General features: G+C 34.2%; 6 protein-coding genes across 14 annotated transcripts; 5 read left to right on the plus strand and 1 right to left on the minus strand.

Moving 5' to 3' along the window:
* The first annotated feature begins 14,384 nt into the window (after positions 1–14,384).
* LOC109192230 (protein NUCLEAR FUSION DEFECTIVE 4-like) lies at positions 14,385–16,764 on the plus strand. The gene is made up of 2 exons (XM_019342799.1): positions 14,385–15,384; positions 15,726–16,764. Exons 1-2 carry the CDS (start codon positions 14,494–14,496, stop codon positions 16,593–16,595), a joined length of 1,761 nt encoding a protein of 586 aa, XP_019198344.1. The 5' UTR covers positions 14,385–14,493; the 3' UTR covers positions 16,596–16,764.
* Positions 16,765–27,582: 10,818 nt separating this feature from the next.
* Positions 27,583–37,711, plus strand: LOC109192416 (protein RNA-directed DNA methylation 3). Of its 7 annotated transcripts, XM_019343050.1 has the most exons (22): positions 27,583–27,817; positions 28,776–29,029; positions 29,188–29,343; positions 29,481–29,639; positions 29,819–29,902; positions 30,237–30,304; positions 30,386–30,724; positions 30,841–30,892; positions 30,967–31,125; positions 31,254–31,397; positions 31,502–31,607; positions 31,684–31,836; positions 31,912–31,966; positions 32,063–32,124; positions 32,552–32,624; positions 33,303–33,342; positions 33,454–33,508; positions 33,763–35,301; positions 35,395–35,554; positions 35,594–36,474; positions 36,643–36,987; positions 37,391–37,711. In XM_019343050.1, the coding sequence occupies exons 1-21, from the start codon at positions 27,616–27,618 to the stop codon at positions 36,972–36,974; spliced, it is 5,073 nt and encodes a 1,690-aa protein (XP_019198595.1). In that variant the 5' UTR covers positions 27,583–27,615; the 3' UTR covers positions 36,975–36,987; positions 37,391–37,711. The 7 variants fall into 7 exon arrangements, with proteins under 7 accessions (XP_019198595.1, XP_019198592.1, XP_019198594.1 ...); XM_019343047.1 differs by having other exon boundaries at positions 35,395–36,474; XM_019343049.1 differs by having other exon boundaries at positions 33,763–34,677; positions 34,792–36,474.
* Positions 37,712–38,871: 1,160 nt separating this feature from the next.
* Positions 38,872–42,953, plus strand: LOC109192417 (serine/threonine protein phosphatase 2A 57 kDa regulatory subunit B' beta isoform-like). 2 transcript variants are annotated; one of them, XR_002056101.1, is made up of 4 exons: positions 38,872–38,956; positions 39,187–40,456; positions 41,685–42,129; positions 42,905–42,953. XR_002056101.1 is itself a non-coding variant. In XM_019343052.1 (3 exons), the coding sequence occupies exons 2-3, from the start codon at positions 39,302–39,304 to the stop codon at positions 41,991–41,993; spliced, it is 1,464 nt and encodes a 487-aa protein (XP_019198597.1). In that variant the 5' UTR covers positions 38,872–38,956; positions 39,187–39,301; the 3' UTR covers positions 41,994–42,416. The 2 variants fall into 2 exon arrangements, 1 of the variants encoding a protein (XP_019198597.1); XM_019343052.1 differs by lacking the exon at positions 42,905–42,953 and having other exon boundaries at positions 41,685–42,416.
* Positions 42,457–47,529, minus strand: LOC109192418 (probable pectate lyase 5). The gene is made up of 5 exons (XM_019343053.1): positions 47,088–47,529; positions 46,168–46,873; positions 45,288–45,479; positions 44,927–45,138; positions 42,457–42,734 (listed from the first exon to the last, which is right to left on the minus strand). Exons 1-5 carry the CDS (start codon positions 47,231–47,233, stop codon positions 42,545–42,547), a joined length of 1,446 nt encoding a protein of 481 aa, XP_019198598.1. The 5' UTR covers positions 47,234–47,529; the 3' UTR covers positions 42,457–42,544.
* A 6,269-nt stretch (positions 47,530–53,798) lies between these two features.
* Positions 53,799–54,530, plus strand: LOC109192289 (uncharacterized mitochondrial protein AtMg00810-like). Its single transcript, XM_019342864.1, has one exon. It carries the CDS (start codon positions 53,799–53,801, stop codon positions 54,528–54,530), a length of 732 nt encoding a protein of 243 aa, XP_019198409.1.
* Positions 54,531–62,105: 7,575 nt separating this feature from the next.
* LOC109192256 lies at positions 62,106–64,744 on the plus strand. 2 transcript variants are annotated; one of them, XM_019342828.1, is made up of 11 exons: positions 62,226–62,275; positions 62,705–62,738; positions 62,826–62,992; positions 63,115–63,152; positions 63,326–63,434; positions 63,530–63,553; positions 63,652–63,720; positions 63,800–63,850; positions 63,936–64,038; positions 64,119–64,170; positions 64,271–64,744. In XM_019342828.1, the coding sequence occupies exons 3-11, from the start codon at positions 62,915–62,917 to the stop codon at positions 64,572–64,574; spliced, it is 828 nt and encodes a 275-aa protein (XP_019198373.1). In that variant the 5' UTR covers positions 62,226–62,275; positions 62,705–62,738; positions 62,826–62,914; the 3' UTR covers positions 64,575–64,744. The 2 variants fall into 2 exon arrangements, with proteins under 2 accessions (XP_019198372.1, XP_019198373.1); XM_019342827.1 differs by lacking the exon at positions 62,705–62,738 and having other exon boundaries at positions 62,106–62,275.
* The last annotated feature ends 6,887 nt before the right edge of the window (positions 64,745–71,631 follow it).

The raw sequence follows: 71,631 nt of genomic DNA on the forward strand, positions 1-71,631 counted from the left end.
CGCCTACGGACAACCGAGTCAAAAGTTATGCTTTGCCGAACTTTTGACACTTTACAACTAAAAAAAAATCACCGGTTCAGCCGGCTAGGCAGTCTAGGCCGCGGAGAAGGCTGATTCCGGCCTTCCTCGCTGCGGCTGGGCGGCACCTAGACGCGATTTTTACAATATTGGTATATTCTCAAATTGTAACTGCGAGTTTAATGCTACTTTGCCTAATCTATATCTATATATATATAAAAGTAAAATCCTCCTTCTTAAATTTTCCCCCCAAAACTTTTGTAGTAAAACTTATTTGGTAAGTAAATGTAAAATGGAAACCCTAATGTTAATTGGTAATATAATAAAAATCATAACTGTTACCCTTAATCATATCTAAACACCTATATATACATCACATTTCTCTTCAATACAAACAGTACCAAGTTACAAAGAATGAAATGGAATATTCTCTGCAACTGCATATCAATGGTGTAGAGAATAGGGAGCTTCAAGAAGAGGACGAACAAGACCCATATTCTCTGCGTGAAGTGTGGCCGCCGAAGCTTCCATATCCAGAAGAGCCGTTGCACCACACTTGCACATTGATTTGGTAAATCTATGTATCATTTTTTCAATTTTTTTTTTTTTTTTGATAAAGAATCGAAAATCATACCATTGGAGAAATTTAAAATCTATCTACATATATTTTTTCAAAAAAAAAAAAAAATCTATCTACATATATTATATAAATTATGAATATATATTGATCATATATATAAGCCAGTTCGTTAAACATCAATATTGATTTTAATATTGTTTCTTTCAATTTTTCGTATTTAAATTTTGTATATATACAACTTCAACTTCAATAGGCTTTATTCAGAATGGTTAGTATCTAAATTTCGTAGATTTATCCCAGAATCCTCTTAACATTTTAATTCTATTCTTTTTAGTTATGTGCAATGTTATAAAAATATTTTTATTTTTATTTGCTATTATTTGACCCTTTACTCTTTTTAATTGTAACTCTAACAATATTGCCGAGGAAGAAAGTTGGAGACACCGAGGGAGGAGAAGCGGAGACGCCGATGCTGCGAGATAGAGAGAGATCATGAGAGAAGTTAGAGGCTAAGAGAGTGCAATGAGTGAGGGCTGCAGAGAAGATGGGCAGGGTTAGGTTTTGTCTCTGTGTATAAAAATTTGTCTTTAAAAAAATAAGATAACTGTTATTATTTTACATTTAATTTAGATTAATAATTGTTTATTTATGATAAATATACCTTTAATATCTATGGAGTATATTATTAATTATTCTTATCAAATCAACATAATTATTAAATTACAAAATTATATATATGAATAAATAAAGCTCATATCACATTTTTATATATAAAATTTAATAACATTAATAGTTTTTAATAACATTGTATAATTTAATATTTTAAATTTTTAGTATGTACGTCACATAAGTTATAATTTAACATTGTCATACTATTAATTTATTAATTAATGTATTGATAAAATAATTAATAAAGTATAATTGGTAAGAAACTAATGTTATTGCTACTTAGTGTTAATCAAGGAAATAATATCCCACCAGCACGAATATGTACTATATCCCATCCGTCTTAACATTAATTAAGGAAATAATATATCGTTATTATGCTAAACTATTATAATGTTATTACTTAATTTATAAGTAAATAATGAATTAATAATTATTCTATTATTTTATAAGAAAATAATTAATAATACTAATATACTAATATTAAATATTTAAGCAAGGAATTAATATATATGGTACTTGATATTCATGGAAATCAAAAAGTCATTAATAAGCAAGCATATATATATATATATATATATATATATATATATATATATATGTTATTACATTCATGGCCGTTACCCAAAATTCCCTAGCATATAACATTTTTTTATTGAAAGGACGGGTAGACCCGGGGGAGACACCCCTAGCATATAATATAAGCAATTGATAAAATAATTAATAAAACATAATTGATAAGAAAGTAACGTAATTTATAAGAAAATATTCTTTGGTAAGAAATTAAGTAAAATCCTTACTCCGTATATATAATATAATAACGTAATAACCTACATTTATAAGGAAATAATTTACCTGAGTCAAAACATCCACATTGATTTAATAATTTATAAGTAGATAATTTACTTATCAAAAAATATTTACATTTTTTAATTGTTATATATCTCTTGCTGTGTATATTATATAACGTTATTACTTAATTTATTATAAGTAATAATTATTCTATTCTTTTATAAGGAAATCTATACTTCTATACTTACCATTAATAAAAGTAAAATCATCTTCTTCAATTTTTCTACTCAAACTTTTGTTAATATTAATTTATTTATTGATAAAAGAATTAATAAAGCACAATTGGTAAGAAAATAACGTTATTTATAACCAAATATTCTATGGTAAGTAAATAACGTAATTAAAGATGGAAATAATTTTGCAACATGTATATATAAAGATGTGTAATTACTAATTGACAGAAAATAAAAGTATTCTAATAATTCACTGGGAATGGCCTACTGCTTCTTAAAAACTTTTACAATTTCGGAAACTATTGTGTTGGGGTTGCCTTTTTATTGGTGTATATGTAATAAAAAAATGTAATATAGAAATGGTTAATTAATAAATATCTAAATAATTTATAGTATTCAATTTTTGGTACTAAACAAAAAAAAAATTTTTATTGTCATTATTAGTTATTCCTTCACAATAATTTAAACTTTGTCATTTCATTTTTTTAGAAAACGAGCCGTTGTGTAATCATAATAATACACAAGCATCGTTGTTGCGATCAAATATATCGGTCGATAATGCTCAACCATCATTACAATCAACTATTGGTGCACCATCAGTTATACCAGTCACCCCAACAATGATTGGTAAATATAATTTTGTATCACAATCATTTGTAAGTACTTTACTGTATCATTTTTAAATTTCTTAACTTCATATAAATAATTGCAGTGACAGGTAATGAACCGTTGTATGGTGGATTTATGATTTCTTCTCCAAGAACACCGATTAATATATCCAGCAATGGTATTCAATTTTAACGTTCACATTATTTGTAATAACTTTTACATTTTAATAAATACAGTTGTTTTTTTTTTCTTACAAATTATTGATTACTTACAATTAACATGTTCATATTAATTACCATGCATTTATTTGTTATTATTATTTTCAAAATTATTACAATTCAGAGACTCATTCATATTTATGTCTAAGTAGAATCTATTCTATGAGAATTATTTAAACACTTATATTTTTACGAATCTTTTTTTGCAAATATTTTTACGAATCTTTTTTTGCAATAGTTAATGTTCATCAAAGTTTGTTCGAAGATAATCATGTGGCCACCAGAGGAACACCATTGAGTGCAATCACAAATGATATATGTTATATTTAAAATATCATTTTATCTTTCAATACTAAAGAATTTTTTAATATCATTTTATTTAATTAACCATTGTTTTATTTGTACGCGTTAACTCTATTTGCAATTGCTAGCAACCCAAATTTATACGCATTGAACAGTGATATTCGATCGTCCACCATTAGCTGATGTATCAAACGGTAATTTAGATTACACGGTTCACGATTTTTACAATCTTGGTTATTCCTATTTTGTTAAAGTGCAATAATTAACAGTTAATTATGTTTTTTAAAGTGCAAAAAGCACCACATCATCATTCTAATCGTGGTTTGTGGTCAATTGTGAGAACTTCCAGTACAACATCGTCAAGAACAAAATACGGATTTCAAACAATTCGTATATGAAAATAACGGATATGGTCATTTTTTATGAACTCACAACTCTTAGATATGTTCAATTTCATCAAACAACCAATAATATGTGTTAATAATAAACTATTTATGTAATTGGATTCCTATTTGGACCTTGGGGATGCTGCTCATTTCTGTAATTATTGTGGTGCCTGGCAACACAAGCGCTCATTTCTGTAAACTTTTTAAATCTCATGTAATATTTAATAACACAATGCCTTATAATATATGGTAATAGTATGTTGTGATGATTATTATTTGATTTTATAATTTTTTAAACATTTTGTCGAATAAAGTTATTTAAATTTTATGCCATGCGTGGAAATGAATATATTAATATTTCTTTGAAAATGTAATCGGTAATTATGTTTTCATAAGTATATTACTTTTAAATTATATGAAAATGAATATTAATTCGTTTTATGAATGAAAAAAAAAAGAATATTACACACAAGAATCTATTATTAGTATTTTGTTAATAATTGGTATGGGAATCAGGCCAAATGAAAAAGGAAATTAATATTAAAAATTCATTGCAAATATAATACAAGTTTTCCCTTCAAAAAAAGTAGTAACTACCAAATGAAATATTATGAAAGAAAAAAGAATGAAGAAAATATGAAATGAATATATTCATATTTCACTGAAAATATAATCAGCAAATTATATTATTATAATTATATTAATTATTTATGAAGGAAAAAGGAAAAGAATATATTAATATTTCACTGGAAGCATAATTAGTAATTATATTTTTATAATTATATTATTTTTTAGTTATATGAAAATAAATATTAATACTTTTTTATGAACGAAAAAATAAATAAATATTACATATGGGAATATGTTATTAGTAACCACCAAATGAAATATTAAGAAAAAATTATGAAGGAAAAAGGAACGAAAATCAATTTTAATTCTTTTTAGGAAGGAAAAAGGAAATGAATATATTCAAAAGGAAATAAAATACTAGGAAAAACAAAATGAATATATTAAAATTTTACTGGAAATATAACACAGTTTTTCCTACCAAAAAATTAGTAACCAACAAATAAAATATTAAAAAAAATTATGAAGGAAAAAAATATGGCAATCAATATTTATTCTTTGTATGAAGGAAAAAGAAATGAACATATTCAAAAGGAAATGAAATATTAGAAAACGAAATGAATATATATTAATATTTCACTGGAAATATATAATCGGCAATTATATTATGATAATTATATGAATTAAATAATAATTAATTAATTATATTAATAAATAGTAATAATTAATATTTAATAATTATAGTATAGACAAATTGATATTGATATGTATTTCCTGAATATAAAATGATCACAAACTCATTTCTTTTCTACCATTATATACTTTTAATTCTTCTCTTATATTTCTCAACTTTCTCTTTATTGTTTTGTAATGAAGTCAAATTTTGTCACTGCCTCTGATCTATCTTCCAAGACAAGGAAAAGCTTTATAGACCTTCATTGACGCGTTGTTATTTGTCCAGAGAATATCAACGCACAGCCGTCAAGGCGTCAACCACCAAACTCTAGAGTGCTTATTTCATGACTCTAAGGTACATATTGCATTTATATATTATTTAAACATCACTTTATTTTTGTGATATTACATTGAATATCAATTAATATTAATATTTATGTTGTATGTTGTATATTCTATACAAATAATTTATATAACTGAGTTGCAAGCTAGACAACGAGCTAATTAGACCAATTAATACAAATCATAAACACTGCTATATAAAATCTCTAAACTTTCAGCACCGGATGCGTACATCTACACGTTAGCTATTAATTGAATAATTATTTGTTCGAATCCAAGCATTAATAACATCAGAAAACATAATCGATCCAACTCAATTATTCAATTGCACTATATAATATTTGGTGTTTTAATTTAAATAATTATATATCAATCCAAATACTTTTAATATATTACAACAAATCCATTCCGTGCATCGCACGGGGGCAAATACTAGTAATAATCTAAAAGAAGTTTCTTAAAGCATGCATATATAAGTCAAAATAAAGACCAGGACTATGTGGTCTAATGGTACCTGGGTTGGACTTTTATTTGGAAGGTTATAAGTTCAAGCCTCAATGGAGGCATGTAATAGCAGCTAGTAGCAGTCAAAATAAAGGCATGAATTTTGTGTGTAATTCAAAAGTTGAGTTCAAATTTGCAAGTAGGTGGTTTCACGTGTGTATAGAAGTAGTAGATAGTCTATATTTTGAGTAACAATTTGTCAATATTATACTATGCAAATATATCCCCTTTGACATAATTAACCACTTCGATCTGTCCATATTTCTCGGGGACTGCGGCATTAATAAAATGCCTACATACATATATAAATTGATCTGATTAAATAAATATTTTTTTGTATAAAAAAGTAAAAATTATTGGATGTTAATTGTTAATCCTTTATTAATTTATTAGTATACACAAATATTTTTTTGATCGTATTAGAGATGGATTTTTCCGTTCACTTTCCGTCCACGTTCTCAGATTTAAAAAATTAAAGGTTGAAAAATTTTGTCCAATGAAGTTGTTTAGCTATTGTTTATTGTTTGGACAATTTTTCAATATTTTTTTAAACTCAGAGTTGTAAACATTAGAAGGTAACATCAAGAAGAAAAAAATATCAATAGTCAATACAAATTATCAATTTTTTTTCTTTATTCATGCAATCAATGATTATTATTATTATTTTTTAGTAGTTTTAGTGACGTAACAAGAAAAACCATTTTCTCCTCATGGGGCTCATTGAATTGGAACGTTCCTATGTTCACACCGTTTTTTAATTCATTTTTATTTTACCAAGTTTAATATCCACATATGTATCCAACTCATGTACACGTAATCAGATAAACTCTTACATTTTTATTTTATTTTTATTTTTGAGGAGTGAATTGAATTGTTAAATTTTGTTTTTGAATCATTAAGTTTATGTTGATCAATAATTATAAAATTTTTGACAAATAAATTATTTATTCCAAGTCATTCAAAGGTTCTAATCAGCCCCTTTCACAAATATTGTGTGGTGTGTCTAAGTGTAAGGTGTTTGATTTTATATTTTTACCTAATATCAAGTAAGTTTCAAATCAAACTTTAATAGATGTAGATAAAGTCATACCCTCACATTAAATGTAACAAAAGTTCAAGTATAAATTAATTACAATCAAATGAAATTACTAAGTATTATTCCCTTTGCCTTTTTTGTTTGTTTGTTTAATATTCATTGTTCAAATTAATCATTTATTATTTGCTTACTGTTTTTTTTTTAGTGTTTTTTCTTTTTATTTTTAAATTTATTATTTTTGTGTTTAATAATAACTTTAGTATAGTTTAAATTTTATATAATAATAAATTGAATGAAAAAATTATTTTGTCGATCGAGACTAAAACACAATGACATTTGTGTAATATTGAAATGGTTTCAAATAATACCAAGTATGGATTGTACCTTGAATTACCAAAAGTGTGGAAGGAAAATACTATGTGTACTCTCATTTTCTACTCCTAACTTTTACTCTCGGTCACACACAAAATTTTGATGTAGACATTTGTATTGAGACCCACATGAAAACGTACTTTATCACTGTCCACCACATCAGCGAGTAAAATTTGAGAGTCTATGTAGTAGAACACTATTATTTGAAACCATTTCAGATTGTATTAGATACAATCCATGATTATATATGGTGTTATTGAAAATTGTTTCAAATGGTACTTAGGTACAATTAGGTATTATTGGACCATTTGAAATGCCATTGCATTTTAACTTGCAATGTTAAAAACATAGATATTTTTATAAATTAAATATTACAAATTAAATTGTAAATAAATTGTGTTAAGTCTATTAATTGGGTAATGAGTTAGAAGCAGAGGTGGGAATAGGTCAGGCCCCTTGTATGGGCCTATATCCTGGCCTATAATTAAAGCCTAATTAGGCCTAGCTCGTTTAGTAAAAAGGTCAGGCTTGAGCCAATTTCAAAGCCTATTAAACTAAACAGGCCAGGCCTATATATACTAGGCTCGGCCTTCAGGCCTACAGGCCTGGCCTATACACACACACACACACACACACACACACACACACACACACACACACACACACACACACACACACACACACACATATATATATATATATATATATATATATATATATATTCTATTTTATACCTAATATTTTTATATTTACAATATAATCCCAAGTATATATAATTACCAAACCCTAATCCTTCACCTCTAAAATCGCATTTTAAATTATGATTCAACTATAAACATTGTTGTTAATCCTGCTATAAGTGATTTTATTGTGTAATTTTTTTTATTAACTGTTCTTACTATAATAATATTTAATGAAATGTCGCAACTTAATTATGTGAGTTGATTGTTAATTATTTATAATATTATATAGGATAACAAACAATAATACAATTGAATTTATTTCTAAACAAGTTAACGAGCATGCTGAAGTCGTGACTTATTTTATTTTATATTCTAATGCTATTATGTTTGCATTGTGGAGATATACTTATGTAATTATGTATTAGTTTTGTATTATGTACATTTCTTATATTATTTAGATATACTAAAGTTTTTAAAAAGTCTTAACATGTAGGTTTTAATTGGCTCAAGGTAGGACATACATTGAAGCATTTTTAATGACCTAAATATTAAACAGGCTTTTAAAAATGTTTCAGGCCAGGCCAGGCTAATTGCAGGCTCGGGCTTGAGCCTAACAAAAAACCTACATACAGGCTCAGGCCCAGGCCTAGGCTTTAGATTTTCGTAACAGACCCAGACCTAATTTTTCAAAGCTCGGCTCGGCTCGGCCTATTTCCACCCCTAGTCAGAAGATACTAGAGTAGTATTTTTCATTTTTTCTTATGAGATTAATTACTAAGAAAAGGTTAAGCCATGTGTCAATAGTGTTATGGTTCACTTTTTAGCATTAAGTTCCTAATTAATAGCAATAAATCAAGTTTGGATAAAGGTCAAATTCACCATTTAACTATGGACCAAAGTATAATTAGTCTTTTAAACTAACAAAAGCTCCAATTAGACCCTTCATCTTTTAACTCTATACAATTAAATTAATTTAGCAGGTTACAACAAAGTTACAGGTAAATTTTTTTTTTAATTTTTAAAAATAATTAAAATAAAAAATATATTTTTAATTCAAATAATTTAATAAATAAAAAAAAATGACACCGCTTGGCTTCTCCGCCCAGTTGGACAGAGAAGCAAACCATGGCTTCTCCGTCCAACTGGATGGAGAAGAAGGCCACCCAGCCTTTTTTTTTTTTTTTTTTGTAATTTTAAAAAAATCAATTTTACCGGCTATTACCTTATTTTTACCTGTAAATTGAGCTAATTGCACAAATTTAAAAAGTTATGGCCTTGAATCCTTGATGGATTATGCACCCCCAGCACTGGAAGGATGAATGACTCGGACGGAACAGCCAGGAGTCGGGTGGTATCAAGAGGAAGAGGGGGTACGTCTTACCAAGGCCAAAGATGGTGAATGCTGGCCTTGCTAGAATCATCAAATGAGAGTCGTTCTACCAGGCAGGGGGCTGCCTGGAGTGATCCCGAGTAGACAGTTGAGTGAAGGGGGCACCTTGTCGCCGGTCAGGTTAGGAGGTCATCTTGTAGCCGACCGAGGGAAGGATGTGTCCGGGAGGCAAATGAGAGGAGGAGTCAGGCGGATTCATCCGAGAGGGTTAGTCAGTCGGAGTAAATCGAGTGGATAGGCGAGCCAGACCATTATGAGGCACGTTGGGAGGAAGATAGCACTTGGCAATTATTAGTGTGTATTTAAGACATTTATTGCTCATCATTAGCTCATTAAAGTGTAGTAATGCCAGAGCTGAGTCTAACGGTCACTCAGACCACAATATAAAGCTTTAGGTCACTGTAAAAAGAGTTACGCAATTCTGATATACACGAGTGATTTTGAGAGGATATTCTGAGTGTTGCTAATATTTTTCGGCTGATGATTACTTTTTTTGTTGTGTTTGACCACCGGTAGATTGCTCAAAAGTCTAAAAACCAACAGCCCTAATTGAAGCTTTTTGTTAATTTATGGAGTTAATTACACTCTGACTTATACTTGAAGGCCTATTTAATCGTTATCCCATAAATCAATAATATGCCAGATTAGCCCGCATGGGCAGCTCAACTGTTCATAGAGGTGAAAGTTGGAAAGAAGGATCAAGGATCGAGTCTCACCACCGGCAGTGTGGGAGCAACCTCTCAAAGTGAGGGGGGCTCCTTGTGCACAGTAAGCAAATGTCTAGCCTTTGTGGTTCATGTTCAGTTGAGTAAGGTGCGCAGTAAGCAAATGTCTAGCCTCTGTGGTTCATGTTCAGTTGAGTTACCATGATTTACATCCTCCCAGATGCTCCGTCGAGTCGGGGTATAGGAGACTCTTAGGGTTGGGGTTCAACCTTTTTGGAAAGAATAATATGCCAGATTAGGCAGGCAATTATATTGTTTTATTAATTGATTAATAGTTTGATTAGTATTGTATAAGGTCGGTGTGATCTTTTGATAGGTTGGCCCTCTTATTGACTTTAAAAAAAAAAAAAAAAAAGTTGATGTGATGTTTAAATTATGAGATTTTTTTTCAATAAGACAATAATTTATATGTGATTGTCTTATGAATTGTAAAACGAATCTCAAAATATGTATGAATTAAATGAGTTTTAGTGCCAATTATTTTGTGCTCAGATGGAACTCGGGTTGGACTCTAATATGGGAGGTTATGAGTTTGAGCCTTAATGGAGGCGTTATTGGCTCTTTGTGCTTCAGAAGGTTGAGAAAGTAGCATTTTGGTTAAATAAGACGAAATTAGTATTACGGCCTAATGAGATGTGGATCATGAATAAATTTTCATTTTTAATATATTATTTGTATACTTAATATTTACTATTTGGTAGTATATCAAATAATGTACATTTAATACTCAGATATATACTTTCAAAAAATGAATTTTTAGTATATGAGCCACACTTGTGTAAAACCGTCTCACAGATTCATATTCGTGGGTCGGGTCGGGTCGGGTCGGATTAAAATGCAAATGTTATACTTATATATATGCGCAAATGTCATACTTATATCCTCAAATGTAATACTAATCATGAATAAAAATTTTGTTACGGGAAAAAGGGCAAATAGGCCCTCGAACTTTAGCTTAAAAGTCAATTAGACCCCTAAACTTTTTAAAGGTGCAATTACACCCATCAACAATTCATTTAGGTGCAATGAAGCCCAAAAACAAGTTAATGACCTGCTATCACAGGTCATTAAGGTTCAGGCCACCTTTCAGCGAAATTCTCGGCAAAAAAAAATGTGATCGGCGACCGACTGGCGAAATTTCTGGCAAAAAAAAGTGACCGGCAACCGACGAACGGTCACCGCCGGTCACTTTTTTGCCGGAAATTTCGTCGATCACTTTTTTTTTTTTTGCCGAAAATTTTGCCAGAAGGTGGCCTGAACACTAATGACCTGTGATAGCAGGTCTTGTTTTTGGGCTTCATTGCACCTAAATGAATTATTGATGGGTGTAATTGCACCTTTAAAGAGTTTAGGGGGCTAATTGACTTTTAAGTTAAAGTTCGAGAGCCTATTTGACCATTTTCCCTTTTGTTACTTATAAGAGAAAATGTAATATTTTTGAGGAAAAATGTAATACTTTTGCATTTCTATGTAAAAGTATTATATTTTCCATCAAAAAAATTACATTTTCCATGATAAGTAATGTGGACAAGTGCCCTTTACTTATAAGTAAAAATATAATACTTTTGAGGAATAAAAATGTGATACTTTTAAATCGAAATGTAAAACTATTACATTTTTCCTTAAAAGTATTACATTTATCCTTATAAGTAACAAGAATTTTATTTCCTGATTAGTTTTAAATTTGAGCATATAAGTATGACATTTGTGCATATAAATATTATATGTTCATATTGACCCGATCCAGCCCGACTCACGGTGAAACGGTCTCATACAAACTTTTGCTTTAGTATATTAAAAGTGTATTTTTTTGTTCGATCCTGTGATTATCTTCATTTAAAATGGTAATAGATGTGTCATCATACTAAATAATACTTGTCAAAAATATACTTTATGTCAATGGTCCATCTTATAATGTACCATAATGCATGGCTTAATGATTGCATTTTGTGTCTAATGTTTGTTTCTTGTACTTCACGTCTATTTGGTTTTCATTTTGATTGTGTGGTCAACATTTTTTTGCATCATAACACCAACAAAAACAATAAGTATTACTTTAAAAGTGATAGTTTCTAATTTAAAAGTGATAGGTATTAAAGTGTGTAATTAGATTCAAAACCACTTAGGTCCCGTTTAGTTCGCAAAAAAAATATTTCAAAGGAAATAGAATTGAAATTCAATGGAAAATAAATTATCGAGAAGATTAATTACATTGTTTGGTTGGTGAAAAATAAATTACTGAGAATATCGATTCCATTGTTTGGTTGAGTTTGAAATTGTAAAGAATAATGAGTATAAAGACAATTATATCCCTACATAATAATAACAACAATAATAATAATGGTAACCAAGAAAAGTTGGTAAAGACATAATTGTCCTACTTGTTTTCTATGTAAAACATTTTTCATGGAAAACAAAATACCAAGGGAGATCATGGAAAATGTTTTCTGTTTTTCAATGAAAAATTTTTCCATAAACCAAACAAAAGAAAATCTAGTTTTCCTCAAATTCAAGGAAAACATTTTCCATGAACCAAACATGTCCTTATTTAGGGCATTATTGCTAATATGACTAACATGTGACACATGTGAGGATCCAAATGTACAAATAATTATATTTTAAAAAATGATAAATCCAAGTTAAAATAATAATAATAATCTAGCAATATCTGTTCAAATAACAACGACTGAAGCTTGATCTTATAATCTCCCACATAAAAGAGGTCACTACATACCATCTGAACTTAAGGTGCTTGGCTACTCAATACTAATCTAAATTGTCTTATTGCTTCTACTTCTACTGATTTGCCACCTCCCAAATGGGCCTTTCAATAGCTAAGGCAACCCCTTCTTAGCACGCTAAGCATGGCATGCGCTTGGTACATTCCTTCTTGACATGTCCAAACTTGTTAGTTGAAGTACATAGAAACAACTAGCAACCTTAAGTTGCTTCTTTTGTGCCCAACCCTTAGTAATAGCTTCATTTATAATAACTTTATTATTCCACTTTTATGTTATTCGTGCTTGCTAATTAAGCACTTTCTTAGACCTCTTGTTTTATTTTGCAAATAGTTTGAAACGAGCTCATTAAGGATCTTAGAGCGTGTAGGATGATTGAGCATGATCAGGGTAATTGTGAAGAAAGGGCACACACATACATGATTGATTGCATTGACAATAAATTGTGTGAGAGAGAGAACGTCAACTAAAACCACTAAAAGCATAAACTACAAAGGAAGTGCAAGAACTTGTTCAAATAAGGGGTGACGTGGTGAACCAACATGGAAGTAGTGGTTACAATGTGACTCGAATTTTTTGCAAGTTAAACAAAATGGGCGAATGGGCGACGTGAAAGAAAGCGTTGTTGGAAAGGTGTGGATGGCTTCATTGAAGGGGCTAGGGGATATCATTTTTCCAAGACCATAGGAGTGTTCAAATTATTCTATGTGCGTGACACCGTGTGTGTGTGTGTGTGTGTATATATATATATATATATATATATATATATATATATATATATATATATATATCATTATATCATTCGAACTTGTAACTTTCATGCAAGTACTAGAATAATGTTTCACTTACTTAGCTTGATTACCTTTTTCAAGGCAGTCGTGCACAGTAGTCAGACCGGTGCTCGGACTCGATACTTGGCATTGGGATGTGACCAGTTAGTCGTAGCAGTTGAAGAAGGAATTATATGGTAATTGCAAGATTATGACAAGTCAACCTATACTAACTACTTTACTAAATATCATTTTATTCCCCAAGTCACCTCCACTACCTAAATATCTTTGTATTTCTTAAATTTCACTACATCCAATAAAATATTCCACTCTACCAAAAAAAACCGATTACCATAAGCATATTACATTACCAAATATAATGTTATTCTTCGACTATAAAAGGCTCTGGTGGGTAACTCAATCAATCAAATCATCTTCATCATTCTACATCTTACATATCTCTAGAGAACACAAATTGTACAAGTATTGTGACTACATACAAAATATAGTAAAATTTTGACTTGGCACAAAATATAGTGAAATTTTAACTTGTCACCGCTTAAAAAAGACTTGTAATTTTCATGTTAAATTATTGTATGTATCTCTTTTATTTTTCTTCTATTTCATTTTACTTATCATCTAATTGATCATGTTGGCCCACCGCTACCAGTAGTCATAAAATTCATAATCAATCAATAATAATAATAATACTTGCACGTGTGAGAGAGAGATTATGCGCCTATATATATGATTATATGAGTGTGTGTTTGTAACATTGTGTTTAATCTCGTTACCCACGAAAAGGTCGTGACTCGTGAGATTGCTACAATTCTACAATCCAACAAGCAACCCCCCTCCCCCCAAACCCCGTTTTAAAAACAAAAAAATGGTGGTGTTTGCCGGAGGAGGCAGCCGTGCAAGCATGGGTAGCCTAGCCGTACATATCATCCAGGGGCGGTGGTTCATGGTGTTCGCCACCACTCTCATCATGTCGGCGGCCGGCGCGACCTACATGTTCGGCCTCTACTCCGGCGACTTAAAAGACGCCTTGGGCTACGACCAAACCACCCTCAACCTTCTCAGCTTCTTCAAGGACTTGGGCTCCAACGTCGGCGTCCTCTCCGGCCTAATCAACGAGGTCACGCCGCCGTGGGTGGTCCTCTTCATAGGCGCCACCCTCAACTTCTTCGGCTACTTCATGATGTGGCTGGCCGTCACCAAAAAAATCTCCACCCCAAAAGTCTGGCAAATGTGCCTCTACATCTGCGTCGCCGGGAACTCCCAGTCCTTCGCCAACACCGGCGCTCTAGTCACCGCCGTCAAGAACTTCCCGGAGAGCCGCGGCGTCGTCCTCGGCCTCCTCAAAGGCTTCGTCGGCCTCAGCGGCGCCATCTTGACCCAACTCTTCCACGCCGTCTACGGCACCGATTCGAAATCCCTCATACTCTTGATCGGATGGCTGCCCGCCGTTATCTCCATCGTTTTTCTCCGGACGGTGCGGATCATCAAGGCCGTACGGCTCGCCCGTGAGCTCAAAGTGTTCTACAGATTCCTCTACGTTTCACTCGGCCTCGCCGGCTTTCTCATGATCGTTATCATCCTTCAAAAGAAATTCGATTTCACCCGAGTTGAATTCAGTTTCAGCGCCGTCACTGTTATTTTCTTGCTCTTTTTACCGCTCGCCATTGTCTTCAGAGAAGAGATCGGTGTTTGGAAGAGCAAGAATCTGGCGGTTGAGGATAAAATGTGCGACGACTTGAAGGTCGTAGTCACTGAGGTTAGTATTATTGTTTTTTTTTTATTATTATTATTATTAGGAAAAAATTAGTGGTTAGCTTATAGCTGATTGGGTTGGTGGGTTTGACGATAACATTAGTGATTGTGTTTTTTGTAAATTAGCTGTAAGTTGTTAACTGATTATCTATAAAATAACTTTTTTAAAAGTTTGATCAAAACAGCTATTTGAGCAGTGTTTTAATTTTAGCATTTTGAAACAATACATTATTACAAAAAGTTAATTAATTAAGTGTTCAAATAAATCAAAATTGGTTTATAGGCAACTGTTTTATCAAAAGTTCTATATATTTTAGCACGTATTTACGTGTTATGTGCTTATAGGAGAAGAAGAAGCAGCCGCCGGCGACAGGAGAAACGTCGGTTTCTTGCTGGAAAACGGCGTTCCAGCCGCCGGAAAGAGGAGAAGACTTCACGATACTCCAAGCACTTTTCAGCGTCGACATGTTGATTCTCTTTCTGGCGACGATATGCGGCGTCGGGGGGACGTTAACCGCCATCGACAACCTGGGACAGATCGGGACATCCCTCGGATACCCCAAGAAGAGCATAAGCACATTCGTTTCTCTCGTCAGCATATGGAACTACCTCGGCAGAGTGGCCGCCGGTTTCCTGTCGGAGCATTTCTTGACCAAGTACAAATTCCCCCGGCCACTAGTGCTCACCATAATCCTCTCAATCTCCTGCGTCGGCCACCTGCTAATCGCCTTCAACGTCCGCGGCGGCCTCTACGCCGCGTCGGTGATCATCGGATTCTGCTTCGGCGCCCAGTGGCCGCTGCTTTTCGCCATTATCTCCGAGCTGTTCGGCCTGAAATACTACTCCACGCTGTACAACTTCGGGTCAACGGCGAGCCCGATCGGGTCGTATATTCTGAACGTGAGAGTGGCCGGCCACTTGTATGACAGAGAGGCGGAGAGGCAAATGAAGGCGCTGGGAAAGATCCGGCGGGCCGGAGAGGACTTGGATTGCGTTGGGGTTAAGTGCTTTCAGTTGGCTTTTATTATCATCACCGCCGTGACGGCTTTTGGAGTTCTTGTTTCTGCAGTTTTGGCGGTCAGGACTAGGAAATTTTATAAGGGTGATATTTATAAGAAGTTCCGGGAGCAAGCCGCGGCGGCGGAGACGGAAATGGCGGCCGCCGGAGCCGGAAATGGGGCTGTAATTCCGGGGAGTGTTACCACGAAGGCGTAGACTGTACTGTAGAGTGGAATTTAGCACATATACTGGGATGTACCAAAAATCAAAAACAAAATAAAAAAAAATTGAAAGAAAGATATATTTAATAGGAAATAGACATCAATTATGGGAGGCAAATATGTGTGTTGATTGATCCATATTGAACTTTTAATTTTTGGAATAATTAATTCTTCATGTATAATTTACAGAAACTTGAGAAGGGGTGAAGGTTCTCTCAAGGTGAGAACTAAATCACTAATGGCCTAAATAACTTGAATTTATTTGCTCTTAATCTAATAATGAAAACATCTGGTGTTTTATTAGGAGAGTTTAAAATTTGATCGAAGCAAAGGCTTTCAAAGGTTGAATATAATTGAGGTCATTCCCATGCAACTTGAGGTTTTTTTTTATTCCATGAGCCATAGCCATATCAAGTTTGTTTTAGTAGCAGAATATCGTAAGTTTATTCTAATTAAGCACATTCAACTTGCCCGATAAAATATGTGTTTCCCTTTGATTTAATGGACAAACTATGTTGTTTAAAGAGAACTTAATTTCTCTTAGTATCATGTTACTGGCTTTTTCAACATCAAGTTTTGGAATGTATATATATCCTTTTGTTTCAATATCATTAATTTTCAATTTGTGGTTAATATAGTTTTAACAAAAATATTGTTATCTTACTTATGTATAGATTTTTTGTAAATGATGCGGAAACCACACAAAGATAAGTAAATTGTATTAGGTAAAATCTTATGTAATGATGGAGTTTGGTGGAGAAGTCGTTAATTAATAAGATTCCAAATATATTTATATAATTGTTTTCTTTATACTAAGTTGGTTGTTGGGACAAATACTTGCATTATTGTCAATACATTTGACAATTTGAGCTAAAGAGTTATAAGAGTTGTAAGTGAGAGAGTATTACATCCTATACTTGCATTATTGTCAATACATTTGACAATTTGAACTAAAGAGTTATAAGAGTTGTAAGTTAGAGAGTATTACATCCTGAAGACGACCTACACGAGGTATTCTTGAAATTTATATATACACAATGAGACACAAAACTAGACATCCCCAAATACTTTTTGGCCGTTTGGATATATGAATGGTCAGTCGCTCACTTTTGCCTGCTTATTCCCGATGAGGTCATTATCTCTGGCTATAGGCAGATTTTGTCTCCTTTGAACCATATTCATCAAAACTCAGTAGTTCATTATGCCGAACAACGTAGTAATATTCTACGTAAATGCAAATTAGATAAAATAATAAGAGTAGTTTCTAATTTAATAAACCCCTCAATAAATTGTAACACTGCTCAATTTGATATGTCTGTCTTTTCATATCTAGAAAATTTGAGAAAGAACAGTTTCTAATGTAATAAAATAATAAGTACAACATAATTAATGACTCGTGCAGTTTTAGCTACGTAAAAGTTACATAAGAAACTTGAATTGCTTGAATTCTCGGATGGTTACAAATGAGGCTCTTGAGGGTATTTATATCAATTCCACATTCTCAATGGATGGTAGGGATCTACTTAATCTTACAGGTAAGATTTACTCTCTAGAATCTTCCCAAAATCTCTATACAAGATGATTCTCTAAGGTTCTAAAATGTTCTAAGCATCTCTACAACCTCTAGTTGATATGTACATGCCTCTAGACTATTCACAAACTATGAATGCTATGTACAGGTGCAAAAAAACTCTAGAGCAATGTAGCGAACCTCGAAATCTCATAAGAAAGTTGTACGAGCACTACAATATACTCTTTATCACTAAGAAATAGAAAAAATTTTCAATTTCCATTCTAGTAGAAAATTTTCAGAGACAAAATTTCTGTCCGTGCTAGACCAGCTCATAATCAAACCAATAATTTAGTATAATTTTTAATATTTAATATTTAAATAAAAACTTTAAATATTAAATTCTTAATTTAAACTATTAAATTCAAATATTAGTGTAGTACTTAAATATTTAAATTTTCATAACTTCGTTTTATATATATATATATATATATATATATATATATATATATAATGTAACAGAAAATTTATTTTTAGCAAATTCATGAGGAAAGATTTCAAATCAAAATTAATATTTTAAGATAATACTTATTCCTTTTATAACCAAAAAAAAAAAAAAAGTAATACGTACTTTTATGTAATTATAAACTAATAATTTTAGAATACTGTATTTCTCTTTTATATTAAAAAAAAAAAAAAAAAAAAAAAAAAAAAAAAAAAAACTAAGGGTCCGTTTGGAAAGCAGGAAAATGATTTCTGGAAAATGGTTTCTGGAAAATGAGTCATTTTCCGGAAAACATATTTTCCTTTTCCAGTGTTTGGTTGCATTTGGAAAACTGTTTTGATGTGTTTGGTTCATTTTCTGGAAAATGAATAGAATGGTATAATTAAATATTTTAATTATTTTATTTTGAATAAAAAATACATTTTGAATCTTTAAAACATAAAAAAATAAAATAAAAAAATTATGGCTTCCGCCGGAAACCATGCCTATGGTTTCTGGCGGAACCCCAAAAGAAAAAATTGAAATAGAAGTGGCGGAAAATGACTTCCGCCCAAATTTGGCGGAACTCAACTGCGGAAGTCATTTTCCGCCAAATTGATCTCATTTTCCCCAGTCAACGAAAAATGTTTTCCGTTGACTGAATTTTTCAGGTGTAGCCAAACACCAAAAATTCAGAAAATGATTTCCAGAACTCATTTTTCGGGTTTCCAAACACAGCCTAATAGTTCAACGTTTTTCATATCACTCTTTATTAAAAGTGAATGTAATACTTTTTAATAAACATGTAATTTTGTTTTAATGAAAAATATTATTACTTTTCAATTAAAAATAATAATACTTATCATTAAACATGTAAGACTTTTTAACAAAAATAAAATATTTTGTACAAAACATATACTACTTTAATTTACAAAGAAAAATTTATTATTTTTAAGGAAAATGTAATTTTTTTTTTATCAAAAGGAAATTAATTTCAGTGAATATATTATGGTGTATTACTATATGTCAACATGTCTTTACTTGACTTATTTGTTGTAATATAGTAGTCCACATCCGCTGATCTATGCTCCTCGGAAATCTAGAACCAGCAGGTTGCCAGAAGTAACAGGTTGTCTCTTGGTTGGTGGGATGAGATTGAAAATGAGATTGACCTAGCTTAGGTAGTAATAAAATATGTAACAAAATCAATTTGGTATCACAACTTTGAATATTTGGATCATATCATGTTCCATTTTTTCCTGCGCCATATATGCCACTGCTGGATAGTTACCTCCTCTTTTATATTGCTGTAAATAATGCTGTATGTTGACTATGTTGAGATGCATATTACCTCCATTTTTTCCTATACATTATTTATTGAATATCACTAGTGATATGTATGTGGAAATGTGAGTCTTTTCTGTTTCCTTATTTAATATTCTGGAATTTATTAACAGCAACTAAAGTGTCACTCTCAAGTTTAATACTGAAAATTATATTGTAGATTACGAATAAATATTCAGTTTTAGACTTTAGTATGGATAATTCTTCTTTTGCACTTGAATTGTATGTTGGAATGAGTTTACTCCTTGGTCTGAAACTTGGGGTTGCTCTGATCAAATGTTCATTTTTAATGTATTTAATTTTTTTTAATAAAAGTAGTATACTTAAAATAAACTTTCAGTACAATTTTTTTTTTTTAACTTTCAATAATGATCATTCAATATATTTTATACTAAAAATGAATATAATATTATTGATCTCACCTTATAAGGTGGACCATGGTCCATAGTATAAATTTAACCATAGGTGGGGTAGTGCGCGTGATTACGAAGGTGCTTTGATTCTTATATTTCAGTTATCTACAAGTTTGACGGTAAATCTTTGGAACACTTATCACAAATTAATGTTATGTTGGAACCGGAATGATAGGAGCAATGGACCAATCATTATGCCACAAATTATAATCTACCTTCTAAGGTGGATTATGTATTATTTGTCGTCGTCAATTTATATCATATACCACAGCGCGCGTTGCATTATGCGCCTAGATGCAAAACGACGTCGTTTTAATTTATTTTTTTTTTAAAATTTCTCGCCCCAATGAATGGCAGTAGTTTTTTCTTTAAAAAAAAAAACCAGCTGTTCAAGAATGTACATAATGTTATACTAGAATACACATAATTGTATACATGAATGTACATAATTATATAACAAAATATACATACTCTTTTTAAAAGATAATACACATAATCTAACATAATACATAATAAACATAAACTTTTAACATAATACACATCAACTATTAACATAATACACACAAATTTTCTGATTCGGATATACATAATTGTATAAAAGGAATGTACATAATTATATAAAAAATGTACATAACTGTATGAACCAATACACATAACTGTATGAACAAATACACATAATCCCAGCAACTTCCTACCGCGCCTCCCAAAACGACGTCGTTTTGGGAGGGCGCGGCGCACAGTGCTATGTGCGCCGTGGTGTACGGTATAACGATTGGCTGTGGAACCGTGTCCACATTGTAAGGTAGATACGGTTTTATGTTCATAATTACTGAATTATATATTCATAATTTTTGAACTTCATATTCCTAATTATTGAATTATATATTCACAATTACAGAACTATACGTTTATAATTATGTTCACAACTCTATGTTCATCATTATAGAACTATATATTCATAATATTTGAATTATATATTCGTAATTACGAATAATTTTAGAATTGTATCCATCTTGTAAGGTGAACACAGTTTCACATCATAATTTGCGACAAATTGGCCTAGTTGGGTCAATGGTCTAGGCAATGTGCATGTTTGGGCCAATATATAACGTCATCTAGATTGGGCTGAGGACTGGTATAATTACACAAAATCCCCTTTACACTCAAATGATCCTTGAACTTCGACTCAGTTGTGTATATATTTACCCCTATCCTAATGGTTAGAAATTCATTATTGTGGTTACAGTTAATGATCTATAGGCCCATACCATAATGTGGTATATTGTTATGTTAGAACTCCAAATTTAAGAACTCATCATTACCATTCTTACCTTGAAGATTGGCAGAAGATGTAAATTACGTAGGGATTATATTCTGATATTAAATCACCACTTTTATTCTAAAGATTGGTAGATGAAGTGTTCGCACGGACTTAGCTCAATGATTCAGCACCAAGATTCAAACTTAAGACCATAATGTAATAGATTGTTAATTTTGATTCTCAAACTTAAGGCCATCGCCACTCTTTCTTTAGATTGGTGGAGAAAGTAAATTACAAGATGTGCTTCATGACTAATGTGGTATAACGAAACAAAGCTTATGAACCATGCGCACACCATGTGATTTCTAGCAAAATAAAGTTTATAAACTTAGTTTAGATTTGTTGATTAATTGAATTGTGTCCTAAATTAATGTGGTATGTTGTTTTTTCTTATAGATTGTTTTTTTTAAAGAAAAGGGTCAAATACACCCTTAAACTTTACCCCAAAGGTCAATTAGACCCCTAAACTTTAGAAAATGTCAATTAAACCCTCAAACATGTTAAATTTAATCAATGAAGCCCAAAAACCGATAAATGACCTGTTATTATAGGTCATTTCAATTCCGGCCACCGGCGACAAAATCCGGCTGTCCGGTCGTCTTCTCCTGTGGAAGACGACCGGACGGCCGGATTTTGTCGTCGGTCTCCGGTGGCCGTAATCCGTCGCCGGAATTGAAATGACCTATAATAACAGGTCATTTACCGGTTTTTGGGCTTCATTGACTCAATTTAACATGTTTAAGGGTTTAATTGACATTTTCTAAAGTTTAGGGTCTAATTGACCTTTGAGGTAAAGTTTAGGGGTGTATTTGACCCTTTTCTCTTTTTTTTTTTTTTTTAATCGAACAACTATTACTAATTTACTACACACCGATACTTATAATTAAGTCTAAGGGTGTAAACGAGTCGAGCCGAACTCGAATCTAGATAGGCTCGGGCTAGAACTCGAGAACTGAAGCTCGAGCTCGAGCTCGTTAATTTTCGAAGTCACATGACTTTCATGATTTCATCCACGTCACATGGGATATTGGGATTACATAAATATACACATTCGATCAAAATGGTTCTAACTAGTAGTTGAGGACTTGAGGTTAAACCATAAATGTATATATAAATTTATATACTCTGAGTGGTTGGCCTAATTATATATTTATATATCTACAATATACAAAGAATAGTCGGAAAAAATCTGAAAAATTAATTTATCAATTTTTTTTGTAAGATTCTTTAAATATTATATTATATGTAACAGTCTTATAAATTTAAGAGTTAATTCCAGCAATGGTCCTCCGACTATATTGATTTTTCAAAATTAGTCCCCGACTTTTAATTTGGACATTTTACATCCCTTGACTTTCAATTTCTTTCCAATTGAGATCTTTTCGTCAGATTACGGTAAAATAGACTTTAAATGAAAGAGTAAAATAGTCATTTCATCTGCCTAATGTATAATTTTTCGTATTTCTTCCTTCTATACGCAACTTCGGGCATCAGATTCACTTAATTGCTTAATCCTTAGTGGAATTTTGTTCTTTGAGTGGATTTAGGGATTAAGCAATTAAGTGAATCTGATGACCGAAGTCGCGCATACAATGGAGAAATACGAGGAATTATACATTAGGCAGATGAAATGACTACATTACCCTTTCATTTAAAGTCCAATTTATCATAATCTAACGAATGGACCTCAATTGGAAAGAAATTGAAAGTCAAGGGACGTAAATTGTCCAAATTAAAAGTCGATGACTAATTTTGGAAAATCAATATAGTCGGAGGACCATGGCTGGAATTAACTCTAAATTTAATAACATAAATAATGAAGCGAAATAAAATAAATTTTCATTAAATGCTTTACAATATCATAAAAGTGTGTTTGCTATTTTTTTTTTTTCATTTATAAGAAGTGGAAGACAATTGAAAACAAAACAAAAAAGTATATGAAATTATAAATACAGTAGTGTATATATGATATTTCATTAACAAAGAGAGAGAAAAACAATTATTTTTAGTTTCATAATTATTGTGACATTGTATATTTAGTTCATGCCTTTTCATTTGTTTAGTCTCATGCAGTGGCAGAGCCAGAAAATGACGTGAGTGGGGGCGTACTTGAAATGATTTTAAAATTGTCAATGATAAAATATCAAACACCTATAATATGGTTCAAATACATTATAAATTATAATACAATATTTATGATAGATTACATAATAGTTAAGGTCGGAGCCAAAACTATACTTAGGTAGGGTGAAATTTAAAAAACACATTGAAATGTTATAAAAATATTTATAGCAAAATATAAAACATAATCGATTAGATAAAATAGTTTGAATAGAAAATACATTATATTCATAAATACTTTAATTTTAATTTCCTTTTAATTAGATCAACTTAAATTTTTCTAAATTAATTTGAATACGATTAAGTATGATATAAATTTGTTGACTACATTAACTAAATGATTCACAAAAAAAAAAAAAAAAGACTTAAAAATATTTAATTTATTGAAGGGTGAGAATGGTTTAAATAAAGAAAATAAGCTAAAATATACACACAAAAATAGTATACAAAATATTTAATTTATTGAAGGGTGAGAAGGGTTTAAATAAATAAAAGAAGATAAAATATTTTGAACCCATGACATTTAATGTCAAATTCAAAGCTCAACCACCTGAGCAAATAAACTACTTAGTGACTTATACGTGTACATATATATATTAAAGGAAAGAGGTGGGGGGGGGGGGGGGGAGGGGGGAGGGAGCTGATCCCACTGCCCCCACGGGGAGGGAGCTGATCCCACTTGCCCCATTGTGGCTCCGCCACTGGTCTCATGACTTTGTTAACATTATCACATTTGGTCACTTGTTATAAATTTTATAATAATGCTTTAATTTTTAGACAATTTGATAATTTGGTAATTTTAATATCTATTATTATTATTAAAAAGGTGGCCGTAAATGACACAATAACATATAAGGAGTATAACATAGAAAACCACTATGTTCATTAAAAAAAACAATCAATTTATTTTTTATTATATTTTTTATTGTCATTTTTTCAACATATATATGTGATTAAGATTGTCACACAATTATATGTGATTTGATTTGAAGTTAAGAATTAAACGTGATAATGTTATAATAATTATGAAACTAAGAGTGAAATTATCTCAAAATATAATGTTGTATAAATCAACTTATTCGCTAGAGATTTTTTATTTTTATTTTTTGGCCTTAACTTATCCCATAGTGGGGCAGCTTATACCACTTTGTGGGCTTCAACCTACTTTCACATTCTTTTCATCATTTAGCCATTGTCAAACATGAGGATAATATTTTAAATTGTATCTCTCCACTCAGAGCAAGTAATTTACTGGTGAGTTTTTACGAGGTTATTGTCAAAAAAATTTCAAGGTAGGGGAGCGATGAGAGAGAGGAGAAAATGTTATATTGCAATGAATTCGGGTTTTTCAAGTTTGTTAGAGAGAGGATAAAATGTTACATTGCAATGAATTCGGGTTTTTCAAGTTTGTTTGTCCTTTTTTTTTTTTTTTTTTGGAAAAAGTAAATAAATAAAAAAGGCGCTAATGCACGTTACGTGCACCAATATTGTCTAACGTAGTGCACATACTTGATGGAATGATTGGGGTGATCGTTAGAGCATCCACTATAGAGAAGAATGAAGAGTTATTTCACAACTTTTGAGGTGCAAATGCCATGTTAGAGGAGAGATGTGAAGAGAGACCGTGTTTTTTTTCCTGCAAATGCCAAGTTATTTCTCTTCACAAGGAAGAGAAATAAATGAGAAGACAGCAGTTGCTGTGCGCGTTTCGCGTACAGCAACTGCCGCGCCGGGCGCGTGCACTGCGCGCACCTGACAAGGCCATTACTTTATTTATTTATTTAGTTTTTTAAAATCAGTTTTGGTTTTTTTTTTTTTTTTTTTTTTTTGTTTTTTGTTTTTTTTGTTTTTTGTTTTTTTTTTTTTGTTTTCTTCCCCTTCCCACATTCCCTTTCCTAGTCACTTTTACATTCTCCTCCAAATCTCCTCAACTGATGCGGATGCTTTTAGAGCATCCACATTAGTAGAGTTATTTTGTAATTTTTGAGGAGTTTTTGTAAGTGTGATTAGGAAAGAGAATATGGGTGGTGAGAGAAAAAAAAGAAATAAAAAGCTAAAATTGATTTTTTAAAAATAAAATAAAATAAATAGAAGGGTCAGACACGCTGATAGACACGCCTAGCCGCCCGTGTGGGCTGCTGTTGTGCGCGAAACGCGTACATCACCTGTCCCTCATCATTTAGTATTTCTGACATTATTTTTTTGCCTTTGCAGGGCCATTCTTTCTCAATTAATTCTTCCTCGCAAATTATGTTGTGCATCATGTATGCTATGACGTCGTTTTGACTAAAGACGCGCGTCCAACTTAAAAAAAAAAAAATCAGTTTTGATTCTCGTCAACAACATTATGTTGTGCATAATTTCTGAATGTATAGTTATGAAATTATGGATGTATAGTTATGCAATTCTGGATTTATAGTTATAAAATTATGAATGTGTAGTTATGCAATTCTGAATGTATAGTTATGAAGTTATGTAATTCTGGATTTATAGTTATGAAGTTATGGATGTGTAATTATGCAATTCTGGATGTATAGTAATGAAGTTATGGATGTGTAGTTATGTAATTATGGGTGTATAGTTATGTAATTCTGGATGTATAGTTATGAAATTATGGGCGTGTAGTTATGCAATTCTGTTTTTTTTTTTTTTTTTTTTTTTTTTTTAAAGTCGACGTCAAAACGATGTCGTTTTTACATCCGTGTGCACCATGCACGGTGCACACAGATACACATCATAATGAATCTTCTTCCTATATTAGCTATGATCTTGAGCAAGAGTGATTTAATCTGACATTCTCCCCAAAATATTCACTGATAATGTTGCTCTTAGCTTGCTGGCACTTTTTTTTTTCTTTTTTTTTTTTCTCTTTAAAAAGTTTTATAAGCGTAATATCATATGTGAAAATCCATCAGGTTGCCCCTTGGCCATTGGTATTGCAACCAAGGAGCTCCATTTAAGACTTTTTTTTTTTTTTTTTTTTTTTTTTTTTTTTGGCAAGGTGAATTTGATTCATGCCACAGACATTGGTGGTTTATGTTTGGGTTGGGTTCATTATGTAAAATATTGTACTTATGTCTTAAAATTATATTGACTCGATTTATCTCTTTATGAGTCTACAAATTTATTTTACAGGTCATGATATAGTATGACGAAGTTGATAATCTATGGTATACAAAAAATTAATTGTTCCTTGGGGTTGGTTGCATGTAGTCGTTTGTTGCTTGGCTTGATATAACGACGGAAGGGAGCATTGTGGTGCTTCGAATCCTACTGAAAATATGAATGAGATAAAAAGAAGCTCCCTTGTACATGTATTAAAATTATAATATATGTGATTTACCTCTACAGTGTCTTTAGAAGTTGAGTTGCGTAGACTTAGGATTAATTCGGTATATAATCTGAATATATGGATATATTATTAAAAAAAAAAGTGTTCACCCGGTTTGCTTTTATTACTATGCAATAAAAGAGCATAAAAAGAAGAGTTCTCCCTAAAAAAAAAAAGGGTTTAAAAACCCTCAATTGACATATTTGTCCCTTATGGTACTTGAGTAAAAGTGTAAAACACACATAAGTGAAGTTTCAAAAAGTAGTAGTATAAGTGTATAACAACCTTACAAAGTACTCAGGAAATGCTAATGACAGGAAGGTCATTTTGATCAATTCGAAGGGTATTTTCGAGAGCTTCCGTGTAGGGACTAGGGGTATCGCAAACAGTGCCCCACTGCCTGCCTACCTGATTGCCAGGTGCCTCCGTCTATTTACAATTATAAAACGTTACAACTGAACACTCCTCACTCTATTTTCGTCGATACGAAAATGGTCTCGTCGAAGGGCAAGGAGAAGGTCGGCGCCGGCGACAAGGCCGGGGCCGGCAAGCGGAAGATCGATCTCAGCGGTGGAAAGGATGACGACAAGACCGGCAAAAGGAAGAGGAACGACGTCCTTCAGTTCTTCGAAGACAGCGCTTTCGAGGTCGGAGAGGACGAGTGTAGTGACGATTCTGACTTCTTCGACACTGGTATATGAACAATTGACAACGTCGATTTTCTATTTCCGCTACTGCATTTTTGTTTCTACCTTTTTTGTTTTGGTAATTGTTACAAAACTAGGGTTTCAGTCAATGTTTCGGGGTTTTTTCCCCTGTAATTTTTTAGCTAATTTTTTTTACTGCATTGGGTTTGGTGCATGTGCTTTCATTTTTCTAGGGTTTACTGTGATGTTGAAGAATCAGGGATGTTGGTCTTATTAGGAAATGGTGTTGAATTTGGAGCTTTAGTTTGAGAAAATTTCCGTTTTGGTTCTTCATTTTTTGTGTTAATGTATTTATTTTGTTTGATATTTGTTTGTCTTTTTATGGAGCTGTAGGTTTTGTGTGTGTGCGCCTGCTAACTGCATCATTTTATTGATATGTAGTTGCAGTTTGGTATTCATTTATCTTCTGTCTTTTAAGGAGCACAAGCTGTGAATTACTTCTTAAATTAATATGTTGTGTTTCGTGTTCACTTCTATCTATATAGTAGGTTTGGGCTAAAATTTTGATAAGTAACATAAGTCTAACCTAGACTACTTCTAATGTTGCAAGTAGGAAGCATTAGTAATTACCTAGCATGTGCATAACATACTACCTTATTATTTAATTTATTTCCTTTCATCACTTGTACTTTTATTGAACCATGAATTTGTAGTTATATGCCTTGGCGCAGGAAATTAACTGCCAACTGTTGTTTCATTTTTACCTTTTACAACACAAAACATATAACTGTTAAATTGTAAGGGATGAGTCTGTTCTGGAGCCTTATGGAATGCTAAAAAGTTAATTTAGCTGTTTATTATGTATAGAGAAATGGTTACAAACTTGGCATATGTACTCTTAACAGTATATTATATTTTAATATATGTACTAACTGCCCCATCTATATATGTGGATGCATTGATTCATTCCAATGGTATTAATTTACTAGTCTTTGGAAATTTAGATTTTATTGATGATGAATTTGGCACTGATGATGGAGTCCAGAAGCAACATGAGAAAGCCCCTGTTTTCCCTTTAGTACCTAAGGAGGAGGAAATGGATGAAGAAGAGTTGGAGAAAATGTTGAGAGAGCGCTACAAAGCTGGTTCTAGCTTTGTTAAATTTGCAGAAGATGGATATGAAAAGAAAGGATCAATTCAAGAGGACATATCTGTGCCCTCCACCAAGGACCCGACTATATGGAAAGTCAAATGCATGGTATATGTTTTTCCGATAATAATTTTTTGGAAAATAGTTTTTGCATAATCATGTTTCTTAGCAATAACTTTTCTTCCATTTTTCCCTTCAGGTTTCTCACTTTCTTGTGTGCTCTTATTTTCAACTTTCTAGTTATGCAATTTGATTGTGAACTGTAGGTTGGTCGTGAAAGGCATTCAGCTTTCTGCCTTATGCAGAAATATGTGGACTTGCGAGTTCTGGGAATGAAGCTCCAAATAATCTCCGCTTTTGCTCTTGATCATGTGAAAGGCTTTGTTTATATTGAAGCAGATAAACAGTTTGATGTTAACGAGGCACTTTTCCTATTCTTCCTGATATTATTTCTCTACAGTTTTTTGATTGATGATTATTAGTGAATGGATGCTTATTGATTTTCAGAAGTGTTCTGTGCTGGTTTTATTCTGTAACTCAAGGAACCATTTGTGTGCAGGCTTGTAAAGGGCTCTGCACTATATATTCCAGTCGGATGTCTCCAGTTTCAAGGAATGAAATTTCTCAACTGATATCAGTACGGAGCAAGTGCAATGGAATTTCTGAGGGCATGTGGGCTCGTGTCAAGAATGGCAAATACAAGGGGGATCTAGCGCAGGTGCTTTGAATTTGTTTTTCGCTGTGATTGGTTGTTATTTGATTGCAATATCAGTACTCTATTCTTTATATATATATATATATATATATGTATGTATGTATATATATATTTATCATGCTTTTAATTGTCAAAAGAGAGTTTTTACAAATATGCTGATTGTTTCAAAAATGACCATGTAGGTTGTGGCAGTGAATGATGTACAGAAGAAAGTCACAGTGAAGCTGATTCCAAGAATAGACTTGCAAGCACTGGCTGAGAAATTTGTAATAAACTGTTTTTTTTTCCCCCTCATAAACGCCTGTTTTATTCCTCATTGCTTGCTTAGAGAAATATTGAGTAGCTAATTACATATGCTTTGGGATTTCTAAGACCCTTTAAATGTAACTTTACTGCTAAGAATCCATTGATCTCTGTATTAGGTAGACGATTATTGGAGCTCAAAGGTTATTTCAATAATTGAAAGCCATGCAATATTCAATATTAATAGGCTGATAGTGCCAATACTTAAGTGAATTCATTATAATATTTGTATTTGCAATTTAAACTTCATGGTTGATCTTATCAGATGTGTGTGTTTATTTTAATACATATTTACAGGGTGGAGGAGTTGTTGCCAAGAAGGCTTGCATTCCAGCACCGAGGCTAATCCGCTCTACTGAGCTTGAGTAATATTTCTCACTTAATTTCTTTTTCTTCATTTGGTGGATTAACAGTATAAATGATCTTCTCCCTTGTTAAAATTGTAGGGATTTTCGTCCTCTCATCACATATCGCAAGGATCGTGAGACAAACCAGATGGTTGAAGTTCTTGATGGAAAGATGCTGAGAGAAGGCTATTTATATAAGAAGGTGTCTATTGACTCTTTGTGCTTCTGGGGTGTAATGCCTTCTGAAACTGAGCTCCTGAAGTTTGAGCCTTACAAGAATGATGAACCCCAAGATACCGAGTGGCTTTCCCAGCTCTATGGTGAGCGAAAGAGAAAACGAACAATTAAGCATGACAAAGGGAATGGGAAAGGTGGTGAGAAAGGAGAGGGTTCATCAAACTCAAACAATTTTGAAGTAGATGATCTTGTGTTTTTTGGGTAGGTATGCTGCTTGGTATTGGTTATGCCATATCCTCATGGTGCATATTTTGATCTTGTTGGGTGTGTCATGTGTGTCCCTCCCTTCTCATAATTTTTTTTCCTGGTTATGGCAGTCGCAAGGACTTTGGCATTATCATTGGCACTGAGAAGGAGAATGTGTATAAGGTACATTACGCACTCTGCTCTCGTCTATCATTCTCTCACTGAATGGTTTCTCATTAATGCTTCATTTGTTTCAGATCATGAAAGAAGGTTCAGAGGGACCGGTGTTAGTGACTGTTCAACTTCGTGAACTAAGAGCAGCATGCTTTGATAGAAAACTGTTCACCGTAAAAGATCAACATAAAAATACAATTTCCATTAATGACATTGTCAGGGTTTTGGATGGTCCATCAAAGGTTTAGTTTTTATTTTTATTTTTATTTTTATTTTTATTTTTTATTATACAGAGAGCACCATTTCTTTGTTCATTTAGGTTCTGCCATTTTGAAGCTAACAGTTGTGCGGATCTATCAACCTTTGCCAGGATAGACAAGGGATTGTTAAGCAAATCTACAAAGGTGTCATCTTTCTGTATGATGAGATGGGTGAGGAACATAACCGGTATGTCTGTGTTAAAGCTCCGGTGTGTGAAAGAATTTCCCGTAGCCATGGTTTATTGTCTGGGAAGGTTTGTTTGTTTCCAAAATGATCCCTTTATTTGCAACATTTGCACCCCCTTTTCCAGACATTGACATAAACTTTTCACTCTTTGCTTCTTTTCTATTTTATTAGGAAAGTGAGGCTGGACCATCTTCAGGTTTTGCTGAAACCCCATCATCTCCAAATACCCCATTGTCACCTAAGAAACCTTGCAGAGAGAGGGGTGATAACAGTAACTGTATGTCTTCATACTTCCTTTCAGTTTGATTGATTAGATTAAGAAGCTGATGTGCATATGTGCTATAATGATTCAGTTTCTCGTGGGGATAAAGATGGACTATTATTCTCTGTTGGTCAATCAGTCAGAATACGTGTTGGTCCTCTGAAGGGATTTATCTGCCGTGTCTTGGCTGTACGTCAATCTGATGTCACTGTTAAACTTGATTCACGGCAAAAGATTCTTACAGGTGTGATGACTTAATTTGATTTACTTTCAGTGCTTTGCCTAAGGTGTGTACTCAAGGTTTTTCATATATTTGTAGTTAAAAGCGAGCATCTCTCTGAGGTTCATGGAAAGTCTTCTACCATTTCTTTGGGGTATTGTTACATCTAACCTGAATGATCTGCAGTTGACTGTTTCCCTTTTGTTTTTTAACTTCAGATTCCTGTTAATTTATTCTTTCCTATTTGCAGTAGTGCTGATCCAGAGGCTGCAAAACAATTTGATCTGCTTGGAGCACAGGATGGTTCAAGAGGTATGAAGCACAGAAGCAGTAGTGCTTCTGCTCAGCTAAGTGCAAAACATGTTATTTACTTTAGAAAACAAAGCTTTTAAAGTTTGTGTTCATCCTCAGTTCTTTCTTCCCCCCTGCCTTTCCATAAGATTATTTCTTGTGCTGAGTTAGCTTATTGATATTTAGACTAATACACTGTTAAATATTTCCCACAGATAGTGAGCTCTTCTCTATGTATAGAGTTATAGATAGATTCCTTCCATAGTTTCAAACTCTTCCTCTACAACTACTAAAGCCTTTCAATTCTATTGTCTTTTCAGCCCTTTCATCAACATCTTTCCCTGTACTGTATCTTGCTTGATTGTGTTTGGCCTGCGTTTTCTTTTGGTTTCCTTTTTGGAAATTATAATATCTGTATCATGTATTAATGATCTCATTTGTTTTGAAGATTGGACTTCTGGAGGGGTACCAGCTGCTGCACAAGATGATAATTGGAATGCAGGATTGTCATCAAGTGAAAGGTTGGCATCATTGCTTAGTTTCTTCTTGCTCTACATTATAAAATTCAATACCTATGCAGGAGAAATTTCTTGGTGAACTTGTACATTTGTTAGTTTACTCCCTGCGGAATTCTCAAGATGCTCAGTGGAACATAACACACTTGAATACTTGTAAATTTTTTGCTTTTGGTGTATTAAAATCTTTACTAGACTTTACATTTCTTAAAAATCAGTATTCACTATTGTATCAGGTGTAATACACCCAAGTGCACTAGTCTCCATGCATCGTCCCCTTTAACATTAGTACATAAATGTGGAAAGACCATAAATATGAAACTGCAAGGACACAACATTCTGAAATAATTTCAGACCAGAAATCTGGGATATAATCATTTTGTGTTCGATTCCTTCTAGCAACAAGGAATCTGGGATATAATCTTTAATCATGGATATTGTGATTTTATTGGTTTGCATTTACAAACCCTTAGTTGGAGCTCACCACTTCTTTCATCATTTGTTAAATGTGTTGTGATGTTTGAATATGTTGTGAATCAGTAATTTATGTTTGTGGCATAGCTAGATATTCTTTTACCATGTGACATTTACATTTCCTTTTTGGTTCTTGTGTTGGTATTTGATTGCCGTGTTGAATCCTTCATAAAACTGAATTTGTTACTAAAATCTGGCACTTTTTTACAGGAGCTCTTGGCCTTCTTTCCCTGCATCAAGCAGCTTAACTGTACGTATACGGTTACAATCTAAATGTTCTCAACTTCCGTCTTAATTCGTTAGTTATCTTATGCTCTCCATTTTTGTGATCACTTCATGACAAAGTTTCTTCATTATACAGACTCAATTGGATCCTAATTCCATAAGTTCTATCACTGCAGTTGATGTGAATAATGGTATGATTACTGATTTACTGTGCAACTGTTTTTTTTCCCCAAAGGAAAAATTACATTTCTATTTGGAAATATATTTTGGTTAAGTGCTAATGGTATCAGTTTTCAGTATGTTCTTTGTCAAAATCCAAAATAAATCAAGATTACTTTCTGCAATATCTCTGAAAAATGGCTTTCCTATCTCTTAGTAGAAAAAGCTTCCATTTATTAAATTTCTATTCTTACCTTCTTTTTTTTCCTGCACGTTGGTGTACAAGATGCTGGAAATTCTGCTTGGGATAGTGGTACAACTCAAAATAAGAATGCATCATGGGGTGCATCAGGAGTCTCTGAGAAAAATGTTGCTGATGCTGGACAAGATAGTGGCTGGGGAGGGAGTGATAGTTGGAAGAAAAGTGTTTCCACTACAGGAGTTGGTAGCAGTAGTTCTGATAGTTGGGGGAAATCACTTGAAGAAAGCACAAACAAGAACAATGCTTCCAACTGGGGTGCTTCTGGAACCACACCAGGGAAAGAAACTAGTGGGAACTGGAATCAACCTGAATCAGGTGGTGGGTCTAGTTGGGGCAAACCTCCTGTGGGTTCTCAAGGTAAAGAGACTATTGTTGGAAACAGTGATGCTTGGGACAGCAAGGGAGTGGCATCTAACTCCTTATCTGGTCCAGTTAGTGAGAGTAAGGGATGGGGCAATGCTGGTAGTTCACAGGATGGCGGGTCCACTTGGAGCAAACAAGATGCAGGATCTTCTTGGAATAAGAAGGAAGATAAATCTTCATGGGCAAAACAAGGAGGGGCTCAACCTTCTTGGGGCAAACAAGACAGTAAGATACCTGATAGTTCTGGTGGGGGTGATGGTGGATCTTCTTGGGGAAAGCAGGAGGGTGCATCATGGGGCAAACAAGATGGGGGATCTTGGAATAAGAAGGAAGATACTTCATGGAATAAGCAAGGTGGAGGACCATCCTCAGGCCAGCAAGCCAACAAGGGTGGTGGGTCTTGGAACAAACAGGAGGGTGGATCCTCATGGGGCAAACAAGATGGGGGATCTTGGAATAAGCAAGGCGGAGGACCATCCTCAGGCCAGCAAGCCAACAAGGATGGTGGGTCTTGGAACAAACAGGAGGGTGGATCCTCATGGGGCAAACAAGATGGGGGATCTTGGAATAAGCAAGGTGGAGGACCATCCTCAGGCCAGCAAGCCAACAAGGATGGTGGGTCTTGGAACAAACAGGAGGGTGGATCCTCATGGGGCAAACAAGATGGGGGATCTTGGAATAAGAAGGAAGATAAGTCTTCATGGAATAAGCCAGGTGGAGAGACATCCTGGGGCCAGCAGGGTGACAAGGATGGTGGGTCTTGGAGCAAACAGGAGGGTGGGTCATCTTGGAAAGGAGGTGAATTTGGGAATAAAGATGGTTCAGATCAACAAGGAAGCTGGGGTAGGGAAAGCACATTCGATGGCGGACGTGGTTCTGGCGGCAGAAGAGGAAGGGGTGGCGGCAGAGGAAGAGACAATTTTGGAAGAGGTAGAGGTAGAGGAAGATCTTTTGATCGAGGTGAGTCAAGCAGCTGGGGCAAGGAAGGTGAAGATAATAATGGATCAGGATTTGCTGGGGGATCTAGTTGGAAAAGTTCTCAGGAAAGTTCTTGGGGTAAAGTCACATCAAGTACAAGTTGGAAAACTGATCAATCAGAGAAGCAAGAGGGATCAGGATTTGCTGGGGGGCAAACTAGTTGGAAAAGTTCTCAGGAAAGTTCCTGGGGTAAGGTAACATCAAACGATGAAAACAATAAGGATGGTTGGGGTAATCTAAATGCATCTGGGAAGAAGCAAGGATGCGGCACAGTGGAAGAGGCAGGTGAAAGTAATAAATGGCTCAGCAATAAACCAAGTTCGGGTTGGGGAAGTACTCAATCAGAAAAGACAGAAAGCAACAAAGCTGGATCAAGTTTGGGTTGGGGAAGTAATCAATCAGAAAAGACTGAAAGCAACAAAGCTGGATCAAATTCGGGTTGGGGAAGTAATCAATCAGAAAAGACTGAACGAGATAAAGATACTGCTTTTAATAAATCGTCTGATTGGCAGAGTGAAGGTGGCTGGAATGCTGCCAAACCTTCTGGTGAAAGCCAGTCATCTAGTTGGAACAGAAAAGCATCTACCAATGACGAAAAAAATACGAGTGGAGCTGATGGGTGGAGCACAGGTAAAGGAAGTGGTTCTGAAACTAATCAGTCATCAGGTTGGAATAAAAAATCTAGTGACGGTGGTGGAATTGGAGATGCAGTAAGTAGTTGGGGCAATAATGAACAATCTTGGAAAACTAGCAATTCCTCTGCAGGAAATCAGTCATCTGGGTGGAAGAGTGAAGGAAGCCAGGATCCTAATGCTTGGAGCAGCAAAAGTAACTGGAACTCAGGAAGTGGCTTTGCTGGGGATGAACAGCAGCCTGACGGTTCTAATGAGAGGGGAAGAGGTGGATGGAGGGGTGGCCGTGGTGGATCAGATAGGGGAGGCTTTCGAGGTAGAGGCCGATCAGATAGGGGAGGCTTTCAAGGTAGAGGTGGATCTGATAGGGGTGGCTTTCGTGGTAGGGGTGGCTTTGATAGGGGTGGATTTGGGGGTAGAGGGCGTGGGAGAAGAGATCAGAGTGGTGAATGGAACAACAGAAATGATTTTGGCGATGGTAAGCCCAGTTGGAGCAATGGGTCAGGCAGTGATCCTGCTAGCTGGAAAGCTAGTGATGGTAGTGGAAGTTGGAATGAAGGTGGCAGTGGAAAAGGTCAGTGGCAGAGTTGGTCTGCAGGTGGTAGCACATCTAAAGCAGATGGACATAGCTCGGAAGCTGGTGGATGGAACAATAGAAATGACTCCGGGGATGGTAAGCCTCCCAGCTGGAAGAATGGATCAGGCAGTGATGCTGGAGGTTGGAAATCCAGTGATAATAAGGGGAGTTGGGGAGGCAGTGAGAAAGGCCAGGGCAGTGATAATAAGGGGAGTTGGGGAGGCAGTGAGAAAGGCCAGGGCAGTGATAATAAGGGGAGTTGGGGAGGCAGTGAGAAAGGCCAGGGCAGTGATAATAAGGGGAGTTGGGGAGGCAGTGAGAAAGGCCAGGGCAGTGATAATAAGGGGAGTTGGGGTGGCAGTGAGAAAGGCCAGGGGCAAAGTTGGTCTGCAGCTGGTAGCACATCTAAAACAGATGGACATGTCTCAGAAGCTGGAGGATGGAACAAAGGGTCTAGCACAAATGCTGCTGGAGGTGATGCTAGTGCCAGTAAATGGTCTACCCAAGAGAACACTTCAGGAAATCTGAGCTCATCTTGGAATTCAAGCCAATCAACTGCTTCTGGACTTGAAAAATCCAAAGAAGCATGTGGAGCTACTGAAAGTGGAGGGCCTGCCGATGCATGGGGCAAGGCATCTAGCTCTTGGGGCAAAGGGAGTGATGGAGCTGGCAAGGGAGGGTGGTGATGGCTCCTGAAAGGTAATTTTATTGACTTGAGCACCTTCCATTGTCTTTTAATTGATTTTGAATATGAGTGATGGAAATGAATAAATGATTTTGAATGTTTGAATTTTTTCAATTGGGTTTGAAACTTTTTATTTTCCAGTAGTATCCAACTGACCCTAAATTATACCTTGATATTTCACAATTTCATTCCTGCCCCTTCTTATTATATGTATTTGTTACATTTACTTGTTAGTTAGTGATCTTATCAAAATTGTTGTCTATTAAATCTGAACAAATTGATCTTTACATGCTGGACTTTGAGCGCGTTCTTGAGATTCTTGTTTGTTGACTCCAACATTTGCTGTATTATGTAGTCCTTGCTCAAAAGGTGTTTACAACTATACTATTCTTGTGACTTCATTGTCTTCCCCTTCAGGTGTGTTGCTTGACGTGGGGATGGCCATGCTTGGTGAGGGATCATCTTTTTAATTCTGCCTTAGTTGTAAATGGCCTGTCTAGGGAAGCCATATTGAAACCCAGAAGTTTAGTTTTTTAACCAATTGGGGTTATGTACATTTTGGAACAAAGCTTCGTAGATGCTAATTACTCCGTTTCAGTTCTACTTCCAATCTCGTTTCTTCATCTCCAGACTTACCAGCATACTTTTATAATAAATTGTATGTAAACCTTGGAAAGTTGACTTCCAATTCTCTTCCTGACGTTTGATGGTTTTATTTAAGGCATGGCTTTACTGCTATATTATAACAGAGCAATCCTTAATTACTTATTTTGGAAAGTCTATACTTGTCATTCTTGAAGTAGTTGAAATTTATTACTATTTTACTGGAAAGAGTGATTGCTATGTTAATATTACACACCACTGTTCAAACCAATTGAATTAATATTGCACATTACTGATCAAACTAGCTGCGCAGGCATCACCACATCATTATAGTAGCATTGTCACTTGCAAGTTCTGGCTATGTATTTGTTTGGGTTACTTTCTTTTATTTAGCAAGATAATTACTAAAGCCGCTGATCTTGGATGAATGTAGCTGATTCGAGCTTAAACCTTAATCACAATTTGGTAAAACATAGGAGGGTGAAGTTAGTTCAGTTGGTCGCTCATCAGTGTGTAATATCAGAGTTTTTTACTGAAAACCTGAAGCATAAGTTAGGATACTTCAATCATATTTCGTTTTGTTCTAGTGTTTGGTAGAGCATGGAAAATGGAAGTCAACCGAAAATCACTTCCACTCAATGGAAAAACACGTGTTTTAGTCTCCATTTTTCTTCTCCCAAACTTTATTCTACCTAACCTTGCCAACCCGTTGCCGTCGTCATCGCTGTTAGCCTCCGCCATCGATCGTCGTTCATCATCAATAACCATGTCATTGTTGTCGCCACGCCTAGCGCCACCATCATCAGCCGTTGTCATCCCCCGTTGCGTAGCTGCTGTCTTCTTCAAGCTTGAAGGTAAGCCACCTTTGTTTCACAACCAGCACCAGCCGTCGATCTTCACACACCTCACAGTTCCCGTAGTTGCCGTCGTCGATCTCCGCATTACCATTGCTGATTTGTTGCAAAGAAAAAACTAGAAAAGAATTTGGACTGCGTTTAACTACCCGGTGTGGATTGTAGATAAATTTTAATAATAATAATAATATTCATAATTCTGCTCATTTTATAGAAAATGAATCAAACACATTAAAATAATTTTTGAAATGCAACTAAACACTATAAAAATTATTTTCTTAAAAAATACTCATTAACACATCCTAAAAAATAATGTCTAGAATAGGAATGGAAATGGAAATGGCACTAGCTAGCACTAGAGTATGGTGTTTCATGTTTGTGTTTGGTACCTTAATAATAAAATATTTATATATATACTCCGTATATATTACTCCCTTGTAGTACACAACAAAGTTACACATGTTAGCTGCTGCCTCCCTCCCTCCATTATCATCGGATCTCTCTTTTTCTCATTCTTCATCATCAGGTACCTCTCCTCACTCTCTCTTTCCTTCTTCTAATCTCACTACTTTTCGTCTATATAAACTTTGTATTTGATTTACTTTCTGCATTAATTACTCTATATTCAACTTCACTCCCTATTTAATGTCTGTCAGTCATGCCTAAGATTCTCTTACTCAACACTTTTCCTTTTTAATTCAACTTCGGCGACCGTCATTTCTTCGCTTTACACCATTTTCCCTAATTCATTTCCAGGAATGTGTTTTGGTTTTGAATTTGATCGATCGATTGTTATGAATGATTGAGCATTACAGTGTGTGGTGAAATCCACCGTTTTGCCTAATTTCGGGATCACTTGCACTAATTAATCATGTTAAGCAAAATAATTAAACGGAAAAAGGGTTTGAAATCGGAAGGAGCTGTGATTCCGGCACCCTCCCCGCCTGATGTGGTTTGTAATCACGCTTCGCGTATAGCCGGCACGCCTGATGGAGGGAATGCCAATAGCGCTTCCGGATTAGCTGAATCGCAGTCGCACGTTGTGTGTTTGGCCAATGCTCCGCCCAATCTGGCGGTGGAAGTGCTTCCGTTGTTGAAGGAGGTCTCGCCGGCGCAACGCCATTTCGTGTTCGTCCGCAAGCTCCAAATTTGTTGCTTGCAGTTTGACTTCACGGATACTGTCAAGTCTGCGCGTGAGAGGGAGATCAAGAGGCAAATGCTGTCGGAGCTTATTGATTTAGTGCACACTGGATCCTGTAAAATGAATGAAATAATGCAGGGAGATTTGGTTAGGATGATATCGGCCAACATTTTCCGGTGTCTGCCCCCTCCGTCTACTGCTGGGGCTGACGGTGGTGATCCCGAGGAGGATGACATGTTCATGGACCCGTCCTGGCCTCATTTGCAGCTCGTGTACGAGCTGCTTCTCAGATATGTGCTGTCAGCTGAAACTGATATCAAGGTTGCCAAGCGGTATCTGGACCATACGTTTATGCTGAAGTTGCTTGACCTGTTTGATTCAGAAGATTCCAGAGAACGGGAGTATTTGAAGACTGTTCTTCATCGTATATATGGGAAGTTCATGGTTCATCGTCCATTTATAAGGAAGGCAATAAATAATATCTTCTACAGGTTTATATTCGAGACGGAACAGCATAATGGGATTGGTGAGTTGCTGGAAATTCTCGGGAGTATAATAAATGGGTTTGCAACACCAATGAAAGAAGAGCACAAGTTGTTCCTTGTCCGAGCACTGATTCCACTCCACAAGGCTAAGTGTGTTGCTGATTTTCATCAACAATTGTCATACTGCATTGTGCAGTACGTTGAGAAGGACTATAGATTGGCAGATATCGTCATTAAGGGTCTGCTGAAGTACTGGCCTGTTACTAATTGTAGCAAGGAAATTCTCTTTATCGGTGAGCTAGAAGAAATTCTCGAACTTACACAGCCTGCTGAATTTCAACGGTGCTTGGTTCCTCTTTTCAAACAAATTGGACGATGCCTCAATAGCTTCCATTTCCAGGTTTGGCAATTTATTATCCTTCAAATATTTTGTATGCCTCCAAGTTCATGGCACAGAACGTTCTCAAATTATTTGGTTGACCCTTTCAATTTGCATAATGAAGAATCTAGCTTTGTGAACTTTTAACTTGTATATGTGATTGAAGGGAGTGCTAAACTTGATTTACGGAGTATATTATGACATACTATTATTGTGTTATACTTGATTCACCAAAGTATTAGTGCACAAGCTTGAAAGAAGTAAATGACATCAGGTATATGTAAGAGGTTAGGTGTGATGAAACTTTGAAATGGAAATAATAATAGATTGTGAAAGCCAAATAAGATAAGCAGTTGATGAGCAAGATGATGACACTTGGTCAATTTTTTTACTGATTTGGTCTCAGTTGCACTGCTAAGTCTGAAATTCTCATTTAAAGGAAGAACTCAAAAGAAAGCAATTGTAGTTAGAAACAAGTCTAGATTCATGTTAGCTTGTAAAAGTACCTTAATTAATTTAGACAATTAGAACATTTAGAAAGAAGGAAGATACTTGGGGAAATAAGGTATGACCATTTGTAAAAGTACCTTAATTAATTTAGACAATGCTTGGGGAAATAAGGTATGACAGTCTAACTTTTCGTAGATCTTGATGTAATTATATTCTGACATGATCTTCAATAATGGATGTGTCATTGTAGTGTAGTATAGTGTAGTCACATTCTCCAGCTGTAGTCTTTTGAGTGAACAAGGTTGCCTTTAGATATCGCAAAATATTATATGTACTCCCATTATACTCCCAACTTTTACTCCCGCAGTCCCGCACTTAAAATTTTGATGTAGACACATTTATAGTGCCCACATGAAGAAAATAGCCTATCGTGGTCCGCCACTTAAGGGAGTAAAATTTGAGAGTACATGTAGTATAACTCTTAGATATCATGCCTATACAGAGAGAAAAATGCAATCTCCCAAAGTTAGGTACATGCAAACAATCATGAGACATGGATGGTAGTGTTTCGTTTATAAGCTTTTCAGGTAATTTGCCTAAAGGACATTTAGGAGTATGGTTGTCCCTGCACTCTGGAATTTGGCCAGTGTACTTTAAAAGTTACTGTCTAAAGCCATGTATTTCATCCATCCTTTGTAACTTGGTTTTTGTCAGTTGGCTTTTTAATATGTCCTTATAAGTTCTTAATAGAGTTTTCAAAAATATGACACCACTATCTAAAAGTATTCATACTTGACAGGTTGCAGAGCGGGCTCTTTTTCTATGGAACAATGAGCATATAGTAGAACTGGTTGCGCTGAATCGGCGTGCTATTTTACCAATCATCTTTCAAGCATTGGAAAGGAATATGCAGGGCCACTGGAACCAGGCTGTCCATGGGCTGACCTCCAACGTCCGAAAAATGTTCCTGGAGATGGATGCTGAGCTATTCAAGGAGTGTCAAAGGAAGTATGAAGAAAAAGAAGCCAGTGCTGGAGAATTGGTAGAGCAGCGTGAGCTAAAATGGAAGAGATTAGAAGAAGCTGCTAAACGACGGGCTGGGGGATAAGACTAGTCCTGGTCTATCATTTATTTATTTATTTATTTTTGAGCTCTCTCATTCACAGGCTTAAACCGCCATATGCAGCTGGAGTACGGTCTCTGTGTCAAAGGAGATTTTCTCTTCTGCTTCAGCGAGACCAAAGGTATGGGTACAGGAGATTGTTTTTATCATCCTGTCTGTCATGACCAATTCAATATTTCTTGTTCAACTTGTCTTTCTAGATGAGCTCATTCTTTTAGACTTTTGGACAACAATAATTTTACTGGTGATTTTCGTTTTTGTGATTGACGACCCCTACCCTCATATTATCTAAAAGAGGGGAGAAATCAGTCCTAGGTTTCCTTTATTCATTCTCAGGAATCTCAGCTTCATAGGTTTTATTGTTGAAACTGAACACTGGATATTGAATTTTAACCACTTCTCCTTCTTGAGTAATTTTCTTCACTGCTATCAATCATGCACAAAAAAGTGAGGCAAATTTGCATTTCCTTTCATTGCTTCTTCAAAATGACAATAATATTTTTCTTGATTTTTTACATCAATAATTACAATGTTTGTCACAATTGCCCAGCTCCATTGGAGCAAATGTACAAAACTGAAATAATTAGAACAGACAAAAAGATGGTGGTGGTTGGGGTAGGGGGCGATGCTTTAGCGCCGCTCCCAAATATCATCCCAAAGAAGTCGTCACCACTACTGTGCGACTGGCTTGTGCTGGTAGTTGTCCCTCCATACATGTTGTTGTCCCTGCAATCAATGGCGATATGGCATATTGCCAAATAAGCATGACAAGATGACAGAAACATAGCTTAGTTATCTTAATAGAAAACACTTATTAAAGAAAGATGCCAAAATGATTGTGCATTTTATATTTTTATTCTGTGACTTTGTGATAAGCTTATGATTATATGATACAGATAAGCCCCTGGCCTACCAAAGTGGTTGAACTTTGAACAGATCTGTAAGAACCATTTTTTTTCTTTTACTTGCTAGTATTGATCTGAAATAGGGTGGGAGAAATTCAAAGAAAGTTGGACCATAGCTCTACCAAAGATAGATAGGTAAAGACATAGCATTCTTTTGTCAGAAAACCTTATAAATCTCATTTTGAATTTTGATGGATAATGACAGGTTAACAACATATTACCTAGTACATAGTTTCATTAAGCCTTAAAATTGCCTCAATTCACTAACCATTAATAGTCAAACAAGGCCATTATAATGTTCTATCTCACAACTAAAAGATAGCCGACAATGCTCGCACGGACAATTCAATTAGTTCTTGAGTGGTAGATTGGGGCAAAGACAAACGATTGAGCTCTGACAGGCGCAATGTGAAAGTTTTAGTGGACTTCTTGTGGGCACTAGACACTGGACCGAACTATGGGCTAACTAAATCATCGTGACACCCGAAAAGGGTCAATACAACTTGATCAGCTTTGAAGACTTACAACCCCACTAATGCAACTATACCAGCTACAAGCTAGCTGATAGTTGTCTATACTAGTGAAAAGAGGAAGAAGAGGGCCCCCCAATACATCAAGCAATTATAGAGGAAAAGGATGTGCCCCCACAAACAAGAAAAGCTGGCAAGCAAGAAAGCCCTGAACTGAACCACTTAAAATATAGCACACACAATACACCTAACATGACTTGGCCCTTAGGTTTGCCCTGTACACTTGAAAAGCAATTTTCCCATTAACATCAATCTTCATCAGCTAGCTGCTAGCCTATTGGTCATTTTCTTGTGTAGACAGAAGGACAAGGCTCCCACCCCCACTTGGAAGAGACTGTTTTTGCAGCATATTAAAGCCATTGTAATACCAGTCATACTACCTGGGAAACAATGGGCTTAGTGGTAATTCCCATAGTGTCTTCGCTTAGTCAAATCAGTAAACATTGAAGAATGGACAAACCCCACTTTAGCTCTTCCCAAGGTTTATTTTATTCTCCATGGCCATAAATGTTAAACTTCTATTACATATATATTTTTATTTTGCTTCTTATTTCCTAACCTAACATGGTAACATATATGGTAACACATAATTAATAATAGTAGACGGTTACCCTTTCAGTCAAGCCTATTACACACGACCTTCTTAGCGTAATTTACCTACTTGTATGTTTTGTAGATTCTTACACAAGAACAGTCGAGCCCATCACACACGATCTTCTAAGTGCAATTTATTCCACTTGTATGGTTTGTAGACTATTACAAGATATCACAGAAACAAGGTTGACCTAATGCGCACCTTTATATAGTAGGTGGGGATTCCCTTATTACCCAAAAATAATAGTACATAGCTCATGGGGCATACTCAAGTGTGCTCCCGGGGCAAAGGTCAGTAGAAAGGACAGTTAGAGCTAGTAAGTCAACAGTATTGACAGATATGAGGAGTGGTTCAATTACTACCAGTAACACAACTTGAAGTTAGATTCTCCATAGACTATCCATGTATTTGCCAGGGAGTCTATTTCCTTGTCTGATTGCTCAGACGATCCATGTGTTCGAATTTTGGTCTCTTTTTTTAAATACTGTTTACTAAACCATTGAACTAAGTCTATACGGAGAAAAAAACAAAAAACACTAATTCTAGATTGGTGTGTAGTGACACCCTGTCAGCCTAGATTCTGCATTGCTCACATGTATCTGCAAGCATTTATTCCACTGTTCCCTAACCTTTGTTTCTGTCTCACAGTCTCACACTATAATTTTAACGTTTCTTTTCACACTCCTTTCTCTTTCTAGAAATGGGCGACTGTGAGTCTGAAAAGTTCAGAATAAAACCCACCAAACAGGGCCCCTCCACTAGGGCCCTCGAAACGGAAAAAAACAATACTGAAAAGACTAAACTGCCCTAGGCTCTGACACAATGACAGTTGTTTCCCGTTGTAAAGTTGAGTGGGTGGGAAATGAAAATACGCGGAATCGTCCGTACCTGGATCCGCCGAGGCAACCGGCGTTCATGGTGATCCGGTCGACGAGCTCCGCCGACTTCGGCTCCAGGCTGGAGGCCTTTGCGTATTGCCCGGTCACGCGCGCGCCGTCGCCGGAAGGCACGAAGAATGCTCCGTTTACCATTATGTCCCCGTCCGTCCTCCAGTTCCAGTCACTCCACTCTCCCTCGTTTGTATCCACGCGCTTCGTCACCTGTCCCCACGCAAACACCTTTTAACGCACTTTACGGCCAGAAACACTATAGTTCCAACGGCGGCGCGTATACCACTCGCCACCGCTTGATTCTCTCTGTAAACCAATAAAAAAATTTCACGGAAAAATGATGGGAGAAAAAAGTTGACCTCCTTAGCACTAGCGTCCGCCGGCGCAGTATAGCGGTTGGCCTGGCTGTTAATGGTGGGGTTAGCGCTGCCGCCGATAGCATACATTTTCCATTCCGTGAAATCGTTGTTCACCACGTGTATATAACCCCGCCGGCACCGCGGCATCCTTTGCACTAATCCTTCCCCGAAGTAATTGAAAGCAATTGTTACCTGCACCATTGTTTTTCTTTGTTTAATTTTTATTGGATGAAGATAGAAATTCACACTTACTATTGAAAGTGTATGTATTGGGTAAATCTTGTGATTGTTTATAACTGATTAGCTGAACTTGTAACATAATCAATATCAAGTAAATAGGATACCAATAATTGATCGACTCAAAGAAAGGAATAATGTCAATAAATTGATCGTACAGGGAGTCAAATTTGTAACATTATGTGTTACCACTTATCAGAGTCGAACTTGTAATATTCTGTGTTACCAATAATTGACTGACCTAAAGTGAAGGGATTCCTTATACGCAGTAAGCAAATATCTAAGTGTTTATGGTTCACTTGAGTTACCATGATTTACAAATGCTTTATCGGGCCAGAGTGTAAGGGGTCTTTGAGGTTGGGAATTTAACTTTTTAGGAAGAATAATTGACTGACCCAAAGTAATAAGGTCAATAAATTGCTCTCCAGGTGGTTATGGTTTCGAGCTTTAGTAGAGGCAGTATTGACTCTTTGTGCTTTAATAGGTTGATAAATCACTCTCACTAAAAGTCGAATTTGTAATATTGTGATTACAAAATAAAGTTTAACCAAGTTGGTTGGATTAAGAAAGGGTAAAATTGTAAATTTTGTTAACGAGGCAAGGTTACCGGAAAAAGGAAGGGTAAAATGGTAAATTGACTGACCTGCATGCCGGAGTCCGGCAAGTATTTATCGTCGTGTCCCAGTAGCATAACCTCATCGTGGTGGGAGAAATAGCTGTTTGAGATGGTGATGGCGGTGGAGCCCATGATGGCGTCGACTAAGCCGTCGGTACAATGAGATAAAGCGCAGTGGTCGATCCAGATATTCCTGGACCCGAATATGGAGATGGCGTCACCGTCGGACTTGCTTCTGTACCCGACGTGCGTCGGGCTGGAGCGTATGTTAGTGTTGCCGGTGGGGACACAGTTGTAAATGTGCACGTTGTGGATGATGACGTTGCTGATGTACTGGAGGGTAATGCAGCCGCCGCCGGTGATGTGGACGTTGGCGCCGCGCCCGTCCACGGTCTTGTAGCTGTTGAAGATGAGCTCGTGCTTCAGCTTGATGGTCATGTCGGCGGCGAAGATGATCCAGAGGGGCTCCGTTTGGATCACGGCGTGCCGGAGCGTCCCCGGCTTCGGCTCTACCGTGTCCTCGTCGGAGGAGTCGGAGACTATGTAGATCTTGCCGCCTTTCCCGCCCATCGCCGCTTGCCCGAACCCAATGCCGCAGTCCGCCAGCCGCTGCCGGTTGCTCGCCCAGTCCCCTGCGCACCGCCAGCAGTCGTCGATGGGGTTTCCGGTCAGGCATTGGTCCTTCTCCGTCGTCGACACCAAGACCCTCCTCGAAACCGATTCATTAACTCTCCTGTAATTTGCAGACCAAGTGTTTGTGAAAATGCCAGAGTCAAAAAGCAGATTAAAATCAAGGTTTTTCTGTTCTGGAAAATAGAATGAGAACCAGATCGGGAAATGCCAAGAACTCTAAAACTCAGATTGGAAATCTGGTATAATGGGCAAAACCCATTCCAATCTGTAAGTAAGCTGTGTTAACAATGTCTGCACAAAATCTTCCATTTTACCTCTGAACTTCGTGAACCACAGCTTCAGGGTAGGGGTGTTGATGGGGGAGAGTGAGGTTGAAGGCGGCGGCGCTGATAAACGGAGGAGACAATGAGGTAAAGAGACAAAACAGGAAAATGGTGGTGGAACTGGGAAGAAACATCATCCTTGGATGAACAATCAGAAGGTTGTTGAAACTCCAGATGTTTTGCTCAATTGTTCATGAATGTTTGCTAAAGGTATGGGAGAATGTCGAGTTGCTTAAATAATCTAATCTATACTCAATAAAAATAAAATAAAATCAATCTTTAATGGACTAATTGGTGAAGAGGAGATTTTGGAGGTGGAAGAGAAGGCCGAAGAGGAGAGAGACTGTTTTCTCTGTTCTCTCAGCTTCTTCTTCTTCTTCTTCCTCTCTCTCTCTCTAAAGTTCCTTAGATTAAATGAAACTAGTTTGGATTTTCAGCTATCCAACGCTCGCCGCCCCCATAGCCCATTCCCACAATCCCATTTGGACATAACTTTTTTTTTTTTAAATGAATAAAAGAGTTAATACCATATGAGGTCCTCCGAGTATAGTGGTTTTGCCACGTTTAGTCCCAAACTTTCAAATTGACCATCTGTGGTCCTTCGACTTTTAAATTTAACCATTCGTGGTCCAAGTTAACCACCCATGGTCCTTAAACTATTAAATTTTAACCAACCATGGTCCTTTCAAGAGGACCATAGCTGGTTAAATTTCGAAACTTGAAGGACCATGGGTGGTTAACTTGGACCGCGAATGGTTAAATTTGAAAGTTGAAGGACCACATATGGTCAATTTGAAAGTTTAGGACTAAACGTGGCAAAACCATTATACTCGGAGGACCTCAGATGGTATTAAAGTAAAAGTATCTACTATTTGAATATGCGCTCGGGTAAAGCTCGTTTTGTAATCTTAATTGACAAAATATTACAAAAAGATAAATCAATTTATGTTGTTTATAGTTGATTAACTCAAATCAAAAAAGCTAATTGCCTATAACTTATTGGCTTAAACTAAGAGCCTCATCCTAAGATTTGGGGTTAATGTCAGATCAAATATGTTGGGTGGGAATCTTTTTAGATGTGGAGTAGGGATAATAGAAAATATATTTAGCCTACAAAGAGTTGGGTTCATATCGGGTGAAAAAAAAAAGTGTTGTGCGTGCTGACAACGCGCCTGGCACGCACTTGTTGCTTCCTTTATTTTTTTATTTATTTATTTATTTTTTCCTCCTGACATGAACTCAAATTACTCAACCTTTGTAGGCCAAATATATTTTCTATTATCCTTACTCCACATCTAGAAATAACTCAAATGGAGATAATTGATCTGACAATAACCCCTTAATAACTTTTATTATGGATGCTCTAAGAAAGCTAACATGTATTTTCAATAGGGAGTGAACTTAGGGTGTGTTTGGTTCGCATATAAAAATTGGAATCGGAATGAGAATCAAATAATACTTAGTAATGGTAATAGATTTTGGTGAAAGTATTTTGCATGTTTGATAGTAGGGTGGAATTAGAATGATTACATTGATGTTTGATTGTGTATGACCTTATAATGAGAATAAAGGTTTTAAAAATACAAAAAAAAAATCAAGACAATTGATCTTAATATAATGACATCTAAAACATCAATATAAACAACAACAACAAAAAAGCAAAACAAAAACCTAAAAATACTAATTCAAACTTAAAAATTAGATTACCAATGAGATGGAATGATACACATTTGTAATTAGCAAATGAGATTTTTAATTAAAGGGGCAATCAAATCTTATAATTGTATTTTAAAATATTGTCAACCAAACACTAATTATGATTTTAATTCTCATTAATAGTGTGTAAATTCATAAACCAAACACACTTTTAACATCTTGTAATTTTCAAGTTAATTACTTAACTATTGTCAAATTTAGGGTTTATAGTCCCTTAATTATTCAGAGGTAAAGACCTAGGATGTTGTAGTTTAAAGAGCTCCCGGCTCTAATATGTGCATGTATTGTCTCTTAGGGCAAAAAAGCTTATCTAGAAGGGATTCTAGGGGTAGCTTCTAGCCTTAGGGGCCCATTCGGGTTTGTGCCAAGAATGGTGGGGACTTTGTAGGCTCCAAGTATAGCACACACTCGGAGTTAGGAGTGTCTTTAGCTCTATTGGATCCAAAAAAAAATAAAAATTTGATGATTAAAAGAGATGAAGAAAAGAAATAAGAGAGATAAGGAAAAAGAGAGAATAAGAAATGGAGTTGAGGGAGAAGAGGAAGGAATAAGGTTTATGATAAAAAGGAAAAAGGAAGGAAAGATGGTTGGTTTGGGGGAAGGGGAGAGTTGGAGAATAACCATCGCTTAGGTCGGGGTCATAAAGGCTCCCCGGGCCTAGAACACGGTACGCCGTGCCGTGGGAGTTGACCTTTGGCCTAAGGGTGGTAGGGGAGGGAACCATTGCTCGTGTCGGGACCTCAAAAGCTCCCCCGGGCAAAACATAGTACGCTATGCCGAGGGGAGTTGTTCTTGGGCATGAGGGTGGAGGAGGTGAGTGCTATCGCTCAAGCCGGGACCCGCAAAAGTCCCCCCCGGGCTAAAATACGGTACGTCGTGCCGGAGGGGATGGGACTTTGACTTGAGGGTAGTAGGGGTAGATTAGGTTAGTTGGGATCCATGAGCTTAGGCATCGTTCCCATCACTTGTGTGGGACGGGGAGCCTACTTTGACTATGATTGTGGTTGCTTTGGAGAGGATTGGGGCTTTAAGGCTAGAATCTACCTTTAAATCCCTTTTAGTTATGAGCTTTTTAGCCTTAGATTGCATATTTGCTCATTTGATGAGCTGGGAGTTTCTAGTTAGGGGTGGTCACTTTCGGGCCACCTCTTGTATATATTGAGTTTGTTTTGTTGCTTTGTTATGGCCGAAAAGGCCAAGGACTTATTTGAGCCATAGTCCACTTTTGGGGCTATGGCGTACACTTGTAGACTCTTGGTTTTGAGATATGAAATAAATGCACATCCTTTAGAAAAAAAAAATTATTCAGAGGTAAAAATATGGCATCATGCTAACGAAAGTTACACGAAATTTAAATGCATGGATCTTAGATTTTTAAAGGGTTCGTTGTGTTAGAATTTCACTCGTTTTCCTTTAAACCTCCCCTGTTGGAAATTTATATAGTAATGGAGATTAATGTTTCAGATGAACTACCATGAAAGCTTAAATAATATTTGGAGTTGTGAAGTTGTAAATATTATTTTAGTTTGGTAGAAAGTTAATTAAAATACTGGGAGAAATTTATATAGCTATATGCTTGTGATATATAGCTATATGCTTGAGATATATAGCTAATATGCTTGAGAGTTATAACTAATATGCTTGAGAGTATTAATATGCTTGTGAGTATATAGCTATATGCTTGTGATATATAGCTAATATGCTTGAGAGTATTAATACATTTTTGGATATTTTTATTAGAGAATAAAGATGGCAGTTAAAGTAGTTAGCAGTTAAAAGCAGTTAGGATATTCTTTCCAGCTCATTAGCCTTGTATATAAAGTAGCAGTTTACTTCTTGAACTGTTAAGCAATGTAACAGTGTTTTCTTCAATAACAGATTTCCTTCTCTTTCGATTCTCTTCTTTTGTAATATGGTATCAGAGCCATAAGTCGTACTCATGGCTTGGAATGGAGCAGCAAACAGATCACAACCAACTGTGGCGGCACCATCACCAGCGGCAGCCACAGCACCACCCCCGGCCGTACCTGTGAATCTCGCCGGAACAAATTTCGACCCCAATGATGCTGCGAGTCCTTATTTCTTGCATCCGAACGAGAATCCATCACTGATTTTGGTTTCATCTGTCCTCAATGGGAAGAATTATCACCCTTGGGCAAGGGCGATGGAAATGTCACTCCTCTCCAAGAACAAATTAGGTTTTGTTGATGGCACCATTCCAGTACCGAATGTAGGAGAAGTAAAGTATCCTTACTGGCGGAGGTGTAACAACATGGTTGCGACTTGGATCATGAGGTCCGTTTCTCCAGAAATTGCATCAACGGTCCTCTGGATTGGAACAGCTGAGAGGATATGGAGCACACTGAGAGCTAGGTTTAGTGAAGCAGATATTTTCAGAATCTCAGACATACAAGCTGAGATTCATCAAATTAGGCAAGGTGATTTGAATGTAAGTGCCTATTTTGCCAAATTAAAAAACTTATGGGATGAGCTTCAAGTTGTCAGACCTTTGCCTACATGCAAGTGTGAAAGAACATGTGATTGTGGATTACTGGAGACTCTACAACAACAATTGGAGAATGACAATTTATCTGTTTTTCTGAGGGGTCTTAATGAGACTTATTCCTCTGTTCAATCTCAAATAATGATGACAAAACCATTACCTACTGTTGATGAGGCATTCATGATGGTCCAACAACAAGAAAGAAGGTTCAATGGTGGCATGATGGGACTACAAGTCCAAGAAGCAGGCAGTATCATGTTCACTCAAGGCAATAATGCCAGTTCCAAGAAGTTCTATTCAAACAGCAACAAGAAGCCTATCTGTTCTTATTGTGGCTTCACTGGACATGTTGCAGAGAAATGCTACAAGAAGAATGGTTATCCACCTGGATGGAAACCAAGAAGTAAGGCTGTTGGTACTGCTAATCAGGTTGCAATCAACACAGATGATCAATGTCCTAATGTGAATGATGGTCCTGTCACCCTGAGTCAAGATGAATATAGAATGATCAAACAGCTTCTTCAAAGGGATAGTGTGGTTCATCAATCACCTCTGAGTATGGCTGGAGGAGTGGTACCCCAAGCCAACTTAATTGCTGCAAACTTTGCTCCCAATCCTCAATTAGAAGGTAATCATCCTAAACCTTCTCTTGAAAGTAAGGATAATTGGATACTGGATAGTGGGGCTACCCATCATGTTGTCTGCCATCATGGTTTATTAACAAATGCCAAAAGAGTCCAAGGTATGTTTGTTGAGCTACCTAATGGCAACAAAGCTGACATTACACATATAGGATCTGTACATGCTGATAGTTTGGTCCTACAAAATGTGTTTTGTGTACCTGCATTCCATTACAATCTGATTTATGTGAGTGAATTGATTAAGACTTCCAAATGCAAATTGTTGCTGTATTCTGACCTATGTACCATACAGGATCAGGAGTGTGGGAAGATGATTGGCTTGGCTAGATTGCAGAAAGGGTTATATTACCTTGAAAAACCAGTGTTTCCTGGTTCTGATAGAATAATACATGTTAGGGCCAATGCTTGTAACTCTGCTGGTACTTGGCATGCTAGATTAGGACATTGCTCCCATGGGAAGTTGAGATAACTCCCTTTTATCAGATGTAGATTTGAAAATGAATAAAGATGATGTTTGCAATATTTGACACCTGGCTAAACAAAAAAGATTACCATTCAACATTAACATCACTGTTTCTGATAATTGCTTTGATTTAGTACATATTGACATCTGGGGACCATATCACACACATACCATGTATGGACACAGGTATTTCCTGACCATATGAAGCACCAAGTCAGATCAATGAGCAATTCCCTCAAAGGCTAATTTTACCAAGTGAGAATGTGCCTTTGGAAGACATTACTCCACAGACAGTTGTCCAAAGGGAAGATAGAAGAGAATGCATCAATTCTCAAGGGTCAGGTGACCTCATACTTGAAGCCACTCAGAACAGTCCTGAATCACAGCAACCTGATCCCAGTCCAGTTCAGCTTAGAAGGTCCACTAGACATGTATCAAGACCTGCCTATCTTAATGACTATGCTTGCAGCCTGCCTAATGTTAGGACTTCCCCTCACACTCTCTCAGCAGTTCTGTCCTACTCTCAGCTATCTCCTAAATTCAAAGTTTTTGCCACCAACATTTTCAGCATTCAAGAACCTAAATCCTACAGTGAGGCCATTAAACATGACTGTTGGAGGGCTGCTATGCAGGCAGAAATAGATGCTTTGCAGGCAAACAATACATGGGAAATGACCACTCTTCCACCCTCTAAACAATCAATAGGGTGTAGATGGGTCTACAAAATTAAATACAAAGCTGATGGGACAGTAGAAAGGTGCAAGGCAATGCTAGTTGCTAAAGGGTACACTCAGACCTGTGGCATAGATTATGTTGACACTTTCAGCCCAGTGACAAAAATCACAACTATTAGAACTTTGATTGCTGTGGCAGCTACAAAAGGATGGCGGTTACATCAACTTGATGTGAACAATGCTTTTTTGCATGGTGATCTTAAGGAAGAGGTCTATATGACCATCCCTCAAGGCTTTGTTCCTGAGCATCCTGGACAAGTTTGCAAGCTTATGAGATCTCTTTATGGCCTAAAACAAGCAAGTAGACAGTGGAATGCTAGGCTATCCACTGAACTAATCAACATGGGCTTCAGGCAAGCTGTGTGTGATAATTCCCTTTTCACCAGGGGCTCTGGTGATAAATTCATTGCTCTCCTAGTATATGTGGATGATGTGATCTTAGCTAGCATTGACAACATGCAGATCTAGCAGATCAAAGAGCATTTGCATTTAGTTTTCCAAATCAAGGACTTGGGCACTCTGAAATTCTTCCTAGGTTTGGAGGTAGCTAGGAATCAGAAAGGCATATCTCTGACTCAAAGAAAGTATGCCCTAGATTTGTTGCAAGATGCAGGCTTCCTTGACTGTAAACCTGCAAAGTGCCCCATGGTTCAAACTAACAAGCTTTCTAAAGATGATAGTGAAGCATTGAAGGACAACACTCAGTACAGAAAGATGGTAGGAAAACTCCTGTATTTGACCTTCACTAGACCTGACATCTGTTTTGCTGTGCAGCAGTTATCTCAATTCTTGGACAAGCCCACCATTCTTCATCTACAAGCAGTCCACAGAGTGCTGATGTATATCAAGAGTTGTCCTGGACAAGGTCTCTTCTTTCCTACAGATTCCAACTTAAAACTTAGTGGCTTTGCTGATTCAGATTGGGCAGGATGCCCTGACACAAGGAAATCTGTGACTGGCTTTTGTGTGTTCTTGGGAAATGCCTTGGTGTCTTGGAAATCCAAGAAGCAAAACACCATATCTAGATCATCCCCTGAAGCTGAGTATAGAGCCCTTGCTCTTGCTGCTTGTGAAATACAATGGCTATACTACCTTCTTGAAGTCCTTGAAGTTCAATTAGGAGAAGCAGCCATACTGTTCTCTGATAGCAAATCTGTTATTGCTATAGCAGAAAATCCAGTTCTACATGAGAGAACCAAACATATAGAAATAGATTGCCATTTGATAAGAGAGAAAGTTCAAAGAGGGGTCATCAAGTTGTTGCATGTACCTACAGAACATCAGACAGCAGACATCCTAACTAAACCTTTACAGCCATTACTGTTCCACAGATTTGTATCCAAGCTGGGGCTCCATTCCATGTACACTCTAGCTTGAAGGGGGGTATTTGAGAATAAAGATGGCAGTTAAAGTAGTTAGCAGTTAAAAGCAGTTAGGATATTCTTTCCAGCTCATTAGCCTTGTATATAAAGTAGCAGTTTACTTCTTGAACTGTTAAGCAATGTAACAGTGTTTTCTTCAATAACAGATTTCCTTCTCTTTCGATTCTCTTCTTTTGTAATAATTTTCGTGCGTAAGGTTTTATGCATTTTGAAACTATATGCTTCAAAGTTACACTTAACATGCTTGTTATATGTAGTTGTATGCTTGAGATTATTGAACTACATATATGTATATTATTTATATTTATCATTTGCATGGTTTCATGCGTAAGGAATATATAAATATATATATGTATATAATTTTGCATACAGTTACTGACTCAAAATAAATTTAATAATTTCTCCAGTAATAGATATATCATTCAGGATATATCTTGTCTTATGGAAGTTGAGTTTTAAATTAAAGCAACTTCCATGTAACTTTTCCAAACAGATATATTTTACATCTATAAATACTTGGAGAGACATCTGAAGAAGACAGAGAAAAAAGGAAAACAGGCAATTGATAGAGGCAATCAACTTGCAGGACACCATGATATTTTACAGGCTTACAATTCTACAGGAAATTCTCAAACAGAGCAACTTGAGAGTTTTATTCATCTTCTTGTATCCCATAAGATTAAATCTTGAACCTTGTTGCTTTTATAGAGGGAGATTTAAAGCTTATAGGAAAGTGATTACACGCCTGAAGATATCAAATGATCCAGTTTTTGTTCCCTGATGTATTCTGTATTTTTTTGTTGTATCTCAAATTTATTACAGATTACAAGTCCTTTTTCCAACATCCCCTTCATGAGTAAGCATTAGCAATTTTATTTTCTCTCTAAAATTTCTAATTTCGAACATTGTCCATTACTATTTAAGAGTGATATCTACAATTTAAAATAATTTAAACAAGAGTTAAATAAATTAAAAAAAATACACTTTTCATTATAAGGTATTTTGCATGTTATAAGCTAATAGTGATTAGTTAGTTGACCAAATATTTTATACAAATCGCTACTATTATCTATTGATCAAATAATCAATACAATCAACTACTTAGTATTAGTTAATATAATCAATTATTAGCTAATTGTCAAAACACCTTATAATGTTCACACATGACACTTGAGACATTCCACAAATTTTAGATGGACAATAATGGTCTATTTGGTTTATAGAAAAATACTTTCATAGGAGAATCTTTTTCCTCACGTTTGAGGGAAAAAAAAAACATATTTTACCTTGTTTGGTTGATGGGAATTGAAGTTATTTCAATGGAAAATAAAAATTTTAAATTTGAAGAAAATGAATTCTTTGCTCTCATTTGATATTTTATTTTTTCACAAGCTTTTGGATAAAGTCAAGTACTCAAATTAATAAGACCATAATAGTCACAGGACCAAAAGTGTAATTTCCTCCACAGATTAATATATTACTCATACATATTTTGATTTTGTACAACCATTTGAATACTTATACTAATTATTTTTAACAGCCTATTTCTTACCAACCAAACAATTGAATTAATATTATAAAACAATGTCATAGACATTGTAATATTATTTTACAAACAAACTCAATCTAAGTCATGTCGATTCTTTTTATGAACAAAACGAGCAGTAAACTACAACGTGTTTAGGGTTGGGGTCGGGCTTGGCCTCTTTGTGTGTAAAATGATATAATTTGGTATCAGCCTCGAAGTTAGTTAGGCTTGATTTACATTTTCATTGACTTGAAGGTGAATTTATGAAATTCAAAATATATAGTCTCACGAAATTAGTAAATATGTGTTATAAATATAAAAACACGTGTGGGGCATAATGACACTTTGGTAAAAGGGGATATAGAAAAGCTGGACGTGGGTTGTGTAGTCAAATAAAGTTTCATTGTCTGCATTTCTCACTTTCCATGCAACGGTGAAAATGATGTCTTACAAATATTTATTAATCTTTACTTACACACAAACTCAGTGTCATTTTGGGATTTTTTGCCCTTTTTGGTACCATAATTACCTCAATGATGCATGCATGTCATGACCTTTTCACTTCTAACTAAAGTAAAGGAAAATGCAAAGTATTCTTTTTATTTTTATTTTTATTTTTAATATCAAGTAAAATTCTCTGTGTATCCATTATTAATTAGATTACAAGAAAATAATTGATTTATTTTTATTGGTATGGATAAGATAGAGGGGTTAAACTCAATTGCCAGGCTATTGGCACCTAGTTGTGCATATCTCCTTGGGTTAGGGACACCCAATTTATTATCAATCAACACTCGGCTCAAACAATACCATCAAGAGCCATGTTAAGGTTGTCCTTATTCCTGCAATACTCTCTCACTCTTAAAAAATTTTATATCACTAAATTTGTAATTCATTTACTATTTTTTCTTCATCTCTGCAATAATCTCCTACTTTCAAAAAGAGTATCACATTCACATCACATCATATCAAAACAAAACAAATAAATAATTAAAAATGAAAACGAAAAAATATATTGAAAAAAGTACAAAAGGCTGTCGTAATTGTTGCTATTTCGACAACCTTTTGTCAAACTTGCTACAGTAGCAAGTTTGCTAACCATGTCATCATATATATATATATATATATATATATATATATATATATATATATATATATAATTTGTTTTTCAGTGTGTCACCTCATCTAGTAATGGGAAGATTGGTTGGGATAAGGACAACCTAAGCTCCCTATCGCTACAACTTTATTGGACCGCTAGCCTTGTAAGAGTGCAAGATAATTCACATCAATTTTTTTTATTTTTTTTTTTGTGATGTTAGAAAGTAAGAAATGAAATAAAAGTTCATTAATATCCGTGTAACTTTTAGTCCCTAAAGTATTTTTTTTCTTTCTCTCTTTTCTTCTTAGTTATAAACTTCAATGTTGTACAAATTTGGTACATGACTTTAAAAAATTGTTACTTTTAGTCCTAGTCAAGTACAAAATATGTTACAAATATATTGTTCTTTATAAATCAATCTAATGTGTGAGGATGCATCACCTTTTTCACTTATAACTACATTAGTCGATCTTATAATTTTTTTCTCATAAGTCATAATATTCACATTCTTAACCATACATATTTAGTTCTTTTTGTATTTGATTAATAAGTAATTTTGTTTTTTTAATGCGGGGTGAGTTGACCAATTCACAAATATATAATGCATATAAAAAGCTTTATTGTCACTATTGGTTTTATGACACTAGGCCAAAGCTTGGCCAACATAAACCTTTGAAGAACAAGTATGAAGATTGGAATTGAGAAAAAAAAAAAAAAAAAAAAAAAAAAAGAGCAAACATAAATGTATGAAACTTTTGTGTAGTATAAATCTCGAACCCTTTACAATCCCTTTTCCAAGATTTATATGCAAATATGAGGATTGAATGTCCTCCCCTATACTGATAATACTTCAAAAGATTATCTATATTGATAAGATTTTTAATAATTTGTAACATAACTGTAAATTGATTCGACATAAACAATGGTAAGGTTCGTTTTAAACATGTTAATATTATCCATAGAATTTCGAATTGATTGGGCCAATGACAAGGGTATAGATTAAGGGCGAGGACCTTGGACAATGATGACTATACACATGTTGTTCTAGTCTTAGTACCTCAAGTAGCGTGTGCCCACAGGCCTACATTGCAGAATTGTGGCCTTGAAAGAAGAAGAAAACGAACCACGATCTAAAATTCCAAGTTGATTGGGCTAATGACAAGGGTATCGGTTGAGACCGGGGACCTTAGACAATGATAACTCTACACATTTTCCTCTAACCTTAGTATCCCGTGTAGCGTGTACCCACAAACCTACGTTGCAGAATTGTGGCCTTGATCCAGCAGCAGACCAAGAACAAGGACAACCTCTTCATCAGTCAATCCCCTTTTTATGCCAAGTAAAATAATATAATATCATATCCACACGTTCATTATTAATTATATTTAAAAAGAAAGGTAAAAAAATAAATCTTCTAACATCTGTTGTCACCGTTGTCACATCAGAGGGTAAAGAACAAAATAAAAGTGCGTGGGTAAAGCTCCATGTTACAACACAAAAGGAGTTATTTTATGTCACAAATGAATTCTAAAAAATAACTCGCAAGATGTCATTACTCAACCCTAATAAAAACACTCTGCTTTTCACATGGTACACTGCTCCTTACCTTTTAAACCATGTTAGTTCTTTATATATATAAAATATGGATACATGAATTCTTGATGATTCCTTGAGAAAAAAAAAAATATAAATACAGTTAGTTTGAGTTGTTGGTTTCAATGTCTAAAAAAGGGAACCAAAAAAATCGCATGTAAATCATTTCATAGTTTAATTGGATCGTGAGTTATGGGGATCGGAGGTCCATAACATAAAGCATGCATGTCTTGATCTTGAAGGGGGATGGCATCCTCGTCAGCAGATAACATTTTGTCTACACATTTTCTTATAGATAAGGTGTATTTGCCGACCAAATATATCTAAATAATAATAATAATAATAATAATAATAATAATAATAATAATAATAATAATAATAATAATCCTTTATATAATAAAGCTATATGGTTTGGGAAATAATTAATGTTATAATTAATGCCACAACATCCTTTATTACTAAAAAAAAAAACAAAAAACACAACATTTAAAAAATAAAATAGCTATATATTATATAATCATATAAAAAATATACTTTTGAAAAATAAAATAGCTATATATTATATAATCATATAAAAAATGGGTTCAATTAGAATTTAAATTTACACATACAAAATTTGAAATTTGCTTTTCAAATGTAATTATCTTAGTTATTATTTGTATTGTGAAAATTATAATATAGATGAAATACAATTAAGAATATATAAATCAATGTAATTATGTAAATTCTCTCTATAAATTTATTTGAATATGCACATAATTAGAGATTATATTAATCATACAAAATTATAATTTTAATATTAATTTTAATTTTAATTGTAATTTTGTATTCTATAAAAATAATAAATACTTGACCAATGGAAGCTCAAAAATATTATTATATTAAATAATTTAAAATATTTTAGTTTTTCTATTTTTTATTTATATTTATAATAACATAATTTTTTCCCATGCATCGCGCGGGTGAATTACTAGTAATAATAATAATAATAATAATAATAATAATAATAATTATTATTATTATTATTATTATTATTATTATTATTATTATTATTATTGTTGTTGTTGTTGTTGTTGTTGTTTATCACTCTCAATAATATTAAAAAATTATTAATGTAATCTTCTTTTATTTGTGCGCTATTTTTTCTTTTTAGTGAAAAGGATCCACAACTATTATTCGAGAGTATGCATTGAAATTCCGTTCATGTGTAATAGTTCGCAAAACACACAAGAAATGTAAATTTCAAGTTTGTGCAACATACTTAACTGATAGAATGTTTGTAAGAATTAAACTCGGAGACATTCTGGTATAAGAATTATCCTCTGCTCAGTCAGCAATCTTTTTCCATTTTTTTTTTGTTCTTTTTTTTGTTTTTTTGTTTTTTTTGTTTTTTGTATTCTTTGACAATCTCATCAATGTGATAGGCCGGAAACCTAGGACAAAAATACACAACGTTATAAAAGAAAAAGGTCATTTGATTTGTTCTCTTCTGTCTCTATATATGATTGAAATAGTTTAAAGATTGGGAGAAGAAATAGTTTAAAGATTGGGGGCAATTTAATTGGGAATTGTGTGCATTGTCCAAATCATAACCGACCATTGTGTGGACTGTGGACTCTCCAGTAATTAAAATATTAAATTACTACCACTATATTTTATTCCAATTTTAATCCCTTAATATTATTTTCACTTTTTAAATTTTTATTATATATTTTAATTATTAACCTTACAAATGTTTCAGTTTATTTAAAATGTCTTTAAATCGAGCATGATGAATTTTTTTTTACAAAGTCATTGATACTGTTAATTATTATCCATGTGTATATATGTACACACACAATAGGCTTAGACGGGTGAAAGCAGATTCAAGAGAAGTATTATTAAGTATAAGACCAGTACATAAAAATAGGTTGAAATCTTCAGGTTCAAAAGCTCTCAACAGGTCGGTGAGTATTAAAGTATTTATGTTTTAAAAGTCCTTCTTTTTGAAGAGTTAGTCTTTTATAGTATTATCAGTGGAGACACATGCTGGGAATCTAACCGATAAGGTGTATAGGGCACCTATCTGCAAGTTAGTCAGATTGATCGTGTACGTGTCCGCACAGAGTTGACTAAAGCTAATGAGACAACGGGAAGGATAGTCACAAGTCTCTTGTCCATTCAAGTTGAATCAGTCTCTCGACCTCGAAGGTCAAGATCCGTACTTCTGAGATTGGACTCGATCAACGACTACTAAAATAAATTTATAATCTATAATATATTAAAAATGAACATTCAATATACTAAAAATGAATATTTATTAGTGGAATCATGATCCATAATATAATTTGCTCACCCCTTAGTATATTTGTTAATAGTTATACTGTGGATCATGATCCATATTGTAAAGTAGACTATTGATATATGTGTTCAGTTTTAGTATATTGAATGATCATTTTTAGTGTATTAAATGTTGACTTTAGTATACTATTTAAAAATGAACATTTAGTACATTAAAAATAAACATTAAGTATACTAAAAAATGAACTTTTATCAATGGTTCACCTTGTAATGTGACCATGATCTACAATATAATTTGCCTATATTTGTAAGGAGTTCTATTATACATCTACTCTCAATTCCTACTCGCTTAATCTTACCAATTATTATTGCGTGAACCGTGATCCAAAACAACACCATCTCCTCATTTAAGAAGAGACAGCGCAGTTAATTGCGCGATGTGGGTCGCACAATTTTTTTTTTCTTCTTTTCACACGACTTGCATTTTCCTCTCCATTGTTGCAACATACATTTTTATAACGCATAAAGTACATTATTTTAACTGATAAAATATATTATCTTACTTAGAATGTTCATTTTTCTAACACATAAACGGCTGAGAAGACGTTGTTATTGACTAACAAAATTTTTTTAAACGTCTAAACGACGTTGTTTTGGACCGTGATCCACACAATAATTTGCTCAATTTTACTTTTTGATTTGGAGGACATTGATAAAGTACTTTTTTCATGTGAATTCCAATAAAAGTGTTTACATACAAAATTTGAATGTTAAAATAAATAAAAGTTGGGAGTAAAAAATAGAAGTCGAATTACTATTTTCCATTTGTAATGTACGATATAAGGAGCTTAAGCCAGGTAACTAAATACAGCCCTTTAAATTCCATTGCAAGACAGCCCATTCAAATTCAAGGAGAGACCATGCTTTTAAGCCCATATATTCAGCCCAAATTTGCACAAATAGAAAGCCCAAAAAATGCCCAACAACTAAAACATTTATCTGGAAGTATATATATTTAATATTCCAAGAAATTGTTTCAAAAAATATTCCAAGAAATTCAAATAGGCTGGGATTTTGCTTGGGTAAACCGCGCTCTTTCCGATCGTAGCTCCACTCGTTCGCACAAACAATGTCAAACGCATAAATATTTATTACGGAGTGAGATTTAGGGTTCATATTGCGGAGGAAGAAATGGAAAGTTCTGCGACGTTTGATTCGGAGAAGGCCGGGAATGCTGGAGGTAACTTATCTGAAATTTCTTAATGAATGGCCTGATTTTAGTAGAATGTTTTCCCTGGTCTTAATTTCCGTTAATTTCACCTTTTTTTTGGTTGAAATCCATGTAGTTTTTACTTCAATTTTGAGTGTTCTCGAGCCATTTCAGTTCAGTTGGTGTATCATGTATGCGCTGCGTTGCGAAAGATTGCTTTTTGAAATTAATTTGTGTTACAATTCATTTTTTTTTTTATTCGAGGGAGGATTTTCAGGTTTGGAAGTTTATTTTTTTTTTGAGGAATTAAGATAGCTGCTCGTAAAATCTAATGTTGATTATCTATTTTCGTTTGTTGCATTAATGTGCAAGCATTATGTTTATATATATTGGTTGTACTGTGAGGAACTTTGATATATGCTTGAACTAAGAAATTGTTGAATTCTGGCATTATGTCAGCTTCTTTGCAGTAGTAGCATTGTAATCAGAAGATGTAAGAGTGTTTTCTTCTTTTTAAACAACTTGGGTTTTCTGAGACTGGTATTTTGTGTATGATTAAGGCTTTCTTTTTATATTTAAGAAAAACCTAAGGTGCCAGAAGCAGCAAAAACTGTTATTGGCAATGCTGCAAGGAGGAAGCTTGTGGATATTAGCAATGTGCCACAACAAATGAGGCCATCTAATGAAAATGAGAAGTTGAAACATATCCCAACTGAAGTGAAAGAGTTAATTGCAAAGCTTGAAACGGTAATATCATTACACTTGTAAAGTTGTAAGTGTATTGCCCTTCTTGAAATATACAGTACAGTATATGTTTTCGGGTTTCAGCTAAGTAGATGATTTATCTGTATTTAAAAAAAAAATTGCAGGAAAATAAGGCATTAATGAATGCGCTAGTGGAAAGAGTGTATCCTACTATTCTTAAAGCTTACTCCGTATTTCTTTTGGGCAGGGGCGGGGGAGGGGGGGGGGGGTGGGGGTGGGTGGTGGTTTGAAATGTAGAGAGTTGCCATTGTTAATCTTATTAGGTGGTTTTTGTTTCTTCTATTTATGAAGATTTCCATGACTGTTGTCCAATAGTAAAATTATTGAAATGAGTGGAAGCGAGATACAGAGACTGAGGGCTACTCTGCAGAAAATGCAGCAACAAAACCGTCAACTTGCACTATCAAACACACAAAAGCTTATGGTTTGTTTTCATTTTTTCCTGTGTTAAAGTTGGGTCAAATTTCTTATAAATCCAACTTTCTGACTTATATGTGTATTTTGTTTTTTCCTTTTCAGGAACTAAATTTATGTAAAGAGAAGGTAAACATTTGAGGTGCCTTGTATCACACTGAAAACTGATCTAATCCTGGAATCTTAGTAACTTGAGCTAATACATATATATATTTGATTGATGTCAGCTAAAAGCATTAGAGCATGAGCTTGGATGCAAAAATAGTTTCCTTAAAGCTATGAAATTAGAAGCTGAGGTTGGTATGGTAATATTTTATCCCATTCAGTTTGATGAGAAAATTGTCATACTTGCGACTAACTTTGTATCTTCAAAAGTGTCATAAGGAGAAATCACAGAGAGAAACATCCCACAATTTAAATGCTGAGGTATGGACCAAACCTATGAAAATGTTTGCCAAAATTTTAAGAAACGCTTTTAGCATTCTTTACGTCTCGGCTTCACCATCTTCAGGTGAAACCTATTAAGTGTGAGGACACAGGGGATGACTTACAGGAAGAGGAAGATAAAGTTGATAGTGAACTTGAAAATGCCAAAAGCCGAGGACAGTCAAAGAGTGAGTGTAACTTTTGGGTCTAAAAATTAAATTCTACTTCAGCAACAACTTAGCTTCTTGCACTTTCTTTCCCAATGTAGGTTCGAGACCTTCTAAACACGCTGAGCCCCATGATAATGCAGCAAAGAAAAGGTTTGTCTTTTATATCAAGATGTACATGCTGTGAACCGTGATTTGGGTTCCTAGAATTTTGTAGGAGGAATCGTTTTTCTTGAGAAATTTGTCTTTTCAGGCTTTGTGTAAGAAGGCGATCTGCTAGGCTTAAGCACGAAGAAATTAAAGCCGAAGAAGATTTGTATCAGATAGATGATGCCAATAATTCAGTTCATCAACCAAGCAACTGTGATTCTATCCAGGAAAATAGTTCAGCATCTGCTTGCACATCATCAGACAATGTTGAAAACAATCCTGCTTCAGAAAACGAAGCCAGGGAATCAAAACGACCATCTCTAAGCAGGCCCTCGAGGCAAGCAGCAAGGAAGGTCCAGTCTTACAAGGAAATCCCGTTGAATGTTAAAATGCGAAGAAGTGAATGAATGGAAGCATAGAACATGCTTACAAAATCTTTTGCTATTTTTATCTGGTTGCATTTTGCTCAATCTTTCAGCCAACAGCACCCTGTCATAGTTGGAGGTGAACCACTGGCCAATCCTCAATATCATCTGCTGAGAATTGAAATGAATCTTAACTTTTATGGTTTTTTTTTTTTTTTTTTTTTTTTTTTTTTTTTTTTTCTAATTGTACATTGGTGGAAACAGGGAGGATAACATGTAAATTGTTGTGTTCCATAGACATTTGCTAGTGCAAATTGCAAATGAAGAATATGAAAGGTATCAACACATTTCAATCTTTGGATAATTAGTATTTGTCTGAATCTTAATTTTCATGAGAGCCTGATCTTATATATAGTCAACTAACTAAAAGTAGGCAGGGCATTCTTTTTGTTTGGAAATTTGAAAATTAATACAATATATGTTAAACGGTTGTAAAAGAACCCATTAACACTTAGGAGGTGTTTGGTTTGATGGATGGTTTGATGGAAAATATTTTTTAAGGAAAATGTTTTTTTAAAAGTTAAGGAAAATATAGTTTTATGTTTGGTTCATTGGAATTCATTTTTATTGGAAAATGAATTCTTTGCAAAGGGGTAAGATTTTGTTTTCTGCACAGCTTGGGAAAAACATTAACAAGATTGGACCATTTTACCTTTATGAAATTTTTTTAATTACATAAGTACCTATTTATTCATTGATCTTTTTAATTGCATATTGATCTTTATATTCATTATTCCTTACCTTTTTAAACCCAATCAAACAATGAAATTAATATTCTCAGTAATTTTTTTTTCTTCTATCAACTAAACAATGAAATATTTTTCTGAAATTTATTTTCTATAAAATTTTAATTCTATTTCTCTTCAAGTATTTTTCAGTAAACCAAATTAGAATCTTACAGATGTAGAACAGTTGCAGTGATAAGGTTACAAAACAACAGCCTACTATTAATTATTATATTAAAAAATTCTCTCAATGTTTTTGTTACAACTTACAAACTTACAATGTTACCCTCTAAACTTTTAACAATTTGATTAATCGTTATAAGAATTTTGTCTGATTCTACAAAAAAGAAAAGTTGTATTAGTTCGATTAGAGTGCTGAACAATATCTCCCTCGGATTGCATTACGACCGCTAATCGTGGCGGCGCGTGAACGGCGGTAGAATCTTCGGAGGGTTTCACACTTTCACGTCCAAGGAATCACAATCATATTAATACGAGAAAATTGACACCCAGAGGTTAAAAAAGGCCTACCCGCCTATCAAATAAAAATAAAAAAAGAAGAAGAGAGAAAAGTAGTGAGAAGTGAGTATATAAGGACAAGCAAAACTGGATCCAAAACAGAGGATGCACATCGTTTTCTCAGACTGTTTAGAAACCGTGTTTCTGCACGACCAAAAGTTCAGACCAATAAAATATATCGCAATATCTTCTCATGACTTTTTAGAGTCGGACAAAAATAAAGAAAAATTAAAGATAAAAGAAAACCATCCAGAATTATGAGTATATATTATTATTATTATATATTTTTTCAAAAAAAAAAAAACATCATGATCATCTATGCCAGGATTTTTATCCTTGTAAGGGCACATTATCCACAAAATGCTGCATGCAGCTATACAGTGGATATATATATATATATATATATATATATATATATATATATATATATATATATATATAGTATTAAATGAACATGCAGAAATGTGAAAGTGCATTGTACTTAGGGTTTTGATTTTAGAGTTTATGATTGAGTTGCTATTTTTATTTGATTTAATAGTTCACTTTTTATTGCTTAAGGTCTAATATTTAGGATTTAGATCTAAAATTTAGTTTTTTTAGTTGATTTTATAAAATTTATCAGGTTTGCATATTTTTTTGAAAAGAGGTTTGCATATTTAGTTATTAAAGATTGCATATTTAAGTGTTCAAATTTGTATAATGAAGTTGATGATAATTATGAAAATATTACAATTTTTTAAAAATCTAATCAGATCCGTGATTGGTTTATATATATACACACACACACAAAATCATTTTGTCCCATGTTACCTGTCTCACTTTCCTCTTTGTGTGTGTCTGTCCAAAATAGGGTCTCTTTTTCAAAATTGAACATAACTATCATTCTACATTTCTCAATTTACTCTTTTGACTTTTTTAATTTTTAGAGACAAAATTGAAAAGTTAGTAACATTAATTTTTTTTAGTATTTTAATATAACCAATACATAGTAACATGAGACCACAAGAACCTGAGGACCTTCTGTTTGGAATAGTAAGAGTGATGCCATCAGACCACACGGTAGAAATCGTGCAAAAAGTAAATGTGGCAAATAATTCTATAATAATTTTTTTTTCCAAAGCGTCAATACATCACCACTGGGGTTTGATCTTGTGATCTTCCCTAAAGGAGAGCCACAGAGGTGCTATCTAACACAATGTGCTTGACAATACAGAATAATTTAATTAATAAAAATTTTAATATCTTAATTTATCTTTTTATGTCTTTTTTACACATATCACCTAATTCAACAATTAAATAATAATAACTCATTGCTTATATATATATATATATATATATATATATATATATGTATATATATATATATATATATATATATACATATATATATATATATATATATATATATGTATATATATATATATATACATATTATATATATATATATACATACATATATATATATATATATATATATAAAAAGAATATACGGGTTTAAGGCCAATTTTCATTGATGTATTTGAAAAGTTCAAATCTTATTTATATCTTATATTTATTTGTTTGTTCATTACATTGTTTTGTAAATTTTAAATTTGGCGCCATAGCTTTATGCTTTCCGCCAAATAATAATGCCACTCAACTCAAGATGTTGATGTTTAAGTAATTATATAGTTGGAATGCAAACTATTTCAAAAATAAATAATTTTTTTAAAAAAAAATTAAAGAAGATGACAAATTATTTGTAAAAAAGGTGTGCTTTACGCCAAAATAATTCAAAAAAATATGATGGTTCATATGTCCTTGTCACCTTTACCCTAAATAATGCATGTCAATTCATTTTCAACCGACACAAATATTTACACATGCATGCTACACCACTTTAAAACTAATTATACTATCAATATATTAAAAAGGAAAAATGATTTTTTTTTTTAAAAAAAAATATTTATATACACACTTCTCATTATAGCCTAACTGAATGGCAGTTAATAAGGTGGTATATGGTTATAACATGTTGAATGACTGCCCATTTTTAACTTTTAAGGTTGTCACCTGTGTGAGGGTTTCCATGTGTTGCATTATATGGTTTTAATTATGTATTTTGCCACTCACTAAATCACTATGGTTCATCCCATCAATCCATTATGTTGTTGTGAATGAATGTGAATGATGGTTGTAATTCTAGTCAAATATGGGAGTTAGTTAGGGAAAATGGAGATGATGATATGGGGCTTTTGTATTGACTTATTTTGAAAGTGTGATTATAATTGTTTTATACATAAACGAGTTTGTTTCAAATTATGTGATAATTTTTGTAAGAATTATTTTTTTTTCTCTTCATGAATTTCTCCTCATATCTTTCTTGTCTTGGCCTGACTTTAATTTCATTCATTGGCTGTTCATCAATCCCAACCAAATAGTTACATTAATATTTCATGAACTAATCTTTTAACCTAAGGTAATATGCATATGACATTTCATAAACCAAACAATAAGAAAATGTAAACTTTTATTTTCTTAGTAAGAGTAGTGTAAATTGTACTTCAGTACAACAAAATGGTTATAAACACACATAACGAGTTGGATCAAGCGAGATGCGAATGGTATATACTATATATAAACCCTCACTCGATCTAAGCTTATCATCCGTACAAATTTTAAAACTTATCACCAATCCACTATCTACTATCACCTAAAAATGCAAATTATATTATGGACTAGGATCCACATTGTATTGTAGACTCTGGATCAAAACGTTGCTTTGTTTAAATTAGTGTAACCTTTTTTCTTTTCTTTTCATTTGGTCAACATTTACATTTGAATTAGGTACATAATATATTCATTGTAGGTACATAAACTTACATTTGAAAGTACATAATATGTTAACTATAAATGTATTATATCAAATAATTTTAACATTGTTCTAAGTTCATAATATGTGAATGGTAAGTAAATAAATTTAAAGGTAAAGTTAATAAATTAAGTGTTTGACATGTAATCATGATTATGATACAATTTTAAGAGATATTTGGTTGAACATTAATACGCTTATGTATTAATTTTGTACTTAGCATATTATGTACAGGAGAGGAGAAGTAGCTGGAGGTTACAACTAAAACTAGTCTACCGGAACATATTTATAACAGATAAATAAATACAAATAGTCTCAACCACATATATGCTTAACATAAGGCACCATTTATATAAGTTACGAAATGACTCATTTTAAATCAAGGTGGACCATGATCCTTAATATAACAACTGACCTAAAAATACATAATTCCTACCCTATAAAATGGATTCTGATAAATAATATACTTACAATTTGAGTTATAATTCTTGTCCCCTAATTTTGAGCATTGTCAATAATCAATGAATCATTGGGGTTTTAGTTGGATTCCTTATACATGCACAAAATAATGTACAATTTGATATGGAGTCTAAAAATAAACATTGAGATTTGGGTTCGATTTTCCCAATTAATTAGTCCTCACATGGAGGCTGTGTAGCAACTTTGAAACAATTCAATTGTTATATTGAATTTTGATTCTTTCGCATGTTCCTGTCTCAATCCCATTCATATCTTTATTCTATTTCACGTTACATTTCTTGTTCAAAACATGAAAGCCATGGTGCATATATATAGTTGGGGTAGGACGAATAGTTAGAATATATTTTCTTTATAATAAGATTTAAGAATGCTTTTTTTTTTTCCCCCTCTCTTTTCAATTCCTATTATATAAAATATAAAACAATTTCAATCTCTCAATAGTGAGTCATTAATGGTATTGGTTTTGAACTCATTTTGAGATTTGATTTGCAACATCTTTTTTACGCACCGAGAACTTTTATGCTATACAATTTAAACTTTTTAAAAAGTTGAATTGTATTTATACTAATGCAAATATGCATCCCTTTCAAATATGAGACAAATGTTTCTTAAAAGTCTTCCCAAATTCATTTTTCCCAATTCAAAAGGTACACTTTAAGAATTAATTTCTCATTCACCCATTATCTATTTTGGACATGCATATAATATATCAAATTCATCATTTTAACTAGGAGAATTCGAATACATTTTAACTCAATCCAAATTAGGAGTGGACCTTACTCAAAATTATACTTTAAATTGATCATTTCAAATGTCATGTTTAAATAATTTTTTTTTCAAAACTTTTTTTTTTCTATAAGGTGGTGATTTTGGTCTATCACCAATAGAGATCGTTAAAACTCAATCATATCACATTTGTGTTGCATGCATGTCTGGAGTATGCATGTTAGTCAATAAAAAGAAAAAAATTACAATTTATAATTTTAAATTACTAAAGTAGTCTTGTCGATTCACCAAAATTTGATCAATAGTATAGTATTCATGTTAACAATTGATAGACTAAAATTATTATTTCATATAAATACATGAACAAAAAAAGAAGCTATTTTCACTAATGTTTAATTTAATTAATTAAATTATTGTTTATATCAATTAAATTATTGAAATTCTTGTATAGATCTATACAATATGTTTCATGCTTTATTTCATTCTCACATGTTAGGGTTCAAATTAAATATCTTACGGAAATTAATTTTTATCCCATTATTTTTTAAGCCAAGAATAATTTTAAAAAAGCAATAATGAAATAGAAAATCAGTGGTATAAAAAAGTAATTTTTATCCCATTAATTTTAAGGCTAGATTTTTTTTTTTTAAATAATGAATTATAAAATCAGTGGTATAAAAAGTAATTTTTATCCCATTATTTTTAAGGCTACAATAAAATAAAATTAAAAAGAAAAACAAAAAAACAAAAAGAAGAAAGTAATGAAGCATTAAATCAGTGGAATAAAAATTAATTTTTTTATCCCATATGGCCATATATTATTTTTATGGCTAGAATAATTATTATTATTTTTTTAAATAATGAAGTATATATATACTTCATTATTTAAAAAAATAATAAACGTAAGTGTCGTAACAAATACGGGAGATGACTGAGTAAATATGGTTTACTGTCTGGGCGTGAGAGTTAAGTTATACTAATTACTAACAGCTAATTAATTAATGTGAAACAATTTATGCATGGTTGAATTGGAAGAGGACTTATGTATGACTATAGTAATATGAATACCTAAATTTTCTTTGACTACAGGACGTACCCGAAAGAAATTGGACTAATAAAATCTAGACTCATAAAAACATTTAGAGTCAATTGCAGATAATATAAAATATTCCCTTAAAAACTAAATTTAAAGATTCGGTAGTCATCTCCCATAAAAACCAAGAGCGAGTTTACTGTGGCTAATTCCTAACCAAATTAATTAGGCTCTAGTTGTTGACTTGGGTAACTACATACAAAGTTAAAATTACTTTTAAGGGGTATTGTATTGATGATCGATTTGATTTGAGCCAGTTATTTATGGGCAACATATGTTGTGATCATTATCGGCAAGGATTATAATGTGAAATTTACCTAGTACACATCATTGATAGTGGTTGTGGATTTTCGTCGTCACACACACACAAAAAGAGTGAGACCAGTTTAGTGCACCGCACATTCGTTTATAGTACAAGTTTGGAGTGTCTATATAAACTCGGAAAGTACTATATGTACTCTCATGTTTTTACACACACACAAAATCTTGCTGTAGGTATTTAGTGATGATTTTTCTATCCGTCACTAATTTTTTGTCACTAAAAGTTGTTTTTCTTGTAGTGTTGAGACTCACATAAAAAAAGTAGCTTATCAGTGCCTACCACATCAAGGAGTAAAATTTAGAGAGTGAGATTTGAAAGTTCAT

The sequence above is a fragment of the Ipomoea nil genome, unplaced genomic scaffold, assembly GCF_001879475.1.
Source record: "Ipomoea nil cultivar Tokyo-kokei standard unplaced genomic scaffold, Asagao_1.1 scaffold1770, whole genome shotgun sequence".
In the NCBI taxonomy this organism is placed as follows: Eukaryota; Viridiplantae; Streptophyta; class Magnoliopsida; order Solanales; family Convolvulaceae; genus Ipomoea; species Ipomoea nil.

What these genes read in the sequence shown, in the direction of transcription:
- LOC109192230 (XM_019342799.1), top strand. Translation starts at nt 14,494, where the DNA reads ATGGTGGTGTTTGCCGGAGGAGGCAGCCGTGCAAGCATGGGTAGCCTA. An exon ending in TGAAGGTCGTAGTCACTGAG is followed by an intron (nt 15,385 to 15,725) that starts GTTAGTATTATT and finishes ATGTGCTTATAG; the next exon opens with GAGAAGAAGAAGCAGCCGCC.
- LOC109192416 (XM_019343045.1), top strand. Translation starts at nt 27,616, where the DNA reads ATGGTCTCGTCGAAGGGCAAGGAGAAGGTCGGCGCCGGCGACAAGGCC. An exon ending in ATCCGCTCTACTGAGCTTGA is followed by an intron (nt 30,305 to 30,385) that starts GTAATATTTCTC and finishes TTAAAATTGTAG; the next exon opens with GGATTTTCGTCCTCTCATCA. An exon ending in CTGCATCAAGCAGCTTAACT is followed by an intron (nt 33,343 to 33,453) that starts GTACGTATACGG and finishes TTCATTATACAG; the next exon opens with ACTCAATTGGATCCTAATTC.
- LOC109192417 (XM_019343052.1), top strand. Translation starts at nt 39,302, where the DNA reads ATGTTAAGCAAAATAATTAAACGGAAAAAGGGTTTGAAATCGGAAGGA. An exon ending in TCAATAGCTTCCATTTCCAG is followed by an intron (nt 40,457 to 41,684) that starts GTTTGGCAATTT and finishes CATACTTGACAG; the next exon opens with GTTGCAGAGCGGGCTCTTTT.
- LOC109192418 (XM_019343053.1), bottom strand. Translation starts at nt 47,233, where the DNA reads ATGATGTTTCTTCCCAGTTCCACCACCATTTTCCTGTTTTGTCTCTTT. An exon ending in GTGGTTCACGAAGTTCAGAG is followed by an intron (nt 46,874 to 47,087) that starts GTAAAATGGAAG and finishes TGCAAATTACAG; the next exon opens with GAGAGTTAATGAATCGGTTT. An exon ending in CGGACGCTAGTGCTAAGGAG is followed by an intron (nt 45,139 to 45,287) that starts GTCAACTTTTTT and finishes GCGTGGGGACAG; the next exon opens with GTGACGAAGCGCGTGGATAC.
- LOC109192289 (XM_019342864.1), top strand. Translation starts at nt 53,799, where the DNA reads ATGGTTCAAACTAACAAGCTTTCTAAAGATGATAGTGAAGCATTGAAG.
- LOC109192256 (XM_019342827.1), top strand. Translation starts at nt 62,227, where the DNA reads ATGGAAAGTTCTGCGACGTTTGATTCGGAGAAGGCCGGGAATGCTGGA. An exon ending in AATGCGCTAGTGGAAAGAGT is followed by an intron (nt 63,153 to 63,325) that starts GTATCCTACTAT and finishes GTTGTCCAATAG; the next exon opens with TAAAATTATTGAAATGAGTG. An exon ending in CAAACACACAAAAGCTTATG is followed by an intron (nt 63,435 to 63,529) that starts GTTTGTTTTCAT and finishes TTTCCTTTTCAG; the next exon opens with GAACTAAATTTATGTAAAGA.